The following is a 56,639-nucleotide window of genomic DNA, read 5'->3' on the forward strand; positions in this document are numbered from 1 at the left end:
ACCATAGTCCTCAATAGACCTCCCGCGCACATCCGCGATTGCTGAGCATATATTCTGATAATTGCAAAATAGCAGGGCTAAAAATAGAACGGACCAAGTAATATAGAAATGACAATATACTATCTGTGGAACTAATCAAAGCACGATTTTTGACGAGATTTCGTACATCAAATATCTTTTCTAGACAGCAAGGATTTTGTACAGTAAAAAGACATTCACGTCATTTGGGCGGGCTTTTCAAAAAACGCACTGTATTTGCGCAATACCTCGATGTCGACACGTAGACCCATTGCGTCATCTCACTATACAATCAAAAATGCACATCGCCGACCCTTCAAATCTACACCAGCTCCCCAACAGCGGCTCCCTTGCCCCCCTCGCCGTCCTCCCCGGCCGCCTTCCCACCCATCCCCCCGCAATCATCCCTTCCGTTCCCCTACTCTTTGCACCCACGCGTGCACACCACAACTCCGGGCACACCTCGTGCTCTCTTAATAACGCTTTCCCAATGCCCCGATCGCACACCAGCCGCACCTTCCCCTACCAGGCACTGTACTCCCCTCGCGCCTTCTACTGGTTGTATTGAAAGAAAAGCACAGATCGCTCCTCGTGCTACAAATTCTACTTTCAGCGCCGTGCCCTGCCTCATCACGGACTCCGACATGCAGAATATTTCGGCCACCGAGGCCACCGCCGGTATCCAGATCCTCGCCGACACAGCCCTCCGCCGTGATGAAGAATTTCCTCGATATGAGACTACACCTCTCAATAACAGCTCTGACGAAGAATATGACTCTCTGTCCCCCATTCTCGACACATTCTATCAGAGTGGGGGGTCTGCGTCAATCTTCCAAATGACAAACTTTAATATTCGGCAATTTCAAAGCATTTGGACGACGTTCGCGGATTTTATAACGTCAAAATTCAATGTCGGGCGTGGACGCAAATCTCCGTTTAGGGGCAAAGACGTTTTGTTCATGGTGATTACGGTCCTCAAGCACAGCGGTAATTGGGACCTCCTAGGGCGTATTTTTAAGATCAAAGGGCCAACGTTCGAGCGTCTTATAATGATTTTCATCCGTCTAATAACGGATGAGTTTTATCGTCTGTTTGTAGTCCAGAAGATGGAGCATCACAGCATGACTGTATTGGAACAGAAAGCAAAAACCTTTAACAATTTCAGGTATGCGTTGTACGCAACTGACGTGACGTTTCGGCATACGAATCGGCCATCGGGAAATCATGAGGAATCTAAAAAATATTTTTCGGGGAAGCACAAAATTATATGGGTATAAAGTAGAGGTTTCGGTCTTACCGACTGAGTTTGCGATTGATTCTGCACAACATTATCCGGGGTCCTACTCGGACATCGATATTATGCACCGCAACAAGACTTTTCACGACACAGCCTTGCGAAAGTGTGAGGGAGAGGGGTAAATGACAGATGGTGTACTTTATTCGGAGGAGTTTCCGGAGCATTGGTGCCTTATTGCAGACAAAGGTTACCAGGGGGCAATGGAATTTGTGCGCGCCGTTACACCCCACAAGCGTCCTGCCCGTGGGATGTTGTCTTTCGAGGAGGAATCTTTTAACCGCAAACTATCTTCGGATAGAATCATAGTGGAGAATTTTTTTAGGCGTCTATCCTCGCTTTGGGGAGTGGTTGGGAGCAAGTATCGGTGGAGTGAAGCCAATTATGATCCCATTTTTAGGCTCTGCCTAGCGCTGACAAACGCGCATGTTCGTGTCGACGGTCTGCGTTGTGACGATTTGGACTTCTATCAGCGATTCAAAAATCGCAACTACAGTATCGGGGGTGAGCTTTTGGAGAAGCGCAAATTGCGGCAAGAACGCTACTTTCGCAAGCGTCGACAAAAGATGGATACCAGGTTTCGCAGCATGATTGGTTCTGACGAAGACACTCAGTCTCCGTGATTAGTGCGCTAGGATATTTGTTGTTGCGAACTATTTTTGATATGAAATTGGTGTTCAGTAATTACAGATATGTCGGAAAACAATAAATTTCTATTGCAATACCAAAGCCTTTGGCCTAATCATTTTATGAGCACTTTGACGGGCGTTGTTTGAAATGTCTAGACAATTGTGCATCAAAAGGCCTTTGCGCAATAGCTCGATATTTGTGGCTGAGCTCTAATAATACAACAGTAACGTGAACCTCACGTCCCCCTGTCCCCGCTTTGCTGTGCACAGCAACGCTCTTGAGAGCGTTGAGATCAACCCCCTCAGGACGGCAACAATGTCCGACCCCCTCTCACTACCTCCACTCGCCAAATGAGGTAGAGTACAAGTATTCCTCTGAATCGCACCATCTCCAACCCCACCCCCCTCTTCCCTTCTCTCGTCTCTCCTTCTGCGACGCCTAGCCACACCCTCCACCATGCCGCTGGCAGTTTACGTCAACCAGCACTTCCTGAGCTTCCCGTGCAACTCACTGGCCCCTCACAGAGCCATCTTCCGCATCACTAACGACACATACACCACCGTCGTCTTCAAAGTCACCTCCAGTGCCGGTAACATCTACACAGTAAGCCCCTCCGTCGACGAAATCCCGCACCGCCAAGGCCGCGACGTCACCGTCTCCCTCACGCCTCCGTGTCCCGCCGCACAATATGGCAACCACCCCGCACACACTGTGACCGTCATCGCCACCGCTGTCCCGCTGCAGAAAACCCCCCCTTACAAGCCGGGCTCCCCCTTTGCTATCGAGCATGAACCGAACGCATCCAAATGGATCTTGCCCATCAAATATTTCCCCGAGGCCAACGATACTTCCGCTAAAAGTCCACAAGCGTCCACCCCGCCGAACTTGGAGCCGAACATCCAACATCTACCCCCGGGTCGGCCTCAACCGCCCGTCAAAATCCCACTTGCTCCACAACAGCCTACACAACACCCAGATGCCGGCGTGAGTAAAGGGGGGATCAGTGTCCAACGTCAAAACATGTCGACAGGAACGCACTCCATCAAAATGAAAGTCAAAATCAAAATATCGAACCCAGGCCCGAAATTTTACTCGCTTTTGATGAAGCTAATATCGAAGAGAGAGCAAGGGAGCGGTATCAAAGATGATATTCCGGAGATTGGCCCAACCGCACCCAGTCCTATGCACATTCCCGCTGCAGGGGTAGCCCGTGGAAATAGAGAACTGGCTCGCCAAACAGTAGCAAGACACAATATACCATGGAAAAGGACAGACTGGATTGAAAACGTCAGTTCTTGGATGATAGAAAGGTTGGAAGAGGATTACAACGCCAAGTGCAATGCAAGCTCTATTGGGCTGCAGGTATTGGTAGGCGGCGTAATGGTGCGTGCGAAAACGAGCATAGGAGATTTCATGGTTATTGCATACCCAGGGAGCGGTGGCGGTGCAGCGAAGATAGCAGTTCTTGGGCACATGGTGCCGCGTTACATCTTTAAGGTGGTGTGTGTGAGCGAAAACAAGGAAGCGGTATTGATGCGGGATCACCCGGGCCCCTTTGAATTTAAAGCATCGGTTAAGGAAGCAGAGGCAGCAACCAAGGATTATGTGAGGATGCAAATGGGGACGATCGGGAGGACAAGTGAACTTGTAGAAGGTGGGTTGATGGATTTGCGATCAGAGGTACTACTAAGAAAGTTAGATAACTTAGAGCAGTTGCCGATGTTTCGGGATATGGCAAGCAGAGAAGCGTTCAAAAAGAGTGCAAGATGGTACTTGGGGACCAATAGGCGAATTCGGAATGGAGTAACGGAGCTGATGGGATGCGGAATTCCGGAGACGGTGCTCGGTGGGCAAGGGTGCCGAAAGGATGAAGGTGGTGAGCATTATTTATTCCACAGATGGTTTGAGGGATTTGTTGGGTGTGCATTGGCAGCTGTAGATGAATGGCTTTTGAGGGAAGGTCTGTTCCTGGAGATGTGGAGCTGTTTTGGGGAGACGGAAAGAATGGAGCGGTGGAGGGCAATTGGAAAATGTGTACATTGGCTGTCGTTGTTGGTAATGAGGTTGGAATATGCACAGTACAGTGAGGCGGAATCAGCGGAGAGGGAATGGTGGTTGACACAAGCGGGATGCGCGCTGGTGAAGATGAAGGACAGGTTTATCGAAACTTATCACAGATGGTGATGGAGACGGAGTGGGTCAGGCAGTAACAAGGACAAGGCGGCGCAACACTTTGCGCAGTAGAAGGCATCGCGAGTGTGAAGGAATCGAGTCTGACATGCCAATGATTAAGGTAATGCATAGTTGAAAGACGGAATAAACGAAGTTGAATTATACTTCAGGCATCGCCGTGCAAAAAGGGGGTTCAAAAGACAGTGTTTACCAGGTGTGCCTCCTGTTTTGAGCATGGCTCGTGTGAGAGAAGGCACGATATGGAACTTGCAGATGGTGATCAAAGCACTTTCGACAGCCGTCTTTTCCTCACACTGAACTGCTCCACTTGTCGGAGAGCGTTCACGACTAATTGTAGAAGGCAATAGTTTTGGTATGACGATGATCCCGAACTGTCCGTCCTCGCAGCAAAGCTTGCTGAGATCAGGGGTTTGGCCTTATCAAGGTCGTCTGTAGCAGCAAGGAGTCGTGTACACGTGTACAAAGGTCTGCACGAATGCACTCGCTGTAGCGAGAGATCAGGGAGCATTGCGGCCATGAATTGGAAACAGCCAATACCGTACAGGGGCAGTCGCGAAAGACTGGACAGTGCTATACTGTACGTAGTTTGAAGGTGTGGCGAATGGGTAACAGGACCTCCTGGCCAGCTGATTCTGAAAACAGGTGATGAGGTTGCAAGAAGAGAGAGATTAGAAATGAAGATGGAGATGGAGTGAAAGGGTTAAACAAGAGGATGGAAAGAAGGAGGAATTGGGCGTAGAGGGAGAGCGAAGGGGATAGTTGATATCTGACAGGTGGAGATGGATTACTTGACGACGATGGAGACATGCGTCTGTGTGTAGACGGCGACAGGTAGATGGTGGGGTTGCGGTTGAGGTTGGGGTTGGGGTTGAGCATGGAGATCTTGTGCAACAGCGACCGCAAGAAAAGGCACAGAGGGCTTTCGAGAGCGGTTACGGCGGACGTTGACGGCGTGTGTGAGGAAGACGCCGGCAATGGTGGCTAAAAGGGCGCCTAGGACACCAAGTACGGGGTCGAGCCAGGTCCAGGGCATAGAGGTTTGCGACATGGTGGTAGTGGAGAGATTTGTTGTTGTTGTTGTGTGTGTGTGGGTGAGGTAGCTGTGGGGCAAGAAACGGGCACAGACAGAGAAAGAGAGAGAGTGGACTTTGGTGCGAGACTGAGTTGAATGAGAGAGAAGTTGGTCTGTGGTGAGTTGGGGGGTAGGCTTTATATAGCGTTCGACTCGCTGCGAAGTGTTGCGGGCGGTGAGGTTATAAGTGGGCACGATGTTAATTATTTGTCATTAGAGCCATACGCATACACGTAGTACACGCATGACGGTAGCGCATGACGGTAGCCATGTCTGCCAACACTTGCTGTCACTGTGCAGCTTCCTGCCCTTCTGCCCTCCCGTCATAGATCTTCCCAATTCACACCCATCTTACAAGGTGGCGACGGGAATCATTACTGTACGAAGGGGAAAGCACATCACCTGGCCACGGCTACATATCAATTCCTCGCCCGTAGTTCAGAACGAGTCCTCTTTTTGGATGTGTTTCTGTAGTGTATTCGCCTTTGTGCGTCCACCCAGATAACGCAGCACCCTCGGATAGGGCACCGTCATTAGGGCAAGTACAATTCATAACAACATAAAGCCACCGGCGCCTCCGCCACCTCAGTGGGTCGGAGGCATCTGGTCTTGGCATCACGACCTTCAGCACAAACTGGCTCTTCATTCGCGAACCGCTTCAAGTTGTAGAAATTTAGTTTTACTGTGCCTCGCTGCATTCTTGCTACTTGTAGCTTGTACAAGCTCAACACCCCCACTGCGGCCCCCAGGACAACCACTCTAACCTTGCTTGCTCTTCCCCATCCTATCATATGTGACCTCACCGAATACTCATGGCCATCGTGTCAACGCTCTAGCCATTCCATTCCAGTCTAATCTCCAGTGAAATCCCCTAATCCCACCAAAACACATTACAGTTGTGCCTTTCACACAGAACTCCTGTGCGTGACATACAGGAGTCCTGTGTGAAAGGCACAGCAACTGTAATGAGACCCACTCCTGGGTCTGCGTGCCAATCGTCCTTTACTTCCCTCAAATGCTTTTTTCGCAACAACCGACCACTCCTTTCAAAACACTCTTTAAACTACGCTCCTTTGATTACTCCTTGTCGGCTCAAACCGCCGGTGTGAGACTGTCTGTTCAATCATTGCTGGGCGATACAGCGACAGCGCTGATGTCAGCGCTACTGTCAACAGTAGCGCGGTAGTCTGCCCTCAAGGGCCCGTCGGCGCTAAGTAGCGGTACAGTAGTATAAGGCAGCACCCCGAGCACCTGCTCTCGAGAGAAAAAGGGAACGAAAAGCACAAAACAGATAGAGTAAAGAAACGTTCAAAAGACGCATTGGTTCGGGGCGGAGCCCAATCCGGATACCGGTCATTCGTCACTCCTGAACTCAGCTCTGCCACCCCCGCCTCCTCATATCAACCTATGATGCACCACTTATCAGATCATTTCATTTCTTCAGACAGTTGCAGTTGTTGCAGTTGCCTTTTCTCAAAATAACTTTCTTTCCCGCTCTCCCATAACAACAAATCACTATTGATAGGCCACTGACCGCAGTGACGTTGCCTTTCATCTTTGTTGAGCAAGACTTGACTTTCTCATATATGTTGGTCCTGGCACATCCATGCCACCACCTTCTTAACTGTAGCAGACGCATAGGGCACTTGTGATTCCCATTCTATTCTCGAGATTTGAGGAAGCATTTCCATCTCTTTGGGACTCTCTTAAGGTTGCCCGTAAAATAATGCGTTGTTTTTTCCTTTTGCCCACAAACTCGCTGGACGTAAGGGTGACCCCACCGCCAACAAAATTTCAGTCCTAAAATTCCAACTACTAAAGTTTAGACCGATGGAAGAGATTTTGAACCCCACCGCGCCAGCATTTGTCCTAAAGTTTAGAATTTGGGCAGGATTCTTTTCCAAACCAAAATTACTTGGTCGAGATTTTTGTCCAACGCGCCGTTTGGGCGAGCTTCGTTCTATAGTAACGGTACAGAAAACATCTGAATTTCATGTGCTTACAGCTCTACCAGAGCTCTTCCAAATGGCTTTTGCGCCAATTGTGGAACAGACGCGTGCAGTAGCTTGCTTCTTTGCGCCAAATGTATTTCTACGACATGTATTTCTACGACAGACTTGTAGCCTAATTGGAGTGACCCTGAATATGATAGAAGTATCGTGTTACAGGCGCGGTGGGGTTCATCTCTGAATCACCACCTCCCCCAAAGCGCGGCTTGATTAAAAGATACTAGATCCAATTACCGGAGGACAACTGTCTGCTTTTTGCGATTTTGGGCAAGGCTCGGTGGGGTCACCCTACGTAAACCCGAGATTGAATAATTCCACCACGAGTTATGCGGACTGACCTCCAGCAAGGTACCTGCCCGCAACAAACCCAAGTCTGGTACATCGTTGTGCCGCCCGGCGGATCACGTGCACCTGCGCGAATACTCGCTGAAGCGAATATTGTAGCTCGCCACAAGGATAGAAAGGTTCTCAGTTGAAAGGGTGGTGTGTTTCGTCTTCTTGACAGGCTGAGGGGGGCCGTTTGGAGAGGACCGCTTTTAAGAAGCTTCTAGTTGTCTATCTTTTGCGGTTGCTTCGGCGGCATCTGTGGCAGATCCTGTCGCGATTTGACCCATTGATGGCTCGGCGCAGATGAAGCGATAGGGGCGTCCATGACGCATATCGCTATGACCCATGCAGTCTGGGACTCGTTTGTGCTGATGGAAAGAACAGAAGACCCACTTCTTTTTTTTCAGGACGGGTCGATCCGGCACTAGTGGGAGCCTCCGGAAATTATTTTTCTGCTGTGATCAGGCGGACGTGAAACTCGTGGAAAACTCACATGCCCTGAGTTTTAAATCCGAGCAAACTCGTCGCCAAAACACGCGTTTTCGTAACTTTACGGACAACGTTAATATATATATCTTCGCAAATACATTATGTATCAGGAATTTTTGACTTTCTACCACTGCTACAGTGCTACAGTGCTACAGTGCACGAAATTTGCATAAATACCCCCCCCCCCCCCCCCCCCTGATTGCGATAATTGCACTTCTCGCCCGGTTTCGCGACGCCAATTGGGCATCACCCCTGGAGAGCACGCGTACAAATTCGAATGCCAAGTCCTTCTCATCAACCAAAAAAGCACCCGCCGAGGTATGCCCCCCTACTGTACAGCTCGTCAGAACCGATGTCGGTTCATGTCATAGATGTCGGACATCCGACATCTATGGCATGCACTACCATTTTCCAAGCTGTCTCATTTCTTGCGCGGGTGATAGTTTTAGGAGCTCACAATTTACTACGGGTTTCATAGCTTCAATTAAATGTTTTGTAATGAACCCCACCTCAAAGTGCAAATTCTAAGTTTATCAAAAAATATTGTCGTTCCCAAAGAACATCAGACATTTTCGAAGAGAGGCTCAAGTGTGATCATCAAGAACTCTGTTGCCGACAAAAAGCACTGGAGTCCTTTTTCGATACATTTTGATACTAATAACGGGCTGCACGTTATTATCTTCAGAGTCAAGAAGAGCTGAGCTACATTTCATAGTAGCAAGACAGTAGCGCAGTCCACTTTTGCCATCTATTAACTTACTGCTATACATGCACGAAATTTCTTTCGCCTCATCTTTCTTCGCGATTTAGTTTTATACGATTTTCTCGTCTGCCATTTGGTAGAAGTTTGTGATTCTTCAATACATAAGATTCTCAGAAGGACGGGGAAAATTCTTTTTTAAGTATTGCTTACATACATAAGTGGAGAACGCAAAGAACCTATCGGAATATCTTTTTAGTGTTGGTTGCTTTCCTCCGCGACACTAATTTATAATTGCACACGGGATGCTAGAGGGCAGAGTCATGCAGAACCATTGAAATCAACATCAAGTTAGATTTAATTCGCTATTCGAGAAGTTAAATGTGCGACATGTTAAAGGGTGTTGAGAGTGTTAGTAGTTAGTTTTCTAGGCGAAACCAGTACCATCATCTCGAACACAACCTTCAATTGATGTGGTCTGGATAATCTGACGAACTCCCACTCCACTCAAGACAAGATCGATCTTGCAAGTAAAACCATCCGGGAATTCACAGGCTGCGGGCATGATTACGGCATGCTCAGAAATACGTCTTGTCTCACCAGACCTAACGGTGATAGGAAGTGCTGGATTGAAGGAGATAGCAACTTTCCCGGCGCAGTCCATCGTTGATGCGTCAAGCTCCTGGTCCAGGCTTTCGATTGTTTCCGTGATGACATCAATGAGCTTTCTCGGGTTGGATGCAAGTTTTAAAGCCCCGAGGGTTCCGCTAGTGATGCGAGAGGCCTGTCCGCCAGCGGTCTCCGTGTCGACCGGACATCCGAAATTCGCACCTTGTGCGCTCAGTGTTCCTGCATTGAGACCGGCCTCCAAGGAGGGCCCAAAGTTGGTACCGACAACGGCGATACCTTTTGCGTTTAGTTGATCAACCACGACATTGCGGGTAAGCGGAGCGGACCCACTGGGGCATGACGGTTCGTGGCCAGGCGCATCCCCCATGTACACAAGAATCTTGCGACTGCCATCTCTCCATCCGATGGAATCCTGGGTGGCAACCTGGCTTAGTGCAAAAAGGTTGCCCTCGGGTACATCGGAGGCTCCCTCAGCCGTCAAAGAATTGATAGCAGAAATGACATCATCAATGTTCTTCGTAACCGGTTGAACATTCTGGAAATTCATGATGTCTTCTTCATCACGATAGAATCCGACGCCGAAGGCAACATCGATGGAAGCATTCCTTCTCGCAGCGACAAGATCACCAAACCTCTGTTGTGCTGAAGTAATTTCCACGTCCATAGATGCGGTGGCGTCAGTCAAAAAGTAGATATCTTCTTGGAGGGCGCTAGAGACTTCATCGAGAGCGACGGTAACGTCAACATCGACAGTGCCGCCCACAACGACGGCTTCCGGGAATAGAATTGTCTCCGGTAATGCAACAGGTCCCTCAACGTCTGGGCCGACAGAGACTACCGGGGGAGCCATGGAAACGGTGGGCGCCATGGTCGGCGTACTCATGACGGGTGAAGTAGTGGGATCTGTCTGAGTGGAGGTGGTGATTACGCAGCGATGTCCTTCAAGGGTTCTGCGATTCATTCCTCTTCCTCTGGTTCTGGTGCAGGTTTCGACAGTGCAGGGTCGCTTGGCTCTGTTACACATTCTGGTAGCCCTACGTTCGTTATTGCGTCCGGTGTTGCATCGGCCATTACAGGTTCTCCTTCTACGCATACGACTGATGGTCATTTGGTGAATAGAGTCATTGGAAGTCGACATTGCAGCAGCAATTGCAGCCAAAGCAAGGATAGTTGCAAAAAAGATTGAGGCTCTCATTGTGGTTGAACTGTTGAATTAGTGAAACGGTTAGGTCGAGAAGGTGGTGGATGATTGTGATGATATGGAGGGCAGTTGCAGTTCGGGCGGAGGTGCGGAGGCCTTTTATTCTACTTTGGCGTGCTGCTGGGTATGCGGGATCCTGGAGGCATGTGGGAGATGGATTACGGCAACGCATAGTGTTTGGCGGATCCCGAAGACGCTGTGGATGGGGTCTAGCTCCTCTAGCTGCTCAAGGGGCGGTGAGCAGGCAGCGATAGGCGCATGTGATGACAAGGATGGGGATGGACGGGATTTCGTGAAATCACAAAAATTGTGAAGCAGAACAACAGGGCAGGAGGCACAAATCAATTGGGGTGTTTCCGGGCAAGATGAAGAGCGTTGGCAGTAGTTGCCAGAGCTGTCTCTGAAGAAGAAGTATGAGTTGTGTGGTGAATTTCATGGGAAGAAAGTGGGACGTACAATCTCAGGCGAGAGCAGTTTACAAGAACAATATGGGATAAGCGTTACTCGGTGTCGCCGTGGCGGCTGAGGTAGCACTGGTTGCATGTACGTATTGGACATACTGCAGTGCTGCAGTATCCAATGGCCACTTTGGAACGCGTTTGGATACGAAGTCATTGTGTTCGGCGAGTCAGCAGTGAGGAGGGGCAGAAAGAGACGGCCGGACAGCCTTTCGAGATGGGGCACACGCGGTGCGACCTTCGGCCCAGCAGGACAAGGACATCCCGTTGCTCTTTCTTCATGCAGTGCAGATCATGCGAGGCAGCCTTTCCTCCCTGTGCCGCATCAGAGAAAGACAAGTGTCGTCCCGCCTGGACCTGACACGGCTCCTTTCTCCGACAGCGTGCACACGTGTGTTACGTGAGCGACATCCATACGAACGTGTGTCCAGCTTTTATATATATAACTTTCAGGGGAGCATCGGCTCCCCCTGAAAGAACGGACAACGTTATTATATACAGTACAGTATATACCGTCACAGCATTTCTCAGCTTACGTATGAAGCTGCGATTACGACAACAAGCGAGCGACGTCGGGACGCGTCGCAGTGACGCGTCGCAGTGACCCTTGATCATTGTAATGATAACCATACATGCACACACGTGCACACGTAATACACGGCTCACAACGGAGTCATCGTCTCGTCACCACAATCACTGATCTGGGCTGGAGTTCGCGTCGTCCTACAATGCTCGCCGCGGAATCAGCGTCTACGCCCATACTCTTCTGCATGCAGTAGACCGTAGGCCATTGTACGTAATCGTGTCCTCGCAGGTCCGGTGTCGCAACTGACGTACCCCGTCGGGTTCCGCCTGACCCCCTCAGATGACGCCATCACTAATTCGGGCCTCGTCACGTTTCAGAATAATTCCGCCACTTGGCCCGCAGAGGGCACGGTTCTACACTGCATCAGCACCACACCTCCACCAGCGTGCCTAACAAACCCCCATATGCCTCATACCATATGCGTTATGGACCCGCTCCAAAAACGACAAGACGTGCTTTGGATACATTTTTTTGTCAGCAACCCTTCTTCTCACCGCATACTTATTCTGTTACTGCTCTACGGGCCCTATCTGCAGCCACGCTCCACCAAGCATCGTTGAATCCAAGTTCACCAACCTATCACGCTTTTAGTGTTGGCAACAAATCGTCAGCCTCACTGAGAACACTTCCTTTGTCCTATCCGATGGTTTCGTGTCAGCGCCCAGTCTCGCACTTTGTTACACTGTCTCGTCGACGCAACGCGCAAACAATGCTCTGCACTCAAACATCCATGTGGCTTCGCGTTTATGCCTATTGGCAGTCCCCTTTCATATTTCAGTTTCCGGTGAAATCCGACTGTAACCTTCTAAATCCGCTTTTCTCCTTTCCACGAAGCCTACGAGCACCACCAGTATGCATCCGTCCATTCAAACATATTGATCATTTACCCTTTTTCTCAATTTTCAACTACAGACTCCTCTTTGCAAGGCTACTTGTTTCACAGGCGCATTTCCGGGAAAGCATTCCACTTTTTCCCGCCCTAACGATGGCCTCCTTGTATTGCTTGTTCTAATGTACCTTGGCGGCATGTCCACTGCTTCCGTGCTCGTTCTGCTTTCCTGGAAATCTCTATCACGCTGCACCATTCACCCACTAAATGTCTAGGTAAGTTCATTCTTATTATGTAGTTTGTGAGCTGTTCGATTATGCGTTCTCATCCAACGCGTCCTTATTTCTGCAATGGCAACCAGTACGTAGAATCAAGTCTGAAACAATTTTCTTTTCTTGTCGAAATCAGTTGTCCTGCATCAACTCCATTTTTTTGAACCTCTTCTGCGCATCTGCACATTCATATGTTCACAGACTGCGCGTATTTGAAAGTTTTGCGTTCAGAAAATCCGAGCAAACTCGCCTCCAAAACACGCGTTTTTGTGACTTTACGGACATCGTTATTATTTGCAAAGGCTTAATGCTGCAAAGGCTTAATGCTGCAATCAGCATTTGCAAAAAGAGCTGTCTTCACATGAGGATATCGCCGCCCTCATATGAGGACAAGACCTATGTACTGTACTGTAGCGATGCTTTACGGCGGCGTCATTAATCTGGGTGTAAAGCGTGATAGATTACAGTAGTACGTCCTCCTGCATTGCTGTGATGTATTATTTGTTCTGTCCCGCCCTCGCCCAGTATTGCTGACAATACTGCGTGACAATACTGCGTGCGGAGAGGCCACACAGTTTAGTGAACATGCATGAGTCGTGCTGTTGCCTCGCGGGTAAATCGTGAAGGAAGGCAGCCAAGTAAAAAGAAAAGACAAGAGAGGGTGTTTTGTCAAGAGCGAACGACAAACTGTAACACCCCAGTCGGATAGACACTACTGTAGCTACGTGATTGTTGTACTTAGCTGCCCTTGCCATTCCGTGCCAGTTCTCAGTCTTGAATGAAGAAGATCCACCCTAAATTTACAAGTATCTCTTGGGGAGATGCTTTTGTGCATTTGACGTGGCGGTTTCTAATTCAGGTTTTTCGTTTCTGGGTACGTTAGTAGTACTGTACTGACTTAGTACCTCACCTTCGGCACGTTTGCATTGCTGGGCAACCTCAACGGCCCTGGTTCAGCACCACGGATTGACGTTGTGCCTAGATCAAAGAAAAAATAGAACGAAGCTCTACATCGTTGTACAGAGTAAATTTATGTAATCACGGGCGTGCGAGGTGTTGGAAAGCCAGCGCGTGCCCCGCATGCCGGCAACCACGTGCCCACCTTCACGACGTATTTCCTCTTGCACTTGGTCCTCCGGAATGTGGGTACTCGTTCTGCCACTGCAGTGCTCGGGCGGCAACGATAACCGGATAGCGGGAGGGTGCTGGACATAATGATGTCGTACGTCGATAAGCTTTCTTCGTGTTGTGGGCGCGCTGCTAGCAATAGAGGTACCCTTGATAGATTATGAGACTTCCTGTTCTTGTTTACGTGCTGCAATCATATTCAGAGAGAATTTTCTAAGGGACAGAGGGGAAGAAAAGTGTTGCCCTCGTATCCAGCGGTTCAGTACAGTTTCGTACTCCTTTCATTTTCGACGGCCGGTTATTGTCGCCGCCTGTGTACTGTACTGCAGTAGCAGAAAAAAACACACATTCGGGAGTATAAGTGCCAGAGGTTATGCTGTGCAGTTGGCGATGTGTTTGCTGACATGCTCGGCACGCACTGCTCTCGAACACCTCGCACGCCCGTGACTACATAACGAAGAAAAGCTTGGCTGCATTTTTTGTTTGATCTAGGTACAACGTCAATCATTGGCATGACAGACTTAGTCCCTTCGCATTTGTCGATAGTTGTCAATACTACACGTTGTCGCCTCGGTGTACCTGCAGGTCGATGTAGACGGCGAGCGTGGCGCCGGGCGCAATGAGGCCGATGTTTGGGCGCACGATGTAGCGCGACTGGTCGGAGGTCTTCACCATAAACGTGACCTGCATGGTGTGGTAGCTCGTCAGCAACAGTGCAACAAGGATTTCGTGGCCTTTTCTGACGCATGATTGCCAAGTAATTGGGAAGGACAAATGCACGCTGATACTTGCGGATGTGTGAGGGAGGGGGTGCTGTGTCGAGAGTATTGGGAAACTAAATATTCCTCTATTAGCGGTTAGTATATAAACGCCGAAGAGGCCTTCAGAAGAGAGGCATCGGACCTTTAAGTGAACACCTGCCTTCTCGTTTCATCTGTTTCAAACGGCGTGTCCGGCGGCGTCGGCGGCGGCAGCGGTAACGTCAGCAGCCGCTCGATCCGGGGACGTAGACGGGCGGCGACATGGCGCGGGCTTCCGGCGGAGCGTGGGCGGGAGGGGAGGGCGCCGTTTCGGCGTGGGGGACAGATGGAAGAGGCTGATGCAGAGCTGGTCCCTTTCGTAATGCAGGAGGGGATGATTCAGTGCAGTTCAAACCTATTGCGTAACACTTGGAGATTTGCCATCACCTGGTATGATGACACAATATCAAGATGAAGGCGGCATTGTTGCCCATCTTGCAACAGGACGGCTTCACACTGTATTCATTATTAGAGGGTTTACGCAAAAAATGACATGGCTAAATGCGCAAAAATGAGACATGTGCTGTTCTGAATTTTCCATCGAAAATAATGGTTTTGGGTGTTTACGCATTGTCTGAAATGGTTTACCTATGAGAACTACACATAACCTCTTCGACTGGTCGACACCAAACGCCATCACACAGTCATGAGACTAACGGACCATTCCATCGGCCGTTCCAGGCGTCGCCTTCGCTACCGACTCAATCGGCTAGCAAGCGCTGACAAACGCGACGGCGAGCAAGCGATGAAGGGATTGACTAGGCCTCTGAGGCCGATAGCTGAGATGTGCAAGTGCGAGAGATATACGCGCGCTCACGAAGCAGTCAGAGAAGGAGCAGGGGAGGTGCGGCGGCTGCGATGGGGGATGGGAGACACTTTAGGGTCATCGGCTTGGAGAGGAGCAGACGGTGTCGTAGAGCGAGATGCCGCCAATTAATTAGATGGAAAGGTTCTCGAAGGCGAGACGGCTTGAATGAATTTTAAGTGTGCTGGTGAAGTAGAAAGGTTCCCGAGGGCGGGAAACGACTGCATATGCTGAACGTGTCGCTGAGGTAGGAAGGTTCTCACGGACGGGATAGGGTGGGTGGAGGATGAACGTGCGTTGAGTTTGGTGGTCACTGGTTCTGGAGTACTAGTGAGCGTGAGATCTCGAAAGGAGGGCGCGTAGATGGTAAGGGGAGAGGACGGAGTACGGGTGGGGTTGGAGAGCTCGCTGTGAACGCGATGGAAAGCGAAAGTGCAATGGGACGCGGGGAGAAGGAGACGTAGAGTGTGTCGGTCGTTTCGCTATTTCGTCGATTTAGCGAAAAATGAGTTGGCCTCTTCAGCGTTTTGTGAGACACGTATGGTGGGTGGCATACGTTTCACAGTATTTGACCCCGTAAGGAAGTCTTTTTTTGCGTAAACCCTCTATTGAGGTCTAAAAATTAAAGATAAGTTTTGTTACGTACCACTTTTATGAGCCCCTTTTCTTAGGAGCGCCAGAATGATGAAGAGGTGAAGAGGGCGTCGTCGGAATGAGTTTGATCAAAGGGAGCACGTTCCCTGACAAGCACAGCATCTTGATGGCATCCTTAGCCCTGTGCGCCACGGTGGGCCGATCTCACAAGGTAAAAAACCCAGACTCTGAGCGCCTGCGTATACAGTGCCCCTCCCAGCAGTGTCTCGAACGGAACGCAGGTCTGATGCGTGAGGATGGCTCAACTGGAAGGTGAGCGGTCAGAAATGAGTTGCAAATGCCGAAAGCCTGAGAAGACGGGGCTTCTCTGCGTGCACGCTTTGACAGTGTTTGATAATATAAGCAAGGGGCATGCGAACGTCTCAGAGGCGACACAATGGAATCATTTGGACACAAAGTGGGCATCGACTGTTTTTCATCATGCAACACTTCAACGCCAGTATGTTGCTGCTGCTGCCCTTGCCTCTCAAGTAAACAGTAACGTGGATTTGCAGATTCTGCCTATTGCCAGACAGATGAGCGTGGAGAGTTCCGAGTCAGGCAGGTCGGCCGAAGAAACGGCGGAAACAGGGGGTCGCAGCGCTTCAACGAAAGTGGCGTTGCTCTGCTTGTGGTCAAGTTTGGCACTACGTTACGACTTGCGAAGCCCCAGATCTTGGGTACCTCTACCGGAAAGTCGTTCGGGATTGAGGTGAAGAAAGTGGTACGTAACAAAACTTCTCAACATTAAAACTTATACTTGTACAGTACCCTTACAGTACAGTATTGTTACGATCGGTACTTGATCGTGCCCCGCAATCTCTTTTCTCTCAACTCGAGGCTTGGATGCCCCCTTTATTCCCGTCTACACACTCTTCCTATTCATACACCCCCGGCCACCACCCTCTCGTATTCTATCTTCTTCCACGGCGGACCTCTTCCGTTTCGCTCCGCTGCCCGCCTCCCGGGCCCACCACCACCTTCCGTTTCCCCCTACCCGCCACCGCCGCCGCCCTCTTCGGCCCCGCACCCATACGCGTCCCCAGAGAGTCCACATGGCCGTGCTCCGGCGCACTCCGTCCAGGCTGTGCTCCGCCGACGGTGGTGCCACGAATTCCAGACGTCTGTGCCCCTCTATCCTTGTCCGCCATGCGTGCAGCATATACTATACTCGCTGGCCCTCTGGCGCTGGCCTTCCAACCCATCAAGGCTTTTGTCAGCCCGACTGTAAAGACAACACCACAACAGTATGGTTCACGTCCCCCTGCCCCACGCTTAGAGCAAGTCTAGTGTCTAGGTGACAAATGGCCTCATATGAGGTCAATTGACCTCATATGAGGCCAGTTTTTAGGCGGGCTTTTGCAATTCGAATAATTGTAGAAATTTATCGCTACTGTAGTGAAAAGCTTACGACTAGAGTATTAAACGTTGGCAAAACATTCAATTCCGTATCTCAGTCTTCCCTAATCAACACTTTCGTCTTCCTCTTCCCAAAATTTCTTCAAAATGGTGAGCGTCAATGATCCTCGAATTATTGCAGGTAACCGCGTCCACACTCGTGCAAGACTGCTCACAGCTCAGAGTAAATGTCGTCGCATGTATGGAGCCTCCTGGAAGATCAAATTGGTCACGGGAACTGTCATTAGCATGAAAACTGACAAAGTGAAGGGTCGCAGTGTCACTTCAGTCAGGGCTAAATGGGAATTATCAGATGGCGTCAAGGAAGTCACGCTTCGCATAGCTAACATCAAGGCTGGTGAAGTGATGGACCTGATCGATGACGGTCCTGAAGATCATATCCAGCAAGAAACTGAACATTATGCGCAACTGGAGCCTACAGAGGACCGCGTGACGCCACTAGAAGGAGCACTCAGCCCGAGTACGAGAATCTCCGAGAGTGACGAAATGGATTCCCAAAATGGCCTCATGAATGTCCACGGCCGGGCCTGGAAGCGTGAGGAAGTCACGATGCATTTAAATGGTATGATACCGCCGAGAAGATGGAAGGTGATTGGACCGATTGATGAGATTATATCCCGTGGTCACAGTCCATCTCAAATGCATCCCATGGACTACTTCATGTGGATGTTCCCACAGGAGCACTTGGCATTAATGGTTTCCTACACCAACGATGCAATGGAATCAAGGGGACTTCGCTTGACTACAAGAGGTGAAATTTTGAAGTTTTTCGGGGTGCTAATCCTTATGACTCGGATTGAATTCAGCACCAGAAGGTCTCTTTGGAGCTCACAGGAAACCAGCAAATATCTCCCGCAACCTCAATTCGGAAACATCATCTCCCGCAGAAGATTCGAGGAGCTTCGTCAGAATGTCACGTTCAGCTTTCCAGCTGACTCAAATGACAGATGGGGTATGATCAGGGACTTCATGGTCGCAATCAATGATCACAGAGCATCACATGTGATTCCATCACAGAACATCTGCGTTGATGAGAGTATGTCACGCTGGTATGGACTTGGAGGAGATTGGATTGAAACCGGTCTTCCTCATTATGTGGCCATGGACCGAAAACCCGAGAATGGCTGTGAGTTGAAGACTGCTGCATGTGGAAAAAGTGGAATCATAATAAGAATTGAGAACGTCGTCTCAGCTGAGGAGACTTCTTTAAAGGATTTTGAAAGTGACCACTTACACGGAACGGCAGTGACTTTGAGGTTGTTACAGCCATGGTTTCACACCAATCGTGTTGTCTGCGCGGATTCGTACTTTGCTTCTGTCCACACGGCTGAATCACTTTATGAGAAAGGTCTTAGATTCACAGGTGTGGTGAAGACATCTACCAAGAAATATCCGATGAAATATCTATCTCATTTGGAGATTGCTGAAAAGGGAGAGCACGTCACACTAGTTTCGAAGCCGGTGGCCGGGCCTCATCTCATGGCAGTGATGTGGGTGGACCGAGACCGCAGATACTTTATTAGTTCTGTCGGAACATCCAACGAAGGAACTCCAATCTACCGCGAGAGATGGCGTACACGTCATGGCGTGACAAGAAAAGAGGAATTGTCTATCCGTATTCCCTCAGTCTGTGAGCAGTATTATGAAACTTGCTCTCAGATTGACCGCCACAACAGATCTCGTCAGGATGATCTCGGCTTGGAAAAAAAGTTCGAAGTCAAGGAGTGGTCTATGCGTGTCAACACTTCTTTATTGGCCATTTGCATTGTGGATGCATGGAAACTGTATGCAGGTGCAAAAGGAGATGGTTCTAAGATGTCTCGAAATCAGTTTTATTGTGAGCTTGCTGACCAGTTGATTGATAACAAGTATGATCGTATATCGTTACGTCAGCGAGAATCAGACAGTGCTGTTGAAGATGAAGATGTTGGGTTTGGCAGTGGAATTGGTACTCACCTAACTCCAACCACTCGCAAGCGTAAAAGCGCATCCGGCGAGGAGACTTGTGCTCTTTATCAATCCAGATGCAATATTTGCAAAGGTACAAAAAAGTCCAAGTTTATTTGCTCAGCCTGCAAGGCATATTTTGACAAAGAAGTATACCTTTGTCATCACCAGACTGGGCGTGACTGTTTTAAGAAACACGTCGACGAACGTCACGATCTTACTTACAAAGGTAAGTACTATTAGTGCTTGAAGCGTTCTAGGTCTTTAAAAATGACTAAATGGGTCAGCATTTGAGTAAAATAGAGCAAAAAGAGATAAAAAAACTCCTTTTGCCCCCTATGGTTCTATCCTGCGTCTAAAGACTTGCTTGGAAGACCTGCAGCCGTGTCGGAATGCCCCTTTACGAGATGTCACCGTATTCAATCTCATGTTCGAGTGGGCGCTATAAAGCGTCCTGGGCTGCAGGTCACGAACAAGAACCATCCAGATCCCCGAAGGGATTTTTCGACCACTAAAGTGCTCAGCGAGGAGTTGAACCCCGGCCTCTAAGACTCAGCGATCCTTGCAGACCACTGAGCTGGCTTGTCAGCTACTAACTAGTCGTTTATAGTTGTCTTTATAGTCGTTCAAAGTTCTACTTCGTAAAAATTGTGCTCCTTTTGTTCTATACTTGCGAAAATCTTAAATTTTGTTTAAATTTTACTGTAGAGCATTGGACCTCATATGAGGTCAAGGGTGACCTCATATGAGGAAAATACCGGTCGTCTAGACACTAGCAGTGGTGTAAATCCCAATATTTGGCTAAATTTTAGCCATGGGGCAAGTCTAGCAGTGCAGTATGTCTAAAGTATTTGGTGCATACCACACGTTTTGGTGTAATCCATGCCCCGCGCCGAAATATGCCTTGTAACACAGATTTTATTTCAGGAGTAATTTCTAAATAATTTCTGGGGTCACGGCCGTTATGTAGTAACGCAATACAGGTGCCGTATCGTGCAATAAAAGTAACGTATCATATTCGAACGTAGAAAAGAAGATGAAAATAGAGACGGTTGGCAAAAAGGCGCGGTCGCTAGGAGCGGGCGGGCGGGGCTGAGACACGGATGACTAGCTGGAGAAGACGTTACGCAGCGCTGCCAGTCACCCATCTAATACTCGGGGCTTGCGCCGTGGTGAGGGTGACTGACAGCAAGAGCGACAACGGGGGGCATTACAGTGTGGTCAACAGATACAGTCCGTATAATTTCTGTTATCCACCGACACAAATACACCAACAAGTCCCCAATTTTATTTTAAAACTAGATTGATTCAGCCAATGAGAGTGTCAGGTGTATTCACAGCTGTAGTTCTCGCCCAATTGTCCCACTCCTCACCATGGATTCTGGACACTCTCCAAGTACTGTAATATTACCCCGAGTACGAGATACTGTTACAGTACCGGTTACTGTAGCTGGTTTCACCGAAACTGCTGGGGATGCCAGTGATAGTTTCTAAATCGTGGTCCATATTTTCAAATATGTGGTGTAACCTTTATATTTTACCCAACTGCTACAGAGATAAACATCGATACAGTGACCCCCAAAGGTGGCGACCCGAAAAAAGCATAACGGTCACTGTACCGGAGGGGGTCACTGTAGTGGAGCAGGGTGCAGACGGCGCACAGACCCCAAAACAAAGGGGTGAAGTCCATCTTACAGGCCTGACAACATAAATGGCGAATAAAAATGGGGCTCGCAAACATAAAATGCCACGTTAAGCTGGCGCGAAAAGAAATCATTGCAAAAATAAGTGAAAAATAAGCAAACAGGGACACAAAGCACCCTTGAAATCAACCTTCACCCCTAGCTTCAAGCCCATCCAGGAGCAAAACCGCATTTTCGGTACTGTGAAGGCCACTGACGAAACCTCTGAATCAGGGCTGACAAAAGCAGCGAGTACGATTTTTTCTCACCACGTGTAAACACACAACTCTACAGTACAAGATACACGTGCATGAACGTTACAATAGGATCATCGCAATAAAGTTAAAGCAAACCTCAGAGTCTGCAGCGAAAACACGAAGGCATCTTACGCAATCACGTTCCGAGATGTCGTCTTCGACCAAACGTTCCCAACCTACCCTTGAAACAAAGCAGCAAGTTTTGCGGCTACTTGGAGCCAAACCAGATGGATCTTTCGGCTCTTATATCATTAATGAGTCTACAAGTTGCGCATGGACTGCAACTGCTTTGGCAAAAGAGTATCGCGTCTCGAAAGCTGCAATATTTAGCTGGAAAAAGCAATCGGCAAAGATAATGGGACAGGAGCTGCGTACTCGTAAGTCCCGTAAGCTTTCGAGGATGAGAGAGGGGACATTTCCGGTTGTGGAAGCAGCTGTTTCAAGCTATATGCGACAAAGGATGGTATACATGAAGGAAGAGTCGCTCTTTCGCGCCGATGTTGCAGCTAGAACGGCGAGAGACATTGCACAAAAACTGCTTGAAAGCCACGAACTAGTATTGGAAGGCGAGCAGTTACCGGATGAAGAAATTGCTGTTTTAAAGGAGAAGGTTTCGGCTTTAAAAGGTTTTAAAGCAAGCTCAATGTGGGGTGCTAACTTTATGCGACGTAACAACATGCATAGTTGCAAAGGTACTGGACAAGCTGGACACTTTGTCTCACAGACTGTTTACATGGCTCGTCGTGCAATCCAAAAATCTGTGTGCACAATACCCATTGGTTGCATTTCAAACACGGACGAAGTTGCTGTGCTGTACCGGTCGTTTCCAAGCCGTGCCGTTCGAAACGTGGATGAACCAGCGACGTACACACGCATCAAAGATCGCCTCACAGCTGTGTTGACTGTTTTGGCGGATGGTCGGAAGGCGCCGCTAACAATTATTGGGAAGTCTAAAAGGCCTAAAAGCTTTCCGCGCCACTTCGATGCAGCTAAAGACTTAGGCGTATTCTACAAGTCACAAAAGAATGCTTGGAATACTCAACCGCTTTGGACTTCTATTGTTGCAGGATTGAACAAGGCTACGCGTATCCAAAGCAGAAATGTTGTCAGTATTGTGGATAATTGCTCGGCACATGCTATTGACTACAGTCCGTATGAAAACTGGTCAACTGTTTTTCTTCCTCCTAACATGACCTCCGTTTTGCAGCCTGTTGATGCTGCAATTGGTCGATCGTTTAAGTGCGCTTTTAGACGTTTGCTTGTTGATCACACACTTACGTATGTGGACAAACAAATGGCTTTACCAGAAGGAGAGCGCTCAACGTTTAAACTGACACAAGCAGTTACAACGTATGATGCTTTGGTTATGATGAAGAAGGGATGGGATATGGTCCCTATCAGTGTTATTCTAAATGGGTGGGTGGTGACCGGTATTATCGCACTGTATCAACGCGAAGAGATGTTGCAGAGAAGAGCAGATGTTGGAAATCGCGCTGAGCCCGCAATGAAAGCGATTTGCTCTTTTGCTACATCCACAGAGTCTGCGATAAATGCATCGGATGCCCTGCACGCAAGATTGAAAGGAGAGGAGTGGCTTAAAGATGAAGGTATCAATACAGAAAATGATACATCTATATTGGATGAGTCTATTCAAGATTGCAATTAGACAAGAAGCAACATAGATTTATTTACAAACGACTGGGAAGCACTGGCGCGGTTAAACATGGTGTACAACTTCAGTGACGCGGACTTGTAGGAGTTTTCTACGATGGAAGAAGGCCTGGATACTTGCCTACAAGTTTCAGGTGGCAATGCCATTGAGGCAGCTGTTTCAACTGCTATTGAGGAAGTAAGGGATGCTGCAACAGAGTCTGATGCAGACCCAGAGGCAGATTCGCAAAGAGAGGAAGAGGGCGTTGAGCAGCAGAAGCCCTCTATTACTCGTTTGCAGGCAGCAGCAGTGGCATTGAGGAAGGAGGCCACTCTATTTTTTCAAAGTGAGCATCCTTTGTCAAAGGACATTAGGGATGATTTGGTCGAAAATTTGGACATTGAGATAGAGAATATTGCCGGCTACCGCAAGCGCTCTGGTCGTCAGTCAACCCTAGATTCATTTTTTCAGAGTTCCTCTTGAGTGACCCGTTAAAATTTTAATAAAAATATACCTTTTTTTCAGTGACCCTCTAAATTTTCGGGTCACTGTACAGGTAAGGTCACTATAGTGAGGGGGTCACTGTAAAAAGCAAAAGTGGGCCTTACGGCCACTCAGCGCAATGGTGGCAAGAAATTTTTTTCTAACGGTCACTATACCGAGGGCGGTCACTGTGACAAGGGGTCACTCTATCGATGTTTATCTCTGTAGCTAGACTTGCTCTTAGCGTGCACAGCAATCCTCTTGAGAGCATTGCGATCAAACCCCCTCAGGACGGCAACAATGTCCGACATCCTCTCACTACCCCTACTCGCCGAATGAGGTAGAGTACAAGTATTCCTCTGAATCGCACCGTCTCCAGCCCCCACCCCCCTCCTCCCTTCTCTCGTCTCTCCTTCTGCGACGCCTAGCCACACCCTCCACCATGCCGCTGGCAGTTACCGTCAACACGAAAACCCTGCGCTTCCCGCGTAACCCACTCGCCCCTCACAGAGTCATCTTCCGCATCACTAACGACACATACACCCTCGTCGTCTTTAAGGTCACCTCCAGTGCTGGCAACATCTACACAGTGAGCCACCTCCGTCGGCGAAGTCCCGCATCGCCAAGGCCGCGACGTCACCGTCTCCCTCACGCCTCCGTGTCCCGCCGCACAATATAGCAACCACCCCGCACACACTGTGACTGTCATCGCCACCGCTGTCCCGCTGCAGAAAACCCCCCCGTACAAGCCGGGCTCCCCCTTTGCTATCGAGCATGAACCGAACGCATCCAAATGGATCTTGCCCATCAAATTTTTCCCCGAGGCCAACGATACTTCCACTAAGAGTCCACAAGCGTCCACCCCGCCAAACTTGGAGCCGAACGTCCAACATCTACCCCCGGGTCGGCCTCAACCGCCCGTCAAAGTGCCACTTGCTCCACAGCAGCCTACACAACACCCAGATGCTGGCATGAGTAAAGGGGGGATCAGTGCCCAAAGGCGGAACATGTCGACAGGAATGCACCTCTTCAAAATCAAAGTCAATATCGGTCCGAAATTTTACCCGCTTTTGATGAAGCTAATATCGAAGAGAAAGCAGGGGAGCGGTATCAAAGATGATATTCCGGAGAATGACTCAACCGCACCCAGTCCTATGCACATTCCCGCGGCAGGGGTAGCCCGTGGAAATAGAGAACTGGCTCGCCAAACAGTAGCAAGACACATTATACCATGGAAAAGGACAGACTGGATTGAAAACGTCAGTTCTTGGATGATAGAACGGCTGGAAGAGGAGTGCAACGCCAAGTGCAATGCAAGCTCTATTGTGCCGGAGATGTTAGTAGGCGGCGTGAGGATGCGTGCAAAAACGAGCAAGGGAGATTTCATGGTTATTGCATACCCAGGGAGCGGTGGCGGTGCAGCGAAGATAGCAGTTCTTGGGCGCATGGTGCCGCGTTACATCTTTAAGGTGGTGTGTGTGAGCGAAAACAAGGAAGCGGTGTTGATGCGGGATCACCCGGGCCTCTTTAACTATAAGGTATCGGTTAAGGAAGCAGAGGCAGCAACCAAAGATTATGTGAGGATGCAAATGGGGACGATCGGGAGGACAAGTGAACTTGTAGAAGGTGGGTTGATGGATTTGCGATCAGAGGTACTACTAAGAAAGTTAGATAACTTAGAGCAGTCGCTGATGTTTCGGGAGATGGCAAGCAGACAGGCCTACAAAAAGAGTGTAAGATGGTATTTGGGGACCAAAAGGCGAATTCGGAATGGAGTAACGGAGCTGATGGGATGCGGAATTCCGGAGACGGTGCTCGGTGGGCAACGGTGCCGAAAGGATGAAGGTGGTGAGCATTATTTATTCCACAGATGGTTTGAGGGATTTGTTGGGTGTGCATTGGCAGCTGTAGATGAATGGCTTTTGAGGGAAGGTCTGTTTCTGGAGATGTGGAGCTGTTTTGGGGAGACGGAAAAGATGGTGCGGTGGAGGGCAATTGGAAAATGTGTACATTGGCTGTCGTTGTTGGTAATGAGGTTGGAATATGCACAGCAGAGTGAGGCGGAATCAGCGGAGAGGGAATGGTGGGTGACACAAGCGGGAAGCGCGCTGGTGAAGATGAACGACAGGTTTATCGAAACGAGCCACAGATGGTGATGGAGACGGGCTGGGTCAGGCAGTAACAAGGACAAGGCGGCGTAACACTTTGCACAATAGAAGGCATCGCGAGTGCGAAGGAATCGAGTCTGACATGCCAATGATTAACGTAATGCATAGTTGAAAGACGCAATAAACGAAGTTGAATTATACTTCAGGCATCGACGTGCGAAAAGGGGGTTCGAAAGACAGTGTTTACCAGGTGTGCCTCCTGTCTTGAGCATGGCTCGTGTGAGAGAAGGCACGATATGGAAGCTGCAGATGATGATCAAAGCACTTTCGACAGCCGTCTTTTCCTCACACTGAACTGCTCCACTTGTCGGAGAGCGTTTACGACTAATTGTAGAAGGCAATAGTTTTGGTATGACGATGATCCCGAACTGTCCGTCCTCGCAGCAAAGCTTGCTGAGATCAGGGGTTTGGCCTTATCAAGGTCGTCTGTAGCAGTAATGGGTCGTGTACACGTGTACAAAGGTCTGCACGAATGCACTCACCGTAGCGAGAGATCAGGGAACATTGCGGCCATGAATTGGAAACAGCCAATACCGTACAGGGGCATTCGCGAAAGGCTTGACAGTGCTATACGTAGTTTGAAGGTGTGGCGAATGGGTAACGGGACCTCCTGGCCAGCTGATTCTGAAAACAGATGAAAAGGTTGCAAGAAGAGAGAGATTAGAGATGAAGATGGAGATGGAGTGAGAGGGTTAAACCAGAGGATAGAAAGAAGGAGGAATTGGGCGTAGAGGGAGAGCGAAGGGGATAGTTGATCTCTGACAGGTGGAGATGGATTACTTGACGACGATGGAGACATGCGTCTGTGTGTAGACGGCGACAGGTGGATGGTAGGGTTGCGGTTGAGGTTGCGGTTGGGGTTGAGCATGGAGATCTTGTGCAACAGCGACCGGAAGAAAAGGCGCAGAGGGCTTTCGAGAGCGGTTACGGCGGACGTTGACGGCGTGTGTGAGGAAGACGCCGCCGATAGTGGCTAACAGGGCGCCTAGGACACCAAGTACGGGGTCGAGCCAGGTCCAGGGCATAGAGGTTTGCGACATGGTGGTAGTGGAGAGATTTGTTGTTGTTGTTGTGTGTGTGTGGGTGAGGTAGCTGTGGGGCAAGAAACGGGCACAGACAGAGAAAGAGAGAGAGTGGACTTTGGTGCGAGACTGAGTTGAATGAGAGAGAAGTTGATCTGTGGTGAGTTGGGGGGTAGGCTTTATATAGCGATCGACTCGCTGCGAAGTGTTGCGGGCGGTGAGGTTTATAAGTGGTCAAGTGGACGAAGCAATACATGGCCGACTGACGTCAGTCAGTGCGCTGCTGACACGAGTTGAATGAGAGATAAGATGAGGGGGGTACATGTGTTATATAGCGATCGAATATGGCGATCGAATTGTTGCAAGGTGTTGGGCGCAGTGGGTTTAATAAATGGTCGAGCAGACAAGGACGAGGACGAGGACTTTTCTCGTGACAACAGCACACGTACAGTATTGTATCATATTCGGTACCTCTCTCTGGTTGATATAAAGCGGGGTGGTTGTCAGCTGGGTCAGTGTTGATGCGATCCTGCGGGCACAGATCTGCATCCACTCCCCATATCTTTCGATTGTCTTCCATTAAGCACTGCTGGTGGCGGGTGGCGCATAGCACGATGGTGCGCCATATAAATTGGGGCGGTCTGGTACAGTATGGACAACACCAGCGTAAAAGGCGTTTTGCTGCAGAAGATGGTTGGTCATACAGTAGAGGGCATATTGATGAGAAGGTGTGGCGTTGGACGAGAGAGGCTTTCTGGTTGGGCAAAACAACTGCCGCCCATAACGCACGCGAAACGTCCGTCCCGGAAATAACGCAAGTACAATTGTAGGGGTTGTCTCCCGGCTACGAGTGCAGCAGAGTCTGGGCTCGTACACTGCTCCGCAGCCTATCGCTGCCTATCACAGCAGCCTAGCGCAGCAGCAGCCTAGCGCTGCCTATCACAGCAGCCTATCGCAGCAGCAGCCTTTCGCGGCCAAATAACAGCAGCCTATCGCAGCAGCAGCCTTTCGCGGCCAAATTACAGCAGCCTATCGCTGCCAAATCACAGCAGCCTATCGCAGCAGCCTCGAGGCTGCCTTGTGCCGCGATATGATGCCCTCGGCAAGCCTCGGGGCTCATACTGTATCTGCACTCGGAGCAGTCTGCACTCGTAGCCAGGAGTGTGAAAACTGCAGAAGTTGATTGGCGCGTGGTTTTCTCCACGCGCTGTAAGGACAAGATACTCTAGTAATTTCCCTCTCTGTAGTGAATATATAAGTCCCCCCGATGATTCCGAGTAACGGGCGTCGGGGGATGGTAGAGGGAAGACACACACACCGTACGTATCGAGTCGTTCACCGACTCTCGTACAGTAAAGAACTGCCGGTCGTCGGCAGTTTTCCCTCGAATTTCTCCATTTTAGTGGCAAATTCCACATTCATTAATTAATTTTTTGCCCGAGAACAGAAAAACCCTACCCGTGATCTCCACTTTTTCTCTTCTTGTCCGGCGCCGCGCAGTGGCTGTCTGCCCTTCTCCGTCCTACCTAACCTCCACACTCGCCGCACCGCCTCCCAATCCCGCTCGCCGCGTCCCCTCGGCTCGCTGCCCCCCTCCACTCGCCGCGCCTCTTCGCCCGCCGCACCCCTCGGCTCGCTGCGCCTCCCGCTCTTCGTGCCGCTGATCCCGCACGTTGGGCGACACACCGAACCCACAACTCGAGTCCCGCTGCTACACCGAAGCACACTCTACGCTTGCCCCGTCGCCCGCCGTCACCGTTTGAGGCTCCTCTCCCCGCCGACCACAGCCGCACACCGACGGGCAATCGACACGCATCTCGGCACTGACAGACGTGACGCGGCTGCTGCATCGGCTGCTGTATTCGGACAAGGTCTGTCGTTCCCAACGTCGTTCTGTGCAAGCCTCGTCCACGCTCCTGGGCTACACGGTACTTGAAGGGACATTTGCTTCGGTAATCGCAGTGAACCACAAGGCGGCCGACTGCACCAACGCTCCGCCGCCGCTCAAACAGCTCCCTTTGCGGCTTCGACGCCGCACTAGCCCGCGCCTTTAGTGGCAGCTGTTGCTCGGAATCACCGATCTTCCGATCGCCAAGCACCATCACTGTTGTTGCAAGTCACATCAACAGTATCACAACCGATTTTTCCGCACGTGGAATTTTAGCCGCGGTTTGCTCGCGCGGAAACCGCCGCGGATTTTTTATTTTTTAACGACACGATTAGTGAAAGTAGCACGACCCTGAGAGCAGTTGCGAGGTTGGAAACTTGAACCAAAGGAACGGAAGCGACAGTGGGCCCCCACCGGTTCTTTGCTTCGGCATTGGGCGGATAACGGTGCTGGTCGATTGACCTGGTGGCTTTACGGCGACTGAACTGGACGGGTTGTTGTGCCGAAGGGGGAGTGCTATTGAAACTAATCAAGTCGCGTCGCGTAAGTGTCCTGCAAGGGAGTAGACAGACTTTTGCCAGTGTACCGGCTTCTGTGGATCTCCCGTAAGGATCGTCGCGCCCGCTCCAGCAAACGCAGGAGTGGGTAGACAGCTGAAGTCGTTTCCGACCCGGACGGTCTCCGGGTGCCGAAGGTCAGACCTTCCCGTCGTGGGACGGTATCCCTCCAAGGACTTCCCCTGTAGAGGACAGGGCGCCAAGGGTCGGAGTACCCTTTCAAGGTTGAAATCTTTGCCGAAGCCGAACTTGTACCAACACTGAACATGTCACAACAGCAGGAAACATCAGATGCAACCTCCCCTTCGGGATCCGGGCAACAGGCAGAACCCCGCTTCATGCACCACGTCCCTCTGGCTGACCTTAACGACAAACAGAAGGGATTCGTGTCCTCTGTACGCCATTTAGAAGCCACTGAGGCTGCCCAAGGGGATGGTCTTCTACGCATATTCGCAGACATGTTCCCTCCCGCGGACCTTTTTTCAAAGGAACTCTGTGAACTACCGGCAGTCTACACTGAGCTCCGCAACTTCCTTGATTCACACGGAGCTAACATGCTGCAGCACTCCTCTCGCCGCATCATGATGACTCTTGCTCATAATATATACGAAGAGCAGGAAGATCAACAAGCTGCGATTGGCATCGTCACCGAGATCATGGCTGCAGGTCGTCGAATGAGGACCGATCTTTCCCGGACGGACAACAACCGCCAAGAAGAGTCGCAGTCACGCTCTGCCTCCACCTCCACCGCAAGTGCCCCTGATAGACTAGTACACAATGTTGCCATGCGTCTCAGAGACAGGGATAAAAAGTTTAGCGGGGCGCTTGGTGAGTCGTGGATGGAGTTCGTGGATGAGTACATGCAAGTGTGCCGAGATTATTCTCTGTCTCCAACACAAAAGCTTCACTACATGCACAATCTCCTATCCGGGGATGCGAAGAGGTTCTACCTGGATCGAGTAGATGGCTATGCAACCTCATACCAACAAGCCATAGATCTGGTTGAAAATGAATACAATTCCCCTGTTAGACAGGCAAGGGTGAAAAACTACCTCAACACTTTGCGGATCTCTACGTTCGTTTCAGATGGGCTAGATGAGTCTGCGGCACTATCCAAAATATATAAGGTGATCACGAAGTTGTCTCGTCAAGGACCTGCCTCCCATCGCGGTGATGCACATAAAGTAGAATTCCTTCGGAACGCAGTCGTTGGATCTGGGTGGTCCCATGAGCCGCTGAGCAGGGTGGCAACGCACGGTCTTTCTTTCCAACAGCTCTACGGCGAACTGGAGGCTGCTCTCCAACTCCAGAAGGAAGCAAAGCAAGCCATGTTGAGAGATGCCGCAACAAAGACCAAAGACCTTGGCTACGACGATGAGGTCCCAGGGATACTCTTCGCAGGTCAGACCCGGTATGCCAAACACCCATCTCGTAATCGCTTCTTCAGAGGTTCAAGGGGTTTCAACACTCCGTCATCTAGACCGAGAACCAGTTTCGATCCACTTAGCATTCAAGGGTGTTTCAACTGTGAAGACAAAACACATACCATTCGAGACTGCCCGAGGCCGATAAACGCAGTTAAAGCCGCTGCTAACAAACTGGACTACTTTCGAAAAAGGAAACAGACTGGAGAACGTTCTGTACACCTCGTTCTTGCTCAATTATGTCAGCAACTCGACCAAGGATCTGCTTCCGGCGCCCGAGAAGAGGTCGAGGAGAAAGACATCCCAGAGAAGCAGACTGATCGTGAGATCTTTGAATGCATCTTGGAGGAGTCTAGCCAGTACGACGTTGACTGCACTTCCCCACGCCCTCTACATTCAAACGAGACTTTGTCTCAGGAAGAAGATTCCCTCCATCCATACTTCTCGCAGCAAGATAGAGAAGACTACGTATTCGTCGTGTACGAAGGGGATAACGCCTCCATATTCAAGTCTGATCATGTGTTCGGTACCGACAAGGACGTTCCCTTCCTAGGCGCATGTATCGATACGGGAGCACAAAAGTCTGTCATCGGAAAACAACAAACCCTGGCGTACTTCAGGCTTATCGGGGAGGAGTTCAGACCGCGCAAGCACGGGCATGACGTTAAGTTCAAGTTTGGAAACCGCCGCCACATCGGACTTGGTCGTATTGAGATAAGGATTCCCATCAATGGAACGCACGTTCTATGCCCGAACATCGAAGTGGTTGATGTAGACGTCCCGCTACTCCTCGGTCTAGACTTTCTCGACGAGTACAAGATGATCGTTGATGCGGCAAATGATTTACTCGAATCGAAGATCCGCGCTTGGTCATTCCCTTTAACGCGGAAACTGGGACATCTATATCTTGAATGGGACTACGGAACATTCTACACATCAGAGGAACTGTTGAAGCTGCACAAACACTTCTTTCATCCAGATTCAGGACGCCTCTACGCAATGCTAAAGCGGGCCGACAATGCGAGTACAACTCCATCTGATCTTAAAGAACTGGAGAGGGTCGCATCGGAGTGTGACGTTTGCCAGAGAAACATGGCCGCTCCGAGCAGATTCAGAACCGCTCTTCCGGCCGATGATGTCGTGTTCAATAGGTGCGTTTGTATGGACATTATGTTCCTCGAGGGGAAGGCAGTGTTGCATATGGTGGACAAGGACACTAAGTTCAGTGCAGCTGCTTTCCTCCCGAAACAGACTGTCGACGAGTTGTAGAGCACATACTTGTCGCACTGGGTCCTTCCCTACATCGGTCACGCGCTTGAGATACACGCAGATCAAGGCCCCCAGTTCCGCTCTCGCAGGTTCGCGTCCTACACGAGCATGGAGGGAGTTCAGCTTCGCTTATCGGGTGTCGAAAGCCACAACAGCCTAGGCGTCGGAGAGAGGTATCACCACTATCTGCGTCGTATTTTTCGCAAGATACGCGATGAGTTTCCTGATATACCAATGAAAGACGCATTAAGACTAGCTACAAAAGCCATGAATGATATCGCAGGACCAAAGGGTTTGGTACCAAGCCTTCTGGTGTTTGGAGTTATGCCAAGAATCCTTCTTCCAGGATCTGTCCAGCTACCTGGCCAAGTCCAGCGCATGAATGCCATGCAGGCAGCACGAAAGGATATGTCTAAAGAGGTTGCCCGTAGCCGACTTAGCACAGCGTTGAGATCAAATGTTCCGGCTGCCACCAACCGCGATATCAGCATAGGCTCTGAAGTGCTTGTCTTTAAAGAACCTCCCGTGAAGAAATGGGTTGGACCATTTCATGTGCTCGACGTGAGAGACAAGTCAGTGTTCATCAATTCCCAAGGACGTACAACACAAATGTCTATCGACAAAGTGAGGCCGTACTTGCGTCCAATGCATAACGAAAAGCCAAGCACTACGGAACCCAGTGAGTACAACCCGAGCAATAATACCATAAGCAATGGTCTGTCGCCAGCAGAGGCATCAAATGCATGGATAGAGTCCCTTCGCGATCCGTTACAGGATCTATTCTCATCACCGGCTGAGGACAACGCAATATCTCCTGACGAATTTTATATGGAGTTCGCCACATTCCTAACGGAGGTTATTGAATCATCCGATCCTCGATCTAAGAACGCTGCCTTCTTGTCAGCAATGAAAAAGGAAGTGAGAGGCTTAGAAGATCGCGGTGTTTGGGTTAGGATGTCAAAGAAGGACCTTCCGGAGAATGCAAATGTGCTAGGCGGTCGCTTCGTCCTCACATTGAAGAACGCTGGCTCTGAACGTGAGACCCCGAAAGCGCGCTTCGTTGCTCAAGGTTTCTCAGATAGGGAAAGGGACTACATAATCCACAATGTTACCTCACTAAGACAAAGCCCGGTTCGAGTGATTGCATCCTTTGCTGCGTCGAAAAGGTTTCGAATCTTCAGCCACGACGTCACCCAAGCATATACACAAAGTGATTGAGATGTTACCTGAAGATGCAACGTTCGAGCACTTTCGTAGCGCTCGTGCGGCATTAGCCTGGATCACCCACACGAGGCCAGACATCGCCTGCTACGTAAATAAAGCAGCACAAGTCACAGAGAAAGCCTTCGAAAGGGGGCATATCGAGGCATTCAATCGATGCATCAAGTACCTAAAAAGGGAGCCTTTACATTTGAGTTTCGATCCGCTAAATATCGAAACATTGCAGATTCGTGTCTATGCGGACGCCGCCCTTGGTACCAATTTGGATTGCAGCTCACAACTTGGGTACGTAATTATGCTATGCGATGCGAACAACTCCGCTCATATTATCGACTTCTCCAGCAAAAAATCAAGAAGAGTTGTCAGATCGATAATGGGAGGAGAGATATTTGCCTTGGCAGATGGTTTCGATCGTTCGTTTATGTTAAGGCATGACCTGGAGCGTATGTATGCCAGAAAGATCCCGCTGTACGTTTTAACCGACTCTAAACAAGTTTTCGACACCATTACAAAGGCATCCAAAACAACCGAACGAAGACTCCTCATCGATATCGCTGCTGCTCGTCAAGCCTACAATCGCCAGGAAATATCAAACATTGGTCTAGTTGCATCGGAAGACATGGTTGCAGATGGACTTACGAAGACGAATGCTGGGGCATCATTGATTAAGGTTTTAAGATCCGGCCACAATGCACTCAAGGTGAAACAGTGGATTATTAGAAATTAAGCTATCACCATGCCTGTCCTATCGAGTCTGTTTCAGCAACTATCGAATGTCAAAAACGTGACGTCAAATTGGAGTATCTTGTTCCACCTTTGAAGAAAGTGCCAGTGTGAAAACTGCAGAAGTTGATTGGCGCGTGGTTTTCTCCACGCGCTGTAAGGACAAGATACTCTAGTAATTTTCCTCTCTGTAGTGAATATATAAGTCCCCCCGATGATTCCGAGTAACGGGCGTCGGGGGATGGTAGAGGGAAGACACACACCGTACGTATCGAGTCTGTCATGATTCCCATGCACAGCTCACACACCTGTACCACGCACACACGTAGCACAGATGTAGCTCCCCAGGCAGCGCCGCCGCCACCGGCGCCGCTCCCCTTCTTAGTCGCACACGGTCCGTCTCCCTCAGTAAACTCGGTTATCGTTCCTTGCACCACAGGTTATGGTCCCGAATCGCAAACCCACCCTGCAACACGATCACAAACCGCTCCGCCGTTCGTCACAAAGACTAGCCAAGAGCACCACCACCCCGGGCACCCAACCCGCCCCCCTCCTCTACATACCCCCTCATTCGCCTCCGCACCCACGCGTCGAGCGCAGACCCAACGCCCAAGCTCCACACTCGCCTCCGCCCCATCGCGTCGAGCGCAGAATCAGCAGCCAAGCACCCCAATCGCCTCCGCCATCACGCGTCGAGCGCCGATCACCCACGTCGCCTCCGCCACCTCGCGTAGAGCGCAGACCCCCTCACCTAGCCCAACTCAACCACCAGCCTCCGCACGTCCGCGTCGAGTGCCGATCTGAGCCCCCGTCCACCCCAACGGCACAATCCCTTCCCTCATCCCCATCCACACACCCTACATCTCCCGCTACCATGGAGCACACCACTGACCACAACTCACCGGATCACCGCTCCCCCCATTTTTACGGCAAACTTCCGCCCCTCCACCCGTCCGGCAACAACTTCAACCTTTGGAATCAAGCTATTGAGGACACCTCTATCATCAATGATATACAGCACACGCTGGACACCAACTATACCCAGCCGCCCCCGGACACACCGGAACACAAACAATACGTCAAAGACTGCGCCACCATCCGCATGCTGATCACCAACAGCATCCCTCACGAAATCGCAGAAACAACTGACATCCCTTTCGACACCACGCCAGCTGCACTGTTGCAGGCCATTCAAGAACACTTCACAGACAGCTCCCCGACCACCCACCTTCTCCTACGTCAGGAAGCTGACCGACTCCTATTCACCACCGCACTATCTGTCGACGATTATATTAATCAACACCGATCCCTGCGCACTCGTATGCGACTGGCAAATTACCCCCACATCCGAACTGATGAAACCGTCACTGTAGACGCCATCATAAAAGGACTGGAGCACCACCCCACATTCAAGCACTTACCAGACACTTGGACTGAGACGGACTCAGTCCCCCAAACAATAATACAAGTGACGCAAAGACTCAAAGCAGTCCAAGCCCGCCACACCACCCGGTCACCCCCCAATCCACCTGACCCCCAGGGGCTCCGCACTACCGCATCACGCAAAGGTAGACAAGAGCCCTCCCCCCGACCCCGAGGTCGCCAGCGCGGACGAGGACCCCCACGCACACAGTGGTACAACACACCGTGGCTCCAACCACAACAACTGTACAACCCGTACCCACCCCCCCCGCCACAGTGGATAGCACCACATCAATGGCCCGCCCCCCCGCAACCCAACGCCACCCCACCTCAACCACGCACCCGCCGCCCCGCCAAAGCACAATTGGCAGCCACGGCAGACCCCCACCACAACGAAGACCCGAACGCCTTCCAAACCACAATGGACCAGGTTAATACCGACGGTATGACATACATTCTAGACTCAGGCGCAAGCCCGACCCATGTCACACAGGCAACTCCACCAATGCGCCCCCTCACCACGCGCATGACTACTAACACTGCCACCTCATCGACGTCGTCCGCCACCCACGCCGGCACAATCCAGATCACGACGAACAGGAATAAAGTCCTATCACTCCCGGCTATCGCCAACCCGGACATCAAAAAAAACCTCGTCTCTGTCAACGACATCGCCCGCCAATATGGAGCCGTCGTCTTCCGCCCCACCACCGCAACCATCATAAACACCAAAACACGCCCGCCCACAGTCATCGCCACAGCTACAGCACACAAAGGACTGTACTACTTGGACCCCCCACCCAACCCATGCCATGCACAAGCTGCCCGCACAACCCCAACCACAAGACACACACAAACAAAACCCACCCCCCGGACAACAGCTCGCGCCCGCAACAAAACCACCCCACACCCCTCCAAGGCAACCACCCCGCCCCCCAATTCCCACAGCAGACACGAAGCGCCGAGGCCTCTCACGAACCCCGCCCCGACCCCCCCGTCCAAACACGGTGAGGCACTAGAGTACGCATTCCATCATTGGCACATGGTACTAAACCATGTGCGACCTGCCACCATCCAAACCATGGCACGACAAGGACTGCTCCCCAACATCCCACCCTCCCTCGCACGTTACGCCCCACGTATCACGTGCTCAAGTTGTGCGCACGCCAAGCAACGACTTCGCCCACACAAGCCGACTGCCCACCACTACCCAACGGGCTTCTCACTTAGTAGTGATATATGTGGCCCGATTGCACCCCCCTCTCACCAGCAAAACAAATACATCCTAACGGTCCTCGACACAAAAACACGGTACCTCATTACCGACTTTCTGCCGAACCGTGCGCAAACACCACAACGCCTCGATTTCATCCTAAATGCAATCAACAAGCAAACGGGCCACCAACCCCGAATCATACGCACCGATAACGCACTCGAGTACCTCTCTGCCACAGCCATCCAAACATACACCAAGCACAACACAAGCCACTCTCCCACCATCCCCTACACCCCTCAAGAGAACAGCCTCGCAGAGAGGATCAACAGTACACTACTGAATGCAGCTCGAGCTGCTCTGCATCACAGTGAGCTCCCTCAACACCACTGGGAGGACGCAGTGCGAGATGCAACATTTAAATACAATCACACCATGCATCACAGCACACACGCCCTCCCCGCCACCCAATGGCACCAATCGGTGCCACAAATCACCCAATTTCACATCTTTGGACAATTAGGCACCACCCCTGACCCCCGCCAGCGCACCACCACCGTCTCCAAGCTGCACTCACGCTCCCGCACCGTACGGTACCTCTACCCCACCGACGATCGCCACATCATGGCACTGGACATCAACACGAGCAAAACTCACCGCATACGCACAGTAGACTTCCACCCCTACTTCCGCACACAAGACCCCAAAATGACCTCCGCCGCCGCCTTCAAGGCGCACACCCCCCACCGTACACCAGACGAGCTATCGGTCTCCACCCCTGCCCCCTTCAACCGCGGGCAAGCACGAAAATACCCCGATGCAGACCTCTGGTCCACCGCTCACAACCAGGAGCTCGATGCGCTCGACACAAAGCGTGTCATACAGTGGACACCCGACCACCTACTCCCGCGAAATACGCGCCTCATTCCCCTTACGATGGGGTACCGCTACAAGCGCGACAAAAACGGCAACGTCACGAAACGAAAAGCGCGCTGCGCGGCTCGAGGAGACACAATGCTGCCAAACGTTCATTACGATCCCGAACGTACTACAACCTACATGGCAGATAAGTCCTCGGTACGCCTGCTATTCGCCATTGCCGCAGCCCACAACCTCCTCATTGAACACATCGACATTGAGGCCGCGTACCTCCACGAGGACTTCGACCACAATGGGGAAAAGCCTGTATACGTCCGTCAGCACCCCCGCTTCGACGGAACGTACAAGCACAATGCAAAGGAGGTAAACTAATCAAGAACCTCTATGGCACCCCGCAAGCAGGATTTACATACCTGCAAGCCGTGTTCGGCCTCCTCACCAAGGATGGCTTTCACCAATCCGAGGCAGACACCTGCCTCTTCCACAAAATATCCCCCTCCTCGACCACATTCGTGGCGATCAGCATGGACGACTTTACCGTCACAGCGACCACACAAGCGCTGCTCGACGATTTCGCAAACCTGCTGACAAAGGCGTACACCATAAAGCGCCTCGGTGAACCCCGCACGCTGCTCGGATGGACAGTACAGCGCACCGCCAACGGCGCGCTGCACATATCCCAGCCCACCGCCACCGCATGCATCCTGCGAAAAGCAGAGATGCATATCGCCAACGGTAAGCCCACACCGTACCAGGACGGAATCCGCCTCCACGGACCCACGGACCAAGATGAGCCTCTTTCAAAACACCCCCAACTGAAAGAGTACCAACAAATACTCGGTGACCTGAGATACATCGCCGACTCCACGCGCCCAGACATTTACTTTGTCATCAACCGCCTGTCTGTCGCCGCCAAAGCCCCGACAACCCGGCACTGGAATGCCCTCAAACGCGTCCTCCGGTACCTCCGTCACACTCCCCAGCACGGGCTCCTCTTCCCCGCTGCTAACATCCCCCTTCAAGTCAGTAACACCGCTGACAAACCCATCTCCAACACCCCCCTGCTCACGTCATACTCGGACGCCGACCACGCGGCAGATGTCACCGACCGGAAATCAATATCTGGCATCGTCCACCTATACAATGGCACTCCGATCTGCTGGGCATCTATGAAACAGAGCATCACGGCCCTCTCCACGTGCGAGGCGGAATACATTGCCGCCACCGCCGCAGTGCAGCAAACTGCATGGCTTCGCCGGACCCTCCAAGATATCCGCATGCTCAGCCCCCACCCCACCCCCTTCTTCATGGACAACCAATCCGCCATTCGCGTCGCACGAAACACGGGACCGACCAAACGCCGCAAGTTCATTGATCTCCGGCACCATTTCTTGTCCCATCACGCACGCAACGGCAACATCGTCCTGAAGCACGTCCCGAGCGAAGACATGCTCGCGGATATATTCACGAAGCCGCTACGATCGGAGCCGTTCCGAAAGCTCACGGCGAAGCTCCAAATCGTCGCCGCCGCCCCCCCACCCCCCGCGCAGCACGACCACACAGCGACGGGGGGAGTGTCATGATTCCCATGTCCAATTTATGTCGCTATGCGGCCGTCCTGCGCCCTCTGTCATGATTCACTGTCATGATTCCCATGCACAGCTCACACACCTGTACCACGCACATACGTAGCACAGATGTAGCTCCCAAGGCAGCGCCGCCGCCACCGGCGCCGCTCCCCTTCTTAGTCGCACACGGTCCGTCTGCCTCAGTAAACTCGGGCATCGTTCCTTGCACCACAACCGCCAACACCAAAACATCTGTGCATCTCTCGTTAGATTTGTTGCCAGCGCTATACCATTTTATAACGAGCAGCTACTTGAGAATAGTATAAAAGGTAGGCGATCAGGTAACTACAGTAAAAACTCAAGCACGAACCCACAAGCCCAGCCGAACCTGTTTTACATTCTCACGCTGCAACCCGCAATAGACAGAATCGTCGAAGCGAAGTCGAAACAGCTTACGAAGTAATTTGATTGAGCTGAAGCGACGACGGCAGAGATATGGTTTACGACGGCATCTCATTGCAAGGGTGCATTGGAGAACATACGTCGTGACAAAGACAGCAACAAGAGCCAACTTGAGACTTCGCATGTGAACCACATTGTAGAGGCAAGCAACATCAATGTGCTGGATTTAGCTGCGGCCAATCATAAACGGCAACTCAAGTACGCGTTTTATAGAAAAATAATCAAGCTGTGATGACGTACCATTTCATACATGCATGGCGCTGTACTGTATTCATTGTGGGGCCTGCGTTCATAGAGTAATACCGTCGTAATGCCAAGTTATGTCTCGCTTAGGCGACAACTCACCAATCAGAAAAATTCGACCGAGCGAAACTATAGTGTTGTATCCATCAGCGACCTCTTAAAATATTTTATTTCCGACTCTTTTCGAAAAAGACCATATCTGACATTTTGTATGCATTGTGGTGTACGTGGTTACGCTGGCACGTCTGAGAAGACGAGTAGCGCACATTGCAGATGCCCCTCCTCTCATGATCTGTGGCTGTGGTGTACTCTACGATTCGGAAAATATTGCTTAATACCAGGTGTTTCGTCTTGGTACTGTTTGCCTTAGCTTCTTGGATGACGAAGAACTACAGCTGTGGTGAATCTTCATTTTCATGGCTTTGTTGGCGGAGTATCGCCACCATTTCAACAGCATTTTCCTTTAGTCATTAGAATGGGCCAGAGTATGGGGAGCGTTTTCGCACTCTGTACCTTACAAACACATGTTCCGCTACATACTTCCAGTTCATGTTGTTCCATCGACCTTTGAAGAAATGCCGTCTAATCCTCCATCGGGGCATGCGCTTCAAATTACACACAAGTTTTCAAGATCTAAAATCTGTTAATGCTGAGTTTGACCTGTGCTTGTGCAAGGCGAGACTGCGGGTCATCAAGATCGTCTTATTTCCGGCGACTGTGAATTTCTGACACACAGCACGAGGTTTTCTATGCTGCCACACTTTTCCGTACCATATGAAGCTCTAGTGTACAAACACATTAGTCTACGTTCCGCCCACGAACTTAGAACATGCTCTCGAACTACTTTTTATACAAATGAAGGAGGCTAGCGGTATTCAATACATATGCGCCCCGCATTTTCAAACAAAAGGTCAATTGCCCTCCACGAGAAAGATGGAAAGGAGCAAGTTTTAATTTGCTTGTGTTTCAAGCAAAAGGCACCAAATAATTCGGTTTCCCTCCCCCCTTTTGAAAGGGAGGGAAACCGAATTGTTGCTGAAATCAGCACGTACCCTATTCCTACAGTACATGATTTGTAAACATGGTATTCGTACAGTACAATCTCAGCATGATCATGCGGTACCCTGCAGGGGCGTTTTCTTCTGATGGGGAGAGGCATGATATTGTCGAAGGTCCAATACTGATGTGGTGACTTCCTCGCCCTCTTCTCGGGTATGGTGGCTGGTGTGTGTCGGTGGGGGCGTGCTGATTTTTGGCTTGGCGCTCCATGGTTCGTGCATGCACTGCCATGAGGCGTTGTGCAAGCGCTTGTATTGTTTCCGGGACGGTGCCGGTTTTCACCCATGTATCTTGGAGGTGTTTGTATGTTGTATGAGTTGAAAGTCCTTGTATCATGAGTTGGACTGTGACCGATTCGCCAGATTGGGAGTTGGAGTAGTTGGCCATTCGAATTAGTGTTCGAATTGCTCTGTGGCGTACAATGTACTCGTCAAGCGTGGTGTCGTGAGTCATTATTGTGTTCTCTGCTTCTTGGTTGAGGAGTAAGTGAGCCGTTGTTGTAGCATCTGTAAAGTAGTCATGAATTGTTTGTGCTATGTGGCCGGGGGAAGCATCAAGTGCTAGATCGGCTGTTGCAGCGAAGGTAGTCGGGATGGAGTTAGTGATAGCCATGCGCATGATTGTGCTGTTCCTTCTGTGTGTTTGGTACAGTGGGCTGCTCTCATCCGGGGTTGTGTATGTTGGATCCATTACATTTTCCATTCCTTGAATGATGGCCATGTCACTGAGTGCCTGCCTCCATGCAGGGAAGTTGTCCCCGTTGGGGTTGAGGGGGGGGCAGGCGGGCTTGGATCCTGTGATCGTGCTGCTGTGCTTCTTCGGGCGTTGCCATGGTGATGGCTGGTGTATCTCTCTCGGCTTGTGGGGCGGGAGTTTGGCCGCTCTCGACACTGGATCGTGAAGGCGCTTGGTGTGGGCTCTCGACGTGTGTTTGCGGAGGCGTGGCGGGGTTTCCTGGGACGTATTCTAAGCGGCTTGGGGTGGTGTTGCTCGGTTGGTTTTCTTGTCTGTGACGTGGTGATCGTCTTGGATGTCTTCCCGCGTTGGGGTGATCGTCTTGCAGCGGTTCTTGCGTCGGGTCCATAACCTGAGGTGCAGGAACGATACCTTCGTTTACTCTCTGATCCGGCTCCCTCTACACGAAGTACGGCGGCCGCTTGCCGTCGTAGGTGACACGATATCTGTGTGTGATGTGTACTACGTGTGTACGTGTATAGGTATTATCACACTGTTCAAGTCGTGAGTTTTAATACAGCATCTAAAAAAGGCAGATATATGAAGAATACCATATGTTCGCTTGAGTACCATTTGGACTCTCACTCTGCTTCTGGGGTGGCAGGTGAGGTGTCGACGAATCAGTTTGCGCTTCTGCCCAAGTATCCTATTCTTGTAGGGGACGGTGTCGCAATAGTGCTCCTGGCTTGCCCAGACGAAATCCCCCCGCCCCTCCTCTTGAGTGCATACACTAATTTCAGTTTGTAGGTGCCTTCTTCAAAGCTGAGCCTTGCGCAATACCTTGTAAGTGAAAACCATATTTTCGTATCATGGAAGTTGAACATGGAGAATCCCTTGTTCGATGCATCGCGCCAATCAGGAAATAGGAAACATAAAGACGGTGGCTTGACGTTGTTAAACAGGACATCTGAAGAATTAGAGGATGCTATTACAGTATACCACCAAGAGATTGCCATCGCGTGAGTGACGCGTAATGATGAGATGTATTATATTCGGGCTACTTGCATGTGCTCCATGCTATCCGCAAATCCCAGGGTATACCCTTCTCACTGGCTCAATGTGGGACGCATAGGATGTTATGATAAAATATGCGAATGCAGTCCGTATTCGGGGAAAATTGCCCTTATTTGGCAAACAAATTTGCTTTCCAAAGTGTGGCAGGGCCAAAGTGGGACGACGGCAGACGACATGTGTTGCACGCTTCATCTGTAATGGGAGAGTCCCAACAAAGCCGACGCTGCCGTGTGCTTTCGAATCCTCAACAACTCGCCTTCCTCAACATGCATCGCTGTTTTCAGGCTCTTGGCCATCGCGAGATTGGCAAGTCGTCGCTAACTATGTCGTCGAAAGGCGACACGGCTGACTGCGCTTTCAGATGTTTGTGAGGGTCAATGTTTTCTTTGTTTGAAGTATCATTCTCTACATTATCCTCCTGAATGTGACAACCGTCGGCCACGGGCGATTTTAGAATAGTCCGCCCATCCAAGCGAGCACAAACGGACTTCAAATTTCCAGCTGTCAAGAGGGCCGCTGAGTTTCCTGTTGCGAGGAATTGTCTCCTAGATTTCGTAGGTGTGCGGTTTTTTGGCAGGCATATTTTCTTTGTTAGAATGTTACGCAAGACATATTCCCTATTGAGAGCGACAGAAACCTCGGCTAAAGCATGAGGAGCAGAAAACTGACCGTCTGTAAGAGCATGAATATTTTTCATCAAACAGATTGCTGAAATTCGTCGCGAGATAGTGCTGCCGTCTGCGTCATGAAGCATCGCCAATCCCATCCCAGGAGATTCCCCTTGGTTTCTGTTCAATTTTCGAGTGCTGTTGTCATCCAGAAATGACATGAAGCGAAAATCCATGGGCCAGAGCCCAGCTTCCCTAAACGAGGCTCTGGCGATATCTGAGGTTAGAACTTTGTGACCAGCGACCGCCAGCTTAATTTCCACAGCCGTGTTGGCCCATGAGAAATGGCTCATGTTCAGCAATAAATCCCTTGTCCTACGTATTTCTTGTTGGAAAACTTTGTTAGTCTTTTGATCTCATGGTTGTAGCATATGGGTCGTGTTTGCCGGGAGCTTAACTGCCACAATATTGAGTCTCCTGCACGTTTCCGTCCACTCCACTCCCTCACGGGAGCTATGTCCATCTACGAGAAGCAGGATGTGTTCACCCTGCGGGGGACTGTTTTGCGCGCATGTCAACTAATGTGACACACAACACTGTTGATAATTTCACGGTCCATTGACCCGGCCTTTTTGACGCATAATGCTGTCTCTGGTGGGCACCAATGTTCCTCACAAAGTCAATGTGAGGATCCATCTGCGTGTTGGAAGTCATTTGAGCTAAGCCACTCGGTAGGCGAGCTGTCTGTTACGTGCGCGGAAGGAGCGTATGGCATCTGGAGAAGGAATGCTATTTGCAAATCCTGGACGGCCATCTGCTGCTGCACGCGCCATAACGGACGTCAATCCAACATTGTCTACAGCAAACCCACCTCGAGCGGCCACCAAAAGGCGGTCTACAATCAGCCACTCCTCCGCTGAATTGAGTATATTTCGTCTTCCCCGCGGGAACCGTTCAGGATCCATGAGTCGTTCCAGTGCTGCATGATCGCATGTCTTATGACTTTGACTTATTCGAAATGCAGTGCCTCGAGAGACGCCAGACATTTTCGCGACCTTCCGAATTGAATGGCCTTGCTGCACAAGTTTTAACGCCTTATCCCTTCTGCTGCGCTCCACTTTTCTCCCTTCTTGTCGCCGTCCGTCCCTTTGCGTTTGGACACGCATAGACGGAGGCATCGGGAAGGGATAGAAGGAGACCCTGGTGATTGAGACGCCTAAAGAGGCGATCTGATTAACTATGACGTCGGTGGGCTGATTGCAGTTGGCACGATCATATGCGAGAAAATATCCAGCGCGGCTACACGATAATTTCGGTGTCCCAATTTGAGCCGTGTCACAGATTGAGCCAGTGAGAAGGGTACTGCGCTACGTTGCATGATCCTAGTTGTATCTTGTGGTTCATTGTATATGACAGTGTGACGTTTGGCAGAGCAGTGCACTCGTGGTTTTCTGAGACATGATCGGCACTGGTCAATATGATGGATCTCCCTCTACTGTACTTACAGGAAGCAGAACTATCATCGCACTGAGATCGGGGATGCCACGCCGAGGAGAAGTGGGCATTGCTCCATTACTTTCCAATACATAGAACCCCTTTGTGCTCTTCTCCCAATGCGGGCAAATTGGTATACAGGACATAAGAGCATCACCACCGGTAGGTGATCAAATGACCAAACAAGAACACTTGGCACTTTTTTTCTAGAACTCAATTGGCTGGTGGGAATTTGGTGATTTGCTTCTTTGGTTATTTAATATTTCAAAAAGGACGGCCCCACCGTCAGAACCAAATACTGTGTAGTACGCTCTTACTGACCCTCGTACTCACCCGTGTCCCTGACGGACCGCAAGGACAGACTGTCAGCATTACAGTCTGTCACCAGCGGTACTTAGACCCACGAGACGGCGACGACGAGTAAAGACACCCCCATGAGGATTACGATGCATCAGGTTATGGCCCGCTTCGCACCACTACGACACACCATCAACTGAACGCAAACTGGATCGCGCTACACGCACTCGCAGCCGTCGAGCGTCTGCAAACAGACCAGCCGGAAAGACAGGCATCACAACCCGCCCCCGCCGCCCCCTTTCCGAATCCTCATCAACACCCAACCTCCTGCATCCAGCAGCCCTTCTCTACATCCCTCCTCCCAGGCAACAACGATCTCACACGCTCACCACCATGGACATTAAGGACATCCCCAAGCTCGACCGATCTAACTATGGACCATGGCTCCTGGCCATGAAATCCGCCGCCTACGCACAAGATGCAATCGAACATATCGAGGGCAATCCGCCCACCCCAGACGATGAGCAGGAACGAAAATCCTACCTCCACGCCAAGCACAAACTCTTAGGCAAAATGCTAGCCACAATACCAGCAGACATCATCAACCTCCTTCTTATGCCTGACGAGAACCCCACACCACATGACATCCTCGAGAAGCTCAAAGCCCATCTCGACACAACGAATGCGAGTGACCACCTGTACCTAAAACAACTAGCGGAACAGTGTCATATCGAACCAGGCCAATCAATCTATGAATACGTCCAACGCCATGAGACCATCAGGGCGCAAATGATCGCGGCTCGCTACCCCGACATCGCCAATCAGAGCAAAACAGTAGACTACATGATCGAAGGCCTCAAACACAACCCAACAACAGTGGACATCGGACTCCAGCTCCTGTCACTGCAACCCAAAGACGTGAAGGTCTTCGTGCACAAATACAATCGAATCGAAACATACCGTCAAGCCATCCAACCAAGCATCCCTTGGCCACAAGCAGCAGCCAGAACACGAGCGTACATACCAACCCACGGCCGCCGCCCCCAACCCCGGCAAATACGCCGACCCGCCACAAGACACCCCAACCCCTGCCGCCATCACATCTCAAAGGGCGTCAGGTACCCGCAGCACGCGGACAGCGAATGTCGAGACCAAACACATCCGCAGAATCAAAAAACAGCACGTCGGCGACCCGCCGCCAAGGCAAGAGCCATCCTCGAACCAGACGACGCGCATTACAGTGAGCTCAACATGGACGACACCGACACCGAACCCGACCACCACCAAGACGAGGCGGGTACGTTCATCCTGGACTCGGCAGCGCATCCCACGCACACATCCCGCCCCCTACCACACATGAAGCTCCTCGCCCATCCCACAAAATCCCTCACAGCAACTAACCAACCCACGAAATGCACCCACGCCGGCATCATTCAGACATATACCAATAAGGGATACCCACTACGCCTCAAAGCAGTACACAGCCCGAACATCCCATACACACTAGTATCTGTCCACGCTCTAGCATCACTAAAATGCACGGTCACCTTTGACACAAATACGGCACACATCAGGGACAGACAAAACAAAGTCATCGGCACGGCTCCATGGAATAAATCACTGCACGCCTATGCCTGGTCACCCAGAAAAAGCACCACCCGACACACAGCCAAAAGTGCACGCACCATGCCAACACGAGCCAACAACCGCACGACGACCAAGCAACCAACGGCCACAGCACAGGCCACCCCACCCCGATCAGCGACATAATCAGCACACCTATTGCCAAACCGCACACCCACCAAAACCCGATCGCCAAAAATACAACACTTCCACGACCCCAATCCACACACACCCAAACAACTGACAAAAACCACAGCAACCGCGTACGAGTGGCACCTCGCCCTCAACCACGCCCCGCCCAAAGCGCTCCAACGCATGGCACAGAAAGGAACCATCGCCAACCTCCCAGCCAGCCTCCAAGGCGCCCCCCCACCCATCAGCTGTTCCTCATGTGCGCACGCTCGACAATCCCCCCGCCCGCACCCAACCGCACACCACTCCCAACAAATCGCAGAGCAACTCAGCTCAGACACATGCGGCCCCATCACACCCCCGTCAACACACGGAAATGCACACATATTCACCTGCATAGACACGGCCAGCAGATACCTTGTCACCTACTACATTCGCAAGAGACAAGAAGTGAACGCCATAATACCGCAGTTGTTCCACACGTTGTCCCTACAAAACAAACTCCCCCAAGCGTACAGGACAGACAACGCTAAAGAATTCACATCGACGCACGCAAAAAGGACATATCAATCTCACGGCATACAGCACATAACCAACACCCCCCACCAGCCACAAGAAAATTCTATTGCCGAAAGAATCAACAAAACGCTGTTCACAAGTGCCAGAGCAGCACTCCATCACGCGTCACTACCACCCCAATTTTGGGAGGACGCAGTACGCGATGTTGTCTTCAAGTACAACATAATGAGACACAGCGCTACCAAAAAAAGCCCGTGGAGCCTCTGGCACGGCAGCCCAGCGCGCATGACACGCATCTTCGCCTTCGGGCAAATCGGAACGGCACCAATTCACGCACACAAAACCAAACTCCGAGCTCGCAGCGAACCCGTCCGATACATGTTCCCAACATCGGAAACGCACATCATGACCATCACGATAAACAGTGCGCGATACAGGGTCATCCGAGCGATCGACTTCAAACCATACTCACGACACCGGGACCCCACACACACGTCAACGCACGCATTCAAAACCAAACTGACAAGACCCAAACCGCCAGCACAAAGCAACAACAAGCACCGATACATACCACCACCACAAACCATCGACCAAACCACACCAGCGCCACGCCATGCCCACGCAGCACGGCAGTACCCGGACGCGGCAGAATGGGAGACCGCGCACAACGCTGAATTAGACATGCTGGACCAACAGACCACGATCAAATGGATACCGCCATCAGACGTGCCCCCGCACGAAAAACTCATACCCCTCACGATGACGTACAGATACAAACGTACACCAACAGGGAAAATAGCAAAACGAAAGGCACGCTGTTCCATACGAGGCGACCGCATGCAGCCAGGCAAACACTTCGACCCTAAACAAACGTCCACTTTCATGGCAGAGAAAACGTCAGTGCGCACAATCCTAGCAATCGCTGCATCACACAGATGGCCTCTACAGTACATGGACATCACGGCCGCCTACTTACACGAGACACATGACCCCCGCTTCCCCGTCTATGTGAGACAGCTCCCCCGATTCGACGGTAACCTCAAGCACGGCACCAAAGCGGGACAACTAGTAGGCAACCTATATGGCGGCCGATCCGCCGGCCACCGTTACACTGCCGGCCTTCAGAAACACCTCATCAAGCAAGGCTATCAGCAATGCGACAGCAACCCATGCTTATTCACCAAAACACACACAACGGGCACACTGCTGTTCGCTGTCAGCATGGACGAATTCCTCGTCACCGCTTCAAACCAAGCACTCATCGATGAACTACTCACCGCCCTCAAGCAAAAGTACAACATCAAAAATCTCGCATTCCCCCATACGTACCCTCGGTTGGCAAATAACACGCGACGCACAAGGCAGCATCCACATCTCGCAAGAACAGACCATAAGCATCATACTTGCGAAACACAACATGTCGGAATGCAATCCAAAAACAACCCCCGCGCCGCAAAACCCAAACAAGAACGTAGAAAACCATACGGCGCCCCTATCCCCCACGCTCGCCACCCACTACCGCTCCATTCTAGGAGACCTCCGGTATGTCGTCGACAGCACCCGCTACGACGCGTACCACACCACCAACCAGCTGACGCGACACAGCAAGCAACCGAGCCAAGCAAATTGGCACACGCTCAAATGGCTCCTCCGGTATCTCAAGGGCACCAAGAGCAAGGCCATCTCGTATCACGCTCGAGCCCCGATATGTCTGCGCACATACAGTGACGCAGATTATGCAAATGCCAAAAGCCGCAAGTCGCTCACGGGCATCATACACACTATCGGCCACTCCCCGATAGCCTGGACATCGGCGCCACAGACGTCGTAGCCCTGTCAACCTGCGAGGCTGAATACATCGCAGCCTCGCTCGCCGCCCAGCAGACGCTATGGCTTCGTCGGCTGCTTCGGGACATGAAGCACCCACAACAGCACCCCACGACAGTATCAATCGACAACCAATCGACCATACAAGTCGCGGAAAATTCCGCCCCCACGCGCAGAAGGAAGCTCATCGATGTCAGACACCACCACCTGCAACATCACATCCAAGGCGCCGCTATCACCGCGCAACACATCCCATCCGCGGGCAACCCAGCAGACATATTCACAAAAGCGCTCGGACCCATCCGCTTTCAAGAAATCTGCAACATCATCCAACCACATGAACCCCGCAGCCCCGACCCGAAAGCGCACCCCGGCACATCCTTCACGCGCACCCCTCAGCGTCCCCCGGGACTGACGGACCGCAACTCTCTTCATCAGACGCTGACAGGTGCGCGCGTGACCGACCGCAAGGACAGACTGTCAGCATTACAGTCTGTCACCAGCGATACTTAGACCCACGAGACGGCGACGACGAGTAAAGACACCCCCATGAGGATTACGATTCATCATACTGACCTTCGTACTCACCCGTGTCCCCTCCTACGAGGAGTCGCAGTGACGGACTCTGAAGACGTTAACGGAACCGAAGCTGAACGTGTTGGGGTCCCATAGATGGGAGGATCCAGGGAAGAGGGGGGTAGCGAGCCTGAAAAGGGGGAACTCATTTTGTCATCACCGAGCTTGCGCTTGATGACCAACAGGGGGGATACGGGCAAGCTTTTGAACTTCGCGACTAAATGTTTCAAATATTGGCTATTCCCGGAAACCCCAGGAAACATAAAGATTACATTTTACAGTCGTGTTGGTTGTGTAAGTAGGAAGCATTGCACTCGTGTTCTCTTCCGATAGAGAAGAAAAATAGCTTGAGAGTGAATGCTTCGACAACTTCGCGCAAAACGATCTCTCTCGGAGTTTCCGCCAGAACTTTTCCGCTCTGTCACAGAGTTTACTGCTGAACAGGTCCAACAATAGAAAACTGTATGGCGCCAGGATGCAGCATTGTACTTAAGATTTCGAGCTCACGTTGAGGTACATCTCAGGGAGAACGGTGTTCGGGATGAGGGGACATGGAAGAGGGCACATTAGACCTTTACAGCAAATGTTGAGTAATGCGCATGTGAACGGAACGTAATGCGTGGGTCTCGAAAGCCATAATGTCTCAACAGTGATGACTGTTAGGCTTGTGCGGTTTGTGTGACATTTGCTTACCGTTGACTGTTTCTAATCCACGCCCTAATTCGTTGCATTGATGCCGTATGTTGACGCCAACATTACTACCTCTGGGTCCCTGTCTCCCTCCATCCAATGCACTCAGATCATGCTCATTGAAAAGAAACAAATGTTCGCTGTAGAGCGAACCATGACGCCTATCAAGTCACCAAATCCTGCTTCTTCTTTCACTCTCTGCTAGTTTAGTTTGCCAAAGAAAGACATTAATAACTGCAGCTATTACTACATTATGGATTGAGTGCGAGCGCTTGCAAATTTTCCTCCTTCTGGAGTGAGTATCTATTGAGAGCGCCTTAAATAACTAATCTATGTTACTCGTCATGAGCACAAGCAATTAATAGGGGGGGTAATTTCATCCAGCGAAAAGCTCGTCATTGCCTCACCATCATGTGCTACAAAGGATAGCCTCATTGTTCGTTCCCAAATTGCATTAGAAACCGTAGACCGGAACTACGTTATCCTAGCTTCTTTGTTGGGATGTTGAATTCTCAGCATTTGCAAAGTTGCATGCATTCGTGCATCATGAGACTAAGCTACGGCTTAATCGTTACACTGTGCCTCAAATTGAGCAGATACGCTTCTATCGTCGGTGTCAATCAAACACTTCTTCGTCACCACTCAACTTCCACCCCGTTGGACGCAGTACTTGATTCAATATCTGACTTTTCTTCCAACATTCTCACCAACGACTTCTCATCATGCGCGATAGGAGTGATGCCATGACACCGCATCACCACTACCCATATACTGCTCGCCAAAAGAACAAGGATGACCCATGCTATTGGTATCAGCCACCAGAGTGTAACGTTCGTTACATTCTTGATTTCGCCCGGAACATCCTGCTTAATGCTAGTTGGCACACCATATGCAGCCCCGAACAGGGCCTCGATCGGGTCAATAGTATGAAACCTGTACAGAGTCGTCCATAACTGTATATCGTTTCTTTTCGCTCCCACCTTGCGACATTTTGCTTCTTGCGCCGTATTGTTATCAAGGCGGAAGCCATCTCGAGAAGGGCAATGCCATGAGACATCCCCATCATACACAATAGCTTCACAAGATTCAGGATCCAGTATTCCGGTGTTTGTATGCGGGCCTAGACAATTCATATCGATATCGTCGCATTGCACGATAGTAAAAAAAGATGGCAGAGTCTGGACCCGCTTACAATTCTTCAGTGTTCGTGTTATATTGACAAACTTCAACGCAAGGGTCTTAATGTACACTTCAGTTCTCACTCGCGGAAAACATTTTTCATCAAGAACTGAGGCAAACTCAATGTCCCCGTCTCCGTTGTACAAGCAGCGCTGTCGGATCTGTGTTATGCCAAACAAATAGTCAGGAATTTCGGGTGGGGGCATTTTTGGTAACGGACCTGGCCGGCGAATTGACACATCTCTTGAAGTGAACGCTTCCGTACGACCTTGAAGTCCGAAGTTGCTGACGCAGATGGCAGCTAACACAGAAACGCGAATCAGGACCAATGCCACGAGAGAGAATGATCGCCTCATTACGATGCCACCACCAACATGAGGAAGCGGAATTGAATGGAGGTGCAAGCCCTTGGACTTGGACAAGTGAAACTGATTCCACATACCGGCTAGGTCCGATGTTGTTTTCATGATCATTGCGACAAAGATGATGTCACAGATAAAGAAGTTCAGCAAGTTTGCGATTTCCGAGGCGAGAGGTAGTTCTGCAACAATCATTGCGTAACACTACTACTTCGAAGCAATGAAGAGGCGCAAGATAAAGTGTTTGCGACATCGAGGGGATCTCTTAGACATTGTTGCGGTATTATGTGTGATATCGAAATGGCCCTCTATTTATATTCTGGTGTTCTATTCCTATACTCGAAGGATATGTCAAAGCTCCTGCAATCGACGAGGTATTTGATGTGTTGTTGAGGTCCCCGTTTCTGAACGTATGACCCTCTCCGGAAAATTTTTGCGGTCATCATCGATCAATAGCACTTCGTATTTCCTATTTCCAAAGCCCCCAAAGCTCCTGCAAATAGGAAGCATTGTACTGTAGTGCACTAAGCACCAGCTTATTGTTCTCTATTCTAGTGAGAAATTTTTCGTTGCACTCACACCGATGACGTCACGCGGGGTCACGAGGCATTCGAATCATGAAGTCGTTTCGTCAGCTCTGCGAAGGGGAGGATCCAATTGGTTCCAAGATGCACCTGGCCTGCTCCAGTAGACATGCCACAGAACGGGTATAGCTCAGGTTACGGAAGCCCGACTGTAAGACTTGTCGGTGAGGATCAGAGCAACATCAACAGCGCTCCTCCTGCCTCCTGATAAAGTGGCAAACAACTGTCGGCAAACGGCAAGCAGTACATGACTTTTAACTCTCAGGGAACGTTGGCTTGCACGCCATAGGTACGAGACATGCTACAGTATCCATTGCTCCTCGTTGGAACTTCAGCAAAGGAAAGATGAAAAATACGACCGCTGTCAAACATTCGGCACAGTACTGAGGGCCTCCTTTAAGACAGCATGGACGGGCATGTTTGGACATGTATGGACGTCAGCGTGCACCTGATTGGTCCATTTAATACTTTTCTTAACAGTATGATGGCGCACACAAAGTTAATATAATGGAATCTGTCGCTACCAACGTGCCATACGAGAGCACACCATTGGCTGTCGCCTACCGCATAAGTGCGATTGAATTCAATCTTGATCCAATTTAGCATACATTAATATTCAATTTAATCATTTTATTGACGTCCCTGAATGCCAGTACACGGGGATCGCGATATAGTGCCTCCCTCTGTCAGTGGGCCGAAAACGGCACTATATCGAACCAGGCACTGTAAGATAATGAGATTTGCGGCTTTTTTGCAGCCACTTCCTTGCATCACTGCTCAGAAAGACCGTTCGCTTCCCTATCGATAGCCCGGTATGATGCACCCCTTGAGCCAATTTACGGATCACGGCGCGCTGACACAATACACTAAATTATTGGACATGTAATATTTTGAAAATCGCAAACATATACATCCAAACATGGCTGTCCATGCTGTCTTAAAGGAGGCCCTCAGGGCCTCCTTTAAGACAGCATGGCCCAATGGCAGTATGTCCCTCGCCGAGTACACTGTACCCTTTGGTACAGCACATTTCAGTATCACGTGCAACATGAGATTCGTTTTTAAGGTAATATATATATTCAGTTCAAGAGTCAAAAATACGGTTTGTTGATCCTGCAGGCGTGTGCCTTCACAGAGCGGTACTGTTCTTATTTGATCGTGCAAAACACGCAAAGCAAGTCGGTACTACAGTATCCAGCAAGAACACAAGGAAGTGAGCATGAACAAAGTGTGGTTTACCCAGGGATATAACTGTGAACCTAGGATTGCAAGAAAAAGTTATGTGTCATAGCATTAGGGCGAAGAGAGATGCCATGGCTGGTTGGGAATACAGTATCCAGATTCGAAATCAATCATCTCCTGACCCATTTACATGAACTCGCGATCCCTCGAAATTGCTTCCTTCCGGGAGGCCTGTAATGGCTCTTCAGAGACCATAGGGCCACCGCTGCCGCCCCTCCTTGGACAAAGCAACAAGTGCTGCACTGTTAGGGAGACAGGTGTACAGCTGTATTGAGAAAACGAATTCCTTGTTAAAGCTTTACTGTCTCCTCACTCTCTCTCTGCTCCATCTCCCTCCCCTTTCCTCCTCAGTGGAAATAGGGCGTCAATAGAAGCAGCACGGATTGTGCCTCGCTGTCAGGGGTGCGTGCCGTTCCCAGAACGGGTTGTTCACTTCTCCTCGTGGCTCATTTATTGTTGTTGTGTCTGCAGAAACGCATCCGTGGATATGCTGATGATGATCAAACTCATACAACAGGCAATGTACCGATGCCGCCTTAATTTGCGTTTAGAGGAGCTACAGTGCGCAATGGTACAGTACCTGTATGTGTGTAAATTTATTTCAATAGGTAGGGATGGCCGATGCTATATCATAGGACAGGCTTCACACTTGGGTAGGGCACGATAAGGCCGGCCCATGATAAGGCATGCGGGCGAGCGTGGCGGAGGCAACGCTTGACCAAATGGCGTATGTGTACTGTTATGATCCATCTAGACCACACGTGCACATTCTGTACACGAGTAAAGTTACCAGAGGTCGGATGCGACCGCTGGCTCAAGACCCTGTGCAAGGATCCTTCGTCCTCTCCCTCAGGCAGACGGAGGCATCGTTTTTGTCCCTACATACACCCTTACAATGGTGATTAAAGTGCTGGACAAAAATTCTAGAAGGAATGCATGGATATATGTCGCAGATGCCGACGAAGCCCGTCAGTGGAATTGAAGCGATATACAAGTGAATACTGTTAGTTCGAACTACAAAGCAGGCACCGGTTTTGATATACATGTGCAATTTAGTGCAAAACTGGGGAGGAAGAGAGACCACAAAGCCCGCTCTCTGCGCAGGCTTCTGTGCTCGCAAATTGATGAACACCCACATGACCAGAACGATTGTATTATGCCGCTTCTCCGCGCTATGGGTGTAACTTAAGTTACACCACGGACATGTTGATACGCTCCCCATGAATTACAAATGGCGAGCAGCTAACGATGCATCATTCTGCTGTAATCATAAACATGCATCGAGGAGTGGTCTTTTCAAGTCTTGGTTTTCGAAAAAGGCATTTTAAGATTTCGAAGCAAGCTATTACTGTACAGTATACAGTACGTTCGATCCTAATTAAATATCCACGTAAGAATTTTTCCTTTTACTGTACAGAGCTCATGAGTAGCAAGAGAGACGAAAGTACATCTGTACTGCAGCACTGTAAAGCGATGCATAAGAAACCCGGAACACTGTACAATTGTACACACTCTGTAGTCGTACCATGACATCAATACGTATTGCAGCACTGTATAGTGGTGCAAAAGGAATCCAGAAAGCCGCTCAAAGAGTTTCTCGAGAGTATCAACAGTTGAAGTGTGTACAGAGTGGGTCGCTCAATAGTGCCTACTTTAGTAGTGCTTCCCTCTATATAGTGCTATGGCTCACCCTCTGGCACAGGTTATCATATGCTCACACGTGTATCATCCGGCATGGTTCAGTACTCAAAGGATGAAGTTATTTAATTGTGTTATTGTCGTATCTTACACGTGTACATAGCACTCCCACCGTACTTAACACCGTCGTCGCTCATGCCCCCAGTAAAGACGACCCCAGGTCTTGAGTCTCTCCCACAGGTTATAGGCCCTTCCTTTTTTTTCCCGCTCCCACTGCCCACCCTCTCCATTCCCCCTTCATCCCCCCACAACCAACCGGCCCACGGCCGATCATCGCATCACACAACCGCCAAAACCGGCCCACGGCCGATCCGCACATCCCCCACACCAACTATTTCTTCTCCTGAGACTCCCCCCCTATCCCTGACCTATTACCCCCCCTTCAGGTCCCCAACCCCCACCAATCATCCACCCACCATGGCATCCCCGCCCACACCTGACGGTCCCCGTATTTCCGTCACTCAACTGACACTCACCAATTTCAACTATTGGCACAACAACCTGATCCTCGTAGCCTCCATCAACAATTGCGACGGCCACCTGGACAACAACCCTCCCCTCCCCACTAACGCAGAAGAAATCCGATCTCATACACGCCAGAAACGCTTTGGCCTTGCACTTATCTTCCACAGTCTGTCCGAAGAAGTTCGATCCCTCCTCTCTGACGAGGACCTCCTTCTCTCTCCTCAAGATTTATGCAACAGACTCTACGAGATTTCCGCCGCAAACTCCAGCAATGCTCCCTACCTGCTGACAGCCCTCGCTCGCGAGACAAACCTGCACCCCGGCACCCCTATGCTCGAATACCTTACACTCCACAAGAACATACGGACCCGGATGCGTGCCGTCAACTATCCTGGCATACAGGACAAAGGCACCGCTGCACAGTTTCTCCTATACGGCTTACGTGACCACCCGGATTAAAAACAGATTGCTCTCACCCTCCATGCCCAATCCAGCCTTCTCCCCATCGAACAGATAGAAGCACACCTTCTCCACGAAGAAAACTATCTGTCCAGGCAAACACCCCAACTTGCCCACCAAGCACACCCACCTCAACCCCGCCCGCAGCGCCAGTACAACCCTCCCCGCGGCAACCGCAACGCCCGCCGCCCCAACCACTGGCGCGGCAAATGGTGCTCCTACCACGGCACCCCATCACACGACACGGACGAATGCATTTCAAAAATGCGAGAAGATGTTCACCACAGTGCACTTCAACCACAAGCCCTCAACCGTCCACGCCCCTCCACCCACGCCAAATGGCCACAACCCCCGATCCGCCCCACACACGCCAACTGGCAACAGGCCCCGACTCGCCCCACGTCCCAACAGCACCAATACCACACCAACAAGTGGAATACCGATCCCGACCCCACCCCGCAGTCACCCCGCACATCGTACGTACTTGACTCTGCTGCGTTCCCCACA

The 56,639-nt window shown here is 50.6% G+C and overlaps 3 protein-coding genes across 3 annotated transcripts; 1 reads left to right on the forward strand and 2 right to left on the reverse strand.

The window, feature by feature from the left end:
• Nucleotides 1-2,398: 2,398 nt before the first annotated feature.
• Nucleotides 2,399-4,126, forward strand: CHC_T00002247001 (hypothetical protein). Its single transcript, XM_005713199.1, has one exon. It carries the CDS (start codon nt 2,399-2,401, stop codon nt 4,124-4,126), a length of 1,728 nt encoding a protein of 575 aa, XP_005713256.1.
• A 16,851-nt stretch (nt 4,127-20,977) lies between these two features.
• CHC_T00002248001 (hypothetical protein) lies at nt 20,978-21,217 on the reverse strand. The gene has a single exon (XM_005713200.1). It carries the CDS (start codon nt 21,215-21,217, stop codon nt 20,978-20,980), a length of 240 nt encoding a protein of 79 aa, XP_005713257.1.
• A 31,447-nt stretch (nt 21,218-52,664) lies between these two features.
• Nucleotides 52,665-52,874, reverse strand: CHC_T00002249001 (hypothetical protein). Its single transcript, XM_005713201.1, has one exon. It carries the CDS (start codon nt 52,872-52,874, stop codon nt 52,665-52,667), a length of 210 nt encoding a protein of 69 aa, XP_005713258.1.
• Between the last annotated feature and the right edge of the window lie 3,765 nt (nt 52,875-56,639).

The sequence above is a fragment of the Chondrus crispus genome, genomic scaffold (genome assembly GCF_000350225.1).
Source record: "Chondrus crispus Stackhouse genomic scaffold, scaffold_131, whole genome shotgun sequence".
NCBI classification, from domain to species: Eukaryota; Rhodophyta; class Florideophyceae; order Gigartinales; family Gigartinaceae; genus Chondrus; species Chondrus crispus.

Coding starts and splice junctions, on each gene's coding strand:
- CHC_T00002247001 (XM_005713199.1), top strand. CDS start 2,399: ATGCCGCTGGCAGTTTACGTCAACCAGCACTTCCTGAGCTTCCCGTGC.
- CHC_T00002248001 (XM_005713200.1), bottom strand. CDS start 21,217: ATGATTTCTTTTCGCGCCAGCTTAACGTGGCATTTTATGTTTGCGAGC.
- CHC_T00002249001 (XM_005713201.1), bottom strand. CDS start 52,874: ATGCTAAATTGGATCAAGATTGAATTCAATCGCACTTATGCGGTAGGC.